We start from the raw sequence: 72089 nt of genomic DNA on the forward strand, positions 1-72089 counted from the left end.
TACCACATTGTTTGATGCCACACATATAAAATAGGTGTAGAAACATCAAAGAAATTTCTACATAGAAACGTAGAAATAGAAACATGCAGAAAAGTAATGAGGAAAAGTGTACTATGATTTTTTATTTTTTATAGAAAAGGTGGGAGGAAAAAGGTTTGTCTGTTTAGGAAGCATAATTATTTATAGAGGTTCTAAATGTAATCATTTAAAATAATATTCTTTGTTAAAGATAAACCTTTCCTTCACTTCAGGCAAGAAATAGTATGGGAACAGGCATACATGTAGAACCAGGACTTGTTAGCTGGGTCTTCATTAGATCAAAACTATTGCAATTCTCAGCACATTCATTTTGACTTCAGTCTTGTTTGTGTAAGATACTATTTCATCAGAGAACACTTTAGGTTTGGTTGCTCCTGGTGAAGTATTTTAATTTATTCCAGCTGTGAATCTATCTCATGATTTTTAACCAGGGCTTGGTGTAAGGTAGTTCACACCACAATGAACAAATTTCCTGCCATAACTTTTGATGACATCTACAAAGCACAGGAAAGCAAAGTATGCAGACCTGGCAGGGACATCAGGAGGCCCCATGTCTTATTGACAGTATACAAACTGAATAAACACTTTTATTTGCCCAATTTGTTCTTGAAAATCTTCGATCTTTTTTTTTACCTAGATCAGTGTGTCCTGGTGTTACCGATTTTTTTTCTTTGAGAAATTTAGTGTAAATCTCTGTTGATTTAATAGTTCTCCTTGTCAGTTACTTTTTTATTCCTGTCATTGACACTGACAGGAATTTTGCTTTCTCTGTTCGTACTACAAAACTACATTTTGCAAATTTGTAGTTTATTATAAGATCACCCCTGAGATTTTTCTTCTCTATTTTAACCAAACTGAATTGTCTGAACATTTTCTCATAAGTCATGCTTTCACTATCCCTACTTTTCCTGGACTTCCTTCAGTTACTCCAAGTGTCATGGGTTATCAGGCTCAAAACACCTGGAATTTGGAGACCTTATCAATTCAAGCAACAAAGAAGAATGATGGCAAATGTCTTACAGAAATAGTTTTGTTTATATGTCTTGGAGTGGACCTTCCTCAAAGTTGTGTGGTGGTACTGACTCTTATTCAGTTCACAGTTTATGCTCTTTAGGTATTTTCATGCATAACACAGATTGACTTGTCATTCTGTATTTTCTGTCTATTGATTATTTCTACAAGATTAGGAGAAATTTGCATTTCCTGTTACTGAACTGAAAACTTTTTCCCCAAATACTTGTTTGATTTATAATGTTGTTTTAATTATAACCCTATTCCCTGCTAGGCTTGCAGCTTTCCACAATTTGTCTGTCCTTTAAATAAAAAACCAGCCTCCATTTTTAGGCATACATCAATAACATAATTTGAAAGAACATTATAATGTTCCAGTAAAGATCCTTTGATGCTCCCTCATTGGTTCTTTTCTTTTCTTTTCTTTTCTTTTCTTTTCTTTTCTTTTCTTTTCTTTTCTTTTCTTTTCTTTTCTTTTCTTTTCTTTTCTTTTCTTTTCTTTTCTTTTCTTTTCTTTTCTTTTCTTTTCTTTTCTTTTCTCTTTTCTTTTCATCACTTTAAATATCTCATTTACTATGTGTTGTCATTTAACTTCAGTTGGTTAAAAATTAGATTTAGTCCAAACAAGTAATTTAGGATCTTTAATAAGAATTCTAGATAAATCAGTGTACCCAGTTGCTTAAAATCAATCTCCTTATAGGATAACTTATCTGAAGGAATCATTACCCACAAAAATGGTCTATTTTCTTCTTTGGCCTTTGCCCAGTAGCCAGATATTCTTTGTGGTCAGTCTTTATTCAGAACTCTCCTTCAAAATAAGGCAAAAGAAACCTGAAAAGAAGAAAGAAATTATATATTAAGATAAAGGGGAAAAAAGCCATCTTCCTTGCATTTTACGTCTTTTAAGGGAAGCAACAGAATTATGGATTAAAAGGTCTAGGAGGAAGGAAAAATTCAAATAACAAGTGATTCAGAAAATGTATTCCAGAACAGCCATTTCACTAAATGTTTTATTTCTACACTCATAAAAGACTGCAATAGAACAAGTACTTTGTTTAAAAATATAAAAAGCAATAAAAGTGTGATAAATTATAGTTCTGTAGGAATTACTCTAACATATATGGATTTTTTCAAAGCTAATTATTTCCCGTGGATGCCTTAGGAACTAACAGAACTTTATAGACAATGTCCTCAGAAACTCAATTCCAAAGATTTGTTAAAAACATGAAACAAGTTGTTAAATTCTCTAGGAAATAATGAAGAGTATTTCAGAAAACTTTATCTCTCTATATTTGAAGAACTAGCTACTGTTCAATACCTGTCAGTAATTGTCAGTTTTCACAACGAATGGTCAAATTGATACCATCAACCTTTTGAACTGTAATACTATTTTTCTTTCCAACAGATTTGTATTAAAACATCAAAGGACTATTTTTAAGTTATTCATTTATATTCAAGGTTAAGTTAACTTTTTAAACAACCTCCTTACACCCACCAGACACCAGTGAAAAAGAACAATGCTTTTTGGTAGGTAAGAGGTTTCATTTAAAAGTAAGTACAAAAATAATTTTAACTCACATTTATTTCCTTGATTCTCTAATTCAAGATTTTGACTGAGCATTTTTGGAGCTATTATATCATGACATGAACACACAGATGCAGCTTGTTTTCTCGACTGAGATTCGGTTTAATTGTATGATATTTAAAAGATTTGCATTCTATATTTATTTCTTAATCTGTTTAAATTTCTTGGAGAGCTGAAGACAATGAAAAATTATGTAATTAAACACATTATTATATTTTAATCAATGTATGCATTAAAAAAGTCTATTCATACTTGAAATGGTTTTAATATTGAAGGAATCATTAAGTGTCTTTACTCATCAAATCAGATTTATGTCAATACAGGTTCCTAATTCGTAATTTCAGGAAGCCCTGTCTTAATACCATCTGAATTATCACAACGCATTGATCACAATCGGCTGTCCAGGATTCTTTGTATCCTCTCACTAATTTCTTAAAGAAAGTTAGGAGCTGATAGACATCTGAATATATTTGTTAATATGTAGAATATATATGTACATATGTAGAATGTTAATATGTAGGTACAGGACTTGCAAGTGCTCAGTAGGAAACAAAAATTCCTTTGCATGTTTTAAATAAATGGTAATATCAAACGGCAAGCTTTTGAGACTTCTTACTTTTTAACCTTAGAGCGACCTTCCAGTACCTGAAGAGGATGTACAAGAAAGCTGAGGAGGGACTGTTCACAAAGGTTTCTAGTGATAGGACTAGGGGCAATGGATATAAACTGGAGAGGGGTGGATTTAGACTAGACATCAAGAGGAATTTCTTATGCCTAGAAGCTATGGGTGCCCCATCCCTGGAGGGGTTCAAGGCCAGGTTGGATGGGGTCTTAGGCAGCCTGATCTAGTGGGAAGTGTCCCTGCCCATAGCAGAGGGGTGGAACTAGATGGACTTTAAGGTCCTTTCCAACCCAAACTATTCTAAGATTCTATGACTTGGTGACAAAACCAGAATGTAACCGCATGTTAATACATGGAGAATGGAACAGTGAAATAAAACTACATACAAAAAAATTAAAAAATTCTGAGCACAGACTTTTTGACGGAAGAGATGGATTTCGTATACGACTCTAGCAGTCTCTCATTAGTTGGCAATAAATATAGTTAATTTTCACAAATCAAGTCTGATTTGTCCATGGCAAGAACTAGGGAGTAATCTCTCTATTCTTTTCTTGACTCATTAACTTTTCCATTGTATTTTCTTCTCCTGTCCTGCTGAGGAGGAGGAATGACAGAGCAGCTCAGTGGATACCTGGAAGCCAGCCAAGGTAACCCACCACACTTATATTACACATTATACCAAAGACTTTTTTTTTACATTAGGGTCACAGGCCAAATCAAGTTGGAAATTGTTTTTCTGAACAAGTTATGACTTCTTCGACTGTTCTAGTTTCAGTAGTGTTCACCGTTATATCATGAAGACAATAAAATATAATGTTTGATATTAAAATGACAGAAGTTCTTGCATTTTGTAAAGGCACTTGCCATGTGTAATATCAATTTCAGCTTTATCCAGGTGTAGAGAGGGGGGAATTTTTGTTGTCTTTCCCTTGTAAGGCATCATATTTCTCATCATGTCTTCTTTAAGGTTATACTCTCTTAAACACAATGGAGATTTTCTCCTTGAGTACAACATGAGTCACACATGGCGATACTTGTAAGTGTAACAATGTCTCCTTTTTCAACTACTTAGCAATTTTAAAAGCATAATTAAACAGAAAAATTCTGTAATTGATGTCATCTTTCTGGATTTCATAAAGCCTTTGATATCTTGTTTCTCACAGTGTCCTCCCAAACAAAATGTCCAGCATGCAAGTGGATAAACACATAATGTGATGGGTGAGCAATTGGCTGGCAAGTTTAGATAAGTTCATTCTGCTTCTGTTCATTGATTGAGGTGTACAGAAGGACTCACCTCCTGTAACTTAGTTGTCTAAAACTTTGTATTTCTGTTCCTCAGGTAGGGACTATTGTAATTGACTGAGTAATTTAATAGAAAACACAAGCATGAAATAAATTATTGTATCTTGGAATAGGTGCTTAGGCAGACGAGCTGCTGGCTGGAAATACCTATTTTTCTCCTTTGCTTCTACAGGTTGCTTAAGGGGTGCTTTCTCATGATTAATTTTTAGACTTTTGAAATTATGTTAGTCCTTGCTCAGACTTATCTCCTGTGGCTTTTCAAGTGTTTCAGTTCTACAGATCATCTCCTAAAACTGTGTTGTGTCAGATTGTCTCTCCTTTTTACAGTGCTCACAGATACTCCCTAAAGTCTTCTGCAGGTATTTGGAATGCCTCTGCAGTGTATCAATGTTCATAAACCTAAACAAGTAGCAAAATGATCATCTCCCAGTCTGTAAATAATAATTTTATGAATAAGTTTTATTCTTTAGTAGTACTATAATTTCTCTTCTTTCTTTCTTGTGTCTTCACTCACTTTTCTCAAGAAGAAACTAGTGGAGGAGGGGAGAGAAAAAAAAGAAGAAATAAATCTCTTCTGGAAAAGAAGGTAATGCTAGAAGAGATGAGAAAATAAGAGAGGAAAAAAGCTGAAACAGTGTTATGGCACAGACAAAACTATGAACAGAAATTTGTATCCAATGTGAGGGATACCAGAAAAATGTTAGGCTTGTCACTACTAACATATTTATAGCGTAGCTTTTGGAAATATTGATTAAGTACATGATTACCTTCAGTTCTTGAGGTAAAGAGGTAAAACAGTGGTTTACCTTGGAAAAAAATATTATTTTTACATATTCATATTTACATATTGATGAGGTAAAAAGCCACTTCGTTCTTTTTGCAAACAAAGTATTAATGTGACAGCTTTATAAAATTTACAGATAACAGATCCTTTAAATCATTAAAAATCTTCTGTTCTTTATATACAATGCTATTTAAAAAATAATGAAAATTAATGGCTTCCCATTACTTTCATTCTATTTTAATTATTTTGATGATGTTCTTTCTGATCCACAGTCTTAGTGAATGAAAAATAAATACTGAAAACCAAAATTTATCTTCACTTAAATTCTGTTGTTTCATGTATGAAACACTGGAGACAGAAACATTGTCTTCAAAATCTTTAGCATATCAGTAGTTTTACATATGAAGCAATTCCCTTAACCTTTCTTTTAATTTTTAGCTAAAGAAGTACTGCATCAATTAATATAATATACAAATGGATCAATCCTAGCTTTTCTGACTATCAGTAAAAAATTTGGAAAGGGCATTATTTCTTTTCACAGTGTTATAAATGATAATGTAACTATGTAAAGGGCAGGCAGTTGCACTGCATGAGGTTTTGAAGATCCCAGGGACATATTGTGTCAAGTGGCTACAATCTGTGAAAAAATTGGCTTAATTTATGAAACTATTCCTGTTACAAGAACGGAGGTCCAAATTGTAATCAGTTATTTGTTCAGGCTCAGTCGTCATCTGAAAAGGGTTTCAGTATGGAAAATAAGTATCAAATATGAAATTATTTCTCAGTTGAGTACAAATTTGTAAGCCACTAGACGATAAGCAGTTCACTTATTTCCAACACCCTGAGACTTGCCATTCCTCAGAAAAATATGTGGTCTGATGTCATCTTTAGTAAATGGCAAAGCTGCCCCTGGCTGCAGGAGCTGGGTTATAACCTTCCAAGACATGAAGGCAATGAAAAGACCTTTTCATCGAACAGGAAGGAGCAAGAGATTCCTTTTATATTTGTTGTCAAGGTGTCTCTGGTTCATTGTATATAGAAAGGATGACAGCAAAAGAGGTACTATGACTAAGCAGCAGTAGAGTAATTAATGCTTCAGATAATAATAAAAACACCCCAAACCAGATATCCGAGTTGCACGACAGTCACATCTGACAGTTTTCTACATAGTCTTTATAAGCGGAGATTAGGTAAAATGAATTACTGCATTCTATTTATTTGCTTTTGTTAACAGAAAAGGTTTTCATTTGAATTCATCCTACAATCATAACTGAAGTCATGTTAAAACCGACATCTAGGGTTTATTAGAAGATTTTAAGAAAGCTAAGTTTGTATAAGGAGAGAATAAGAAGATATGTATATTTTTTAGATTTTAATTGTTTCAGAAGAAAGGATTTGTCATTCTCAAATAAGGTTTCCTCAAAAACTGATAAGTTTCTAAAAATGTTTCCCACTTGTTGAATTAGCATTTTCAGATTAAAAAAAAAAATAATTTAAAAATTGTCCTGGTCCAATTAGTGTGCTGCTGCATTAATTGAATTTCCTGGTTTGAGATGCTGCACATCCTGTGAAATTCCTTGTGTTCCGCTTCTTTGAGGCAGTGGAGAGAGGAGTGTCAATTATGTTTATAAATAATTGTTACATCTTCTTCAAAGACACTCTGTAGTTTCTTGAGAGCCATTACAATTTTCATTCCTCTGACACGAAAAAATACCAGGCTCAAATACTAAAAAATGGTTTCATATGAAGAATCAAATGAGTAATCTTATTCACAAGACCCAACCAGAACCATTTTACATCTGATGAGAAAAGTTTTTAAAAGGGAGAAATAAAGTCCTTGTAATGTCCTGAAAAATGTACAAGGTTCAGGCTGTTGACTGTTTTGATATTTATTGTTATCAAGAGTTCTTTGCTGGAGGTATTTATTTCCACTTTCATCTCTCTGTCATGAATAGCGGAAGACAATTTATGTCTTCTATGAAACTTTATTTACAATACTGATTAATGATACTCTTGTCCAGAAGCTTTATAAAGACAACACAGAATCACAGACTATTTTAAGTTGGAAGACAGCTTTGGAGGCCCTCTGGCTAAATGCCTGCTCAAGTTAGGGCCAACTTCAAAGCAGATCCAACAGAATGATATGAATATTGATATGGGGTGTCCTTATTTCTAGGATCTCCATCTGAGCCTGAGTTAGTTTACATCTTCATTTATATATATATATATATAAGAAATATATATATATATTTCTAAGTTCAAGGACAATCATGAAGACATAAATATATATTATATATATATTTAGACATATATATGAAGACATAAATATATATTATATATATATTTATATATACAGAGCAATTGGAAGAATCAACAGCTTACTTTAGCAGTATAAGTGTATTTTGTTACTAGATGTGACACAATTACTTGAGGAATGATCTGCAAAGGCATAGAGACAATGTAGCACATCCAGCAACTAGGGCAGACCACAAACCAGACAAAGAGAGTAAAAGTAAGATCATCGGTTGCTTGTACTTCATGTTTGATTAAAAAACCCCATGGTATAATGGCCACAATTAAGAAATTATAAATTTTGCTAAAAAAATGAGAATTATTTCAAACCGATAGGTAGTATTCAGATTATTCCACTCAATATTCCCTAGCATCTTCCTGCTCACTGAGAACCTGGCCAATAAAGCTATGATAACCATAAGCTTCAGGCCACAACTCAGGAGCAAGTAAATGAAAGTAACAACCTTAAAACAACAGGACTTGGAAGAAAAAAATATCTAATTCTTACACTTAGAATCCCCTAAAATAAGACATACACCCTAAAGAAAATCTGTAGTGACATGGCAAAGAAGGTCACAGGATGTTGAAATCTCCCTTACATTACAATATAATACAGAGTTAGAGAGAAACTCAGATTAGTTTCTATGATTTTCAGACCCTGGGGCAAAACAAGAAACAACAATCAACCGATGTAATTCAGACTATGTTTTAGGAATAATGCTTCTATTGTGATTTCTGTCAGGTAAATTCTGGTATACATTGGTAGATATGAATAACTGTGGCATTTTATTACTTTTTGAATAATTTTTCTGTATTGTCTGAAGTGCTTGAAATATTCTGAAATCAGATGGGAACCAGTCCATGACAATCCTTCTGTGAGGATCCACTTTTCTATTTCCTATTCCTATGCAGAATGTGGTGAGTTCATTTGACGGCCTTTTATTGTATTCGGTGAGGTGGTGAGCAGATAATCCCTATACATTCTTTCAATCTCTTTCACAACTTACTGTGATGGATTTGAAAGGCATAACACAGCACTTTTCATCTACTGTTATGTCAGGTGCTATATAAGCATAGAGCTTCCCACTCCCCCCTCCCCACCCCTGCCGTGCTTACCACAGAGAAAAATATGCTGCAGTTCAAATAATTCATCTGTTTAGACTCAGATGCATGGCTTAATTTTAAGATGAACGTTTTTTGTGCTTCAGAAAACAGTGTAGGGGAGAGACAGGAGGGAGGCAATGCTCTGAAAGGATCACTAAGCCATTTTTTTAAAGAATTCGTGTAGCAGTTTCAAAATGCATATGCTTTTTAGCCTAATTAAACATATGTTTAAGCAATTATTGATTTGATGTGCTCACTGCAGGGCTTAGAACGCAGAAAGCGTTCGTGATGCTGGGAAATATGTTGCCGTGCATTTCTAAGAAAAATCCATTGGCAACTGAGTAGAGCTTATCTTTCTAATGTTTTTTTTTTTTTTTTTTGTAAGAGCGGATTCTTTTCTGTCAGGTCTACCAAGAGAAAGGATTCAGATCTAGACATGAGGGTATATTTGTAGAATACAGAAAGAGGAAAATATAATACCTGACCCATTCTCTAAACTCTCTATAAAATATTGCATGCTCAATTGTACGCAATGACAATTGAATTAATTGACCTCAAACCAAGTAACTTAAATCAAGTACCACCTATTTTTCACCTAGTATAAGATTCACTTCCCTTTTGAATTCCCCTTGAGTGAAATGAGGTAGACTTGGCCTCTGCAGGATCCTTTGGGTTTTATTCTTTCTGGCTTGATAAAATGTTCTCTTCTTCATCTCTGAAGAGAGACTTGTAGAGCAGCAGATGTTCCAATGATCATCCTGTGAAGGTTGTACTGAAAAGTTGTCTTTTTCTTGCCAGACTTCCAAACTAAATGCATTTCTAATTGCTTTATACACCTTTTGAAAGAAAGTCTGTTTTTTTTCCTAACTGAATCTCTTATTGCCATAGTTTGACATATGCAAGTAATTGAAGAATATTGTGTATTACATGTGCCCAGAAAGCCTAGTCCATTTCTGCTTGAAAACACTTGAAAATACTTCATTTTTCAGTGGTTAAAATTCCCTTATGCTTTGCATTACCATAACAATAACAATAACGTTCTTGAAGTAAAAATTATAATCTTGTTTGATTACCAAATTTTAAATGTGACACTGCTAAGAACAGAAGGTTTTTTGAGGCCCAGAAGTTGTATGTTTACTTCATTTGTGCAGTTTATATTCTAATAATGTGCTGTCTTGAATTCCTTTGGATATTTCTCAACTCCTTGTAAATTTACACCAGTGATACCATCTGGCACAGCAATTATATGTCAGCTATTATCTGTGGAAACAGACCAAAATATCCCTGAAGCATTTTTCTTTTATCTGAAGAGAATTTTCTATCAGTTAAAAGCATAAATACTCAGTAGGAATGATCGTCTCTTTAGGTAACATCTTAAAAGTGTGATATTCTGATTATGAGCAAGGACCTAAATGGTCTAAATAGTCTTTGTGTTTGTAATTCATATACAGAGAAATTAATTTTATTTTACCTCACATCTCCATTTCCATATTTGTTGTTCTTTCTCTTGTATTGCTTTCAGAATATCTGAATTTATAGGCATGTAAACAAGATTTTTGAAGGGGAAATAGTGTGTTAAATTCACATTTGAAGTGAAGGGATATTTCCTTCAAGATTCTTTAAAGGTCCACCAGAAAAATACATATCCTAGAGTGGAGCTGTTAAGAATGATCAGATTTGAAAAAGGAAATGAAAAAATATGTTACTGGGGGAAAGACGATAGGGTCGCTAAGCTATCACGTCAAAAGAAGTATCTGAAGGGAGCAGAGAAGCTGGGAAAGAGATTGAAAGAGAGGATGGGAATCTCGGGAAGGGAGAGGTCTGACAAGTAATAGGTGTAAGAAGACATAATTCAGCTTAGGGGAGGATTAGCTCCTGTGGATGAATATGAGAAAATCCCATGAGTCAGCAACTTTCTGCAAGACAGTTTTAAGATAAAAGGAAGGAAAATCATAACATTAAATTCCGGCAGTGGAATTACTTATTGTATTTTTCCTTACTTGATAAAGAAACAGAAAGTGAATAATGATTGACTCATGTCAATCTGGGACGAAATAGAAGTCAACTTATTACAACTTATTAGAATATATGTGATATTTCTGGGAAGGTGAATAATATTTAAGATTTCAAGAACCAGCCTCAGAAAGAGAGGGATGCATTCTGCAGCACTGGCTGTGTGAAGGAATATATCAGGATATTTTGAGATGATAAAGTAAGGTACCTGGCAGAGAAGACCTTAAGATTTGAAGTGTCCCAGAATAATCTCAAATGGCTCTTTGGCCAGAAAGAGGATGAGTAGGAGTGATTTTTAAATTATATATGAACTTCTAAAAAAACCCCCGTTTTTTAAAAATACATATTTTGTGGACATAGGTAGAAGTTTTCTGAGTCTACTGATTTAAAAATATTTTTGCTTAGTAAGTGCTGTCCAATATCCTTTTTAAGATATATATTTAATGATTTTCACATGTTGAGAGTACATAATGGCTTTTTTGAACACAGAATGTAGATTTTTTTAAGATTTCCTTCTGTATGCGTCATTAGCAATTTGATGATATAAATGATTTAAAACAAGTGTAACATCCCATAATGACTCATATAAGCTCTTAACTTAGATTTCAAAAGCATTTCAGAATCTCCTAAATCTCTGAATGAAAATCATCCAAAATCTTTTGATCCTGTGGGAATATAAACATATCTGATAACACACCTTTCTTGGTATGACTTTACTGATTCCAAAAAGCATTGTATTACAAACTTGCTGGCAGGAGAATACATATTGCTATTGGATTCTCACCAAAGCTAGAGAAGACTTTTTCTCATATTAACTCAAAATACATTAAAACTGATACTTTATAACATGTATTATTTACGGTAGAGAATACAGAGCTTTTATGTGTTCTATAACTTTTTGGGAAAAAGCATGCACTTCATTTTGGATTTAGCTACCTCACTAGGATCAGTAGAAAGAAGTGCATCTAAATAGGCATTAAGTTATCACTTTCCATGAATATTAATATTAGAATTTAGAAATAAAAATTAAAAACCTCTAATATGCTCTTGAAATTTACCTATGATATATCTTCTCTACCTGTACAGATAAACATATGTAAAAGGAAGTGAAGTACTAAAGCAACATTGATTTGGAAACCATAGAATATGTTTAATGGAACTGTGCACTCTAAGATAAAGTAGCAGATAAAAAAAATGTATATGCGCAGTAATGTTATTACCTCACTGGGCTGTAGACGAATCCTTACAAGAGTTCAAGAACAGTCAAATCCCTCCAGAATTCTAGAGATATGGAAATACTGACTGAAATCAGGCTACATCTATGTCACATGTTGAAACAGTTCTTGTGTGGACACTCTTTGACTTCCAGAGAAATAATCTTCTCTTTTGGTGAAGAAGGAAAAACAGACCATAAAAAGTGCCTATGTAGCAAGGCTTGAAGGAACTTTGTAAAACAGTAGTGAAGAGGTAGAATGGTTGGGTTTTTTTCAAAATTATTATTAGTGAATCAATTGCTATTTAACAGCTGCAAGGAGAGACATGATGACAAGATTCTCAGAAGTACTTTGCACCAACTGAGATGTCTCAGGATTTCACAAGATAGCCCTGGATTTATGGATATCTCCTAGGGTTCCTTTACCATCTTCCATTACATGTGGAGAAAAATAGGAATTTCTTTTAGAAATCTGGTTCAGACTGAGGTGAATTGCATCCCAACTTACGCGGAAAGAGCCTGGATCACTAGTTCAGATGCATATCTCTGCACTGTATATTCATAGTTATATAGCCTACTAGCAATATCTATGCAAGCAGAGTAAGAAATCCAATCACACATGGTTGTTGTTTATCTAAGTAACTGAGAACTGAAACAGAAATAGTTTTGGATACATTGCAGAATTACTGCTTTGTAACTTTCTAGAAGGCAGATGGTAGATCTTATCCACGGTTGAATGCCCATAGTTAACTTAATAGGACTTCATGCTTAAATATTACTTCAGATGGTTTATATTTTCTTTTGCTTTACCATTGGGGTGATACTTTCACATAATTGTTGAGGTGTGTTTGAAGGTTCTGCTACCTCCAAACAGCATTTTGGTAGCTGAAGCTCTGAACACACATGAATGACTTCCCTCCAAAACCTATCTTGGCTGCTTCCTCCAGCTCCTCTAGCTCCTCCAGCTCCTCCAGCCCTAATGGAAACTTTCACAACCAGGAGATTTCTTTCATTACTACAGAATTTCCTCACTGGGTTTTGATTTCTTGCATATTAAAGCAGATTAGTGTGCTAAATTGAAACCGTAGCAAGGAAAATTACTCAAGGTTTCCTTATTTATAGAACCAACTACTGAGGAACTGAAATTAAATTCTTATAAACATATGTTTCTTTGAAGTTTCCCCACCATCAGCACTGCCTTGTTACTTGTCTTTTTAAAGATAATTTATCCTAACACATTTTCAAGATTGAGATATAAAGGGAATTATTCTTTCCTTCAACTATTCCATTCCTACAGCCTGTGGTTTGGGTTTTCACGTGTTTTTTTTTTGTTTGTTTATTTTGTTATTGTTGTTGTTGCAGTTCCTGAGAGTTGGATGAACTATAATAAACATAACAAGTAGCAAACAGCATGAAAGATCCTGTCAGACATACTGAATGGAGAATGGAAGAGAATACTAAAGTATGGAAGAGAATTGAAGAGAATTTTAAAGTACGTGTTTTGAAACCTTCCCTCTTTACACATTTATTAAATGTTTAAATGGGGTACATCTTGTGATACATTTTTGATTCCTTCCTGTGGCAGCTGATTTGAAAGCTGATCATAAAACCAAATTGTTTTGCAATTTAAAAAGCCCCAACAAATACATAATCAAATAAAAATGTTTGCATAAGTCAAATATATATTCATGCAACAAATTTTGTCTCAGTCAATAATCAAGTAACGTAAGAGCAACATTGTATTCAAAATTTGTTTACATCATATTATACATATGCGAGGCATCATAAACATATTTTTTAATATTTAGATTTCAAACAACAGCAACTTTTCTTTTGGAAGTCAATGTTATTGGATTAAAATTTTTATGGCTTTTCCCTATAATCTAAATGATAAGAATGTTTTCTGAAAGCTGAATTTAATTTGTTTATGTTAATCAGAAACAGCAGTAGAAAGCTATCAATGAAATCAGATGAAGCCCTCGTGATCATTAAATTTGGAGCTATATTGACATCTAATTTAAGTTTAGATTTAATATGCTAGTATGTTACAGTGTAATGGGGTAAGATCAAAGTGTTGATGATAATTACTTTGAAAGTTTCAGCATCTTGCATTCATTCGACCAGCTCACACGACTTGTAGATGACAGTGGGATATTTCTTCTGAAACAATTTACAAATAAAATTATCAACAACATTAATCACTTGTTAAATGAGACTAGACATAAGGTATAGAGACTGCATATCATGTGCCAGGGTAATCAGAAGCAAGAAAATGAGCTTCGAATAAACTGAAAACTCTTATTTGGACTATTTTGATTTGGATTCTACATGATTGCTCTTGCAGTAGGCTACCTTAAAGAAAAAAAAAAAAGCTAAGTATTGCTCTTTCAGATTCCATTGTCTGTTTGTTTTTTTCGCACAATATAGAAATGGAAAATGCCACAAAATCACAGTAAAGGTATTTCCTGTATACAGCAAATTCTCACTTTAATTGATCCTCACTGTAAAGAGACATCATCAGTGACTCAGAGGAAGTGACAATCCGACAGGTTCACCATCTGCTTCCTAAAACATAAAACGACAAACCTTGTATCCCAGAGAGTTTATCGTCTCAATTTGATAATGCAAGAAATAATGTAAAGCATAATACAGACATTAGCTGCTTGTAGCGCAGCTGAAGGATAGAAAAAATATGAACATGGGAACTCTGACTATTAGAAATTAGATAATTATTTGCATGTAATTAAAATAGAAGTGATAGTGTTTTTGTGTTGTTCCAACATACCACAAAAATGTTTTAAAACTGTAAATATTTCCTTAGGATATAAATTCCAACCTTCAGATTATGTTAGCTGGGGTCTTTCCTTTAACTCCAGAAGATTTTTTTCTTTTAGACTTTTGACAAACTTCACTTTAAGGCTGAAAGTAATAAAATTTAATTTCAGGTATGTAATTTCAGTGCCTAAGCTGAAAATGTATGTATCTGAGGTCCTCTTTTAGTACTTATTGAACGTGATTCTAATTTTAGGCAGAATGAATCAGGGCAGACAAACCTGGACCTGCAATAGGGACTGTGACTGCATTTACGACACCATAGATCAAGACAAATTTAGCCAGATCATAATGTCAAGGAGGAGAGAGAGCAAAGAGTGGGATCTATGGGGTCAGAGTTTTGGTCAAGGTGGGAGAAATATGAATAAATCCACCTTTTCTAGTGTGTCAAGTAAGTGGTGCAGAGAAATGAAAGAATCCTCTATTGCTATAACCAAAGACCTCTGTGTCTGTAGGTCAGAAGAGATATCTACTCTTTAATTACTGACTGGCCAGAGATTTTATGTTTGGGAGTAATATACAATTATGTCTCTTGGATGTTATAGAACTAAACTGGTCATAGATTACAAAAAAATTTTACGGACAGAAATGTGCGAAGTATTGTCATAAGTGCCAAAGTGCCATGCTGCATGCTCTAAATGCTGCTTTATGTCTTTCCTTCATGCAATTTTATAATATTGTGAAAAAAATTGTATATAACAATTATGCAAGTCTGTGCCTGTTACACTATAAATTTGTTCTGTGAAATAACTTCTTTCCTGTTTCAATAATGCTTCTGAGGCTATGCCTATACCAAGAAAAAAAGAACTGTTCAAGCTCTGTTTTAGCTGAACTAATGCTGTGTTGAGATCATTGTGCAGTCCTGCAGGAAATAAATCTGTATTAGCACAATACAGCACCCAAATATTAGCTCAAATACAGCATCAAACCATTTGCTTTCAGTCCTAGAAACAGTGCAGGCATGTCAGTGACTTTCTCTGTGTGCATCATACAAATATTCTCAGATTTTCTTTCTTCTTCTGTGTGTATCTACATCTTTCCATATCTTGGTTGAACCAATGTTGTCTTCTCATATGTGGAATATTTAATTTTTTTTTTTTTTTTTTTATTTTTGACCACTGAGGCTTGGATAAGAGTGAGAAAATGCTTATTTCATTAATATAAGAAAGGAATATGTTTGACATAATATTATGATTGTCATGCACAGCTTCTGTCTGGCATATTTCTTTATCTTTTGACTGATGTCCAATTGCTTGTTTAATTTGGATTTTTTTGAACTTTTTCATGATTTTGTTGTTCTTATGTGCACATTTTTGTGGAAAAAAAAAAAAAAATTCTCCTTAATTTATTGTACCCTGCCTGTATCACACCCACTCCCCAAGTTGTGGCTAGCAACAGAGCCAACATCAGGAGGCTCAGAATAAGAAGGATGTATCCATGTACTTCTGTGAACACCCAAATATCAGAGCTCATCTCTGAAGCCTTAGGAATCCAGAGCAACTAAAACAAATTAAGCCTGAAAGCTGAGTCACCCTTCCACTTCAAAGCAACTTCTGTCACTAAAGATGAGTGAAATATTTTTATGGAATTTTACTGAACAGATCTTGTAGAAGCTTCACTAATCCCTGTGCCCTCTCTGCTGCATGGAAATGTGTGGGATATGACACTGAGTGCCAAGTTTTAAGAGAGAGTGGTGGCTCTGTTTTCGGCACTGAGCTTTCAGTCCAGGCAGCAATGCATTAAAAACTCCATCTGGATTATCTTTTCTTTACCCTCCTCCCTCTCCATGTAAAAATTATAAGACATTAAATTAAAAAAAAAAAAAAAAAAAAAAAAAGGGCCTCCACCTCAACAAAATTGTATTTGTCAGTAGAAAGTTGTTATTATTTAGGCTCATCATTGATAGGGTAGGAGTGGTGTAAGGGTAATTGCCAGAGCAAAACCAGTCAACTTAGTGACATAAAACCTTAGGTTAATTTTCTAAGAGGGATATGTGTAGTAAGTGGGTATTGATCTCTATCTGGAGATCTGTTCTACTACACACACACATACCAGATATGGACACACAAGAGCTAAGGCCCCTGCCATGGATTCTGATTGAACCCCTCACCTAGAGATGTGAGAATGGGACAGCATCCAACCATTTCGTGTCTGAGTTGCGGTGGGGGTCTCATTGCCATGTATGACCTTCACACTCCAGAACTGCTGTCCTCAGTGTGCTACAAGGTGATGGACCTCTGTGGATGTGTCCCCACTAAGGGATTACTGCTGTTTATACTACCATTTTTGAAGTTAAATGGTCAGCAGCACCCACCAATAACCTTGCCAGTCACTTAATCTGTTTTACTTGCACCCTGTTTGAAGTCCTAATAGCAGTGGTTGCCTGGGACAGCATTGCCTTCTAATGCCCTGTCCAAAATGTGTTACCAGGATGCAATGCGATTAACTTATCTCTGATTTTTTTCCAGAATACTTCTTAACCATTACAGGAAGGCAGATGTAGCTCAGATCTCATTCAACAGAGCTTTCAGGTAAGCCTCTCTCATAATTATCTGTGCTGCTTTGGCTTTCCAGTGCATACCAGAATCGCAGAATCAGATGGATCTGGGCACATATAAAATTTGTTTTACCTGAGCTGTGCTTCCCTGTAGGTTTAATGCTTTAACAAGGCTAATGACTTTTTAATACATAAAACATATCAGACTGAAGACTTTAGATACATTGATTTATAGATAACAAAAAACATAATGTGTGATGCATTCTTGCTCTGTCTCCCTCTGTCTCTCTTTAGGAGGGAACATGATGAGCACTAGTGGTAAATCCTTACTCTTTGATCCTGGTTCATCTCAGTTTGTCAGTTCTCTAGCTTTTCATTTCCCACTTCTACTTTACCCTCCTGAGCAAGCAGCGTACAGAACCCATTTATTCTGTCATATCTGGACTAATTCTGATATATTGAGAGAGTTTAAAGCAAAACAAAAGATGTATTTTATATAGCTAAGACGATTCCATTGGTCAAGGCAGGAAATACTACTGGGAATATGCATAGGAAAAGCTTCTCTTAATATTTTCCTTCAAGCTTTGAAACCATGGTTTAGAAACAATCCCTGCAGAACTTCATAAATTAATTATGTGCAGAGCAGATGTCAAGATAAGTGAGAAGAAAATATGGATGTCTACTCTTAGATGTTTTGAGATATTTAGGACAGGAAGACTAAGACCTCTATGAGAACCTGTGAAGGATGTTTTTGTCCTTACAGTCAAGTGACATCTTTGCTTGTGTATCTTGTGAAATATTCCAAACATTATTAGAGTGTCATCTGTGCTGTTTCCAAAACAAATGCTGGTGGAAAATGTGTTGCAATGAACAATGTGACATACACCACATGGCTGTCCATCTGCTTCTAGTCTTCAAATTATAAATTGTAGTCACTCTTTTTCATTCATCATTTCATACTGAGATTTGAAGTTTCATCTTCATTAATGCTTGTTAAAATATATATTCATATACATGTGAAATTGTACCAACTTATGGAAATGTTATTTTTATGATTTCAGAATGTGAGAAAAGTTAAGGGAAAAGTTTCTGCTGAAGTTTTGCCAATTTTATAATGAAAGTAATTTGCTTTCAGTTCACCAACACTCCTTTGCCTCTGAAATATCTCAGAACCATTCACAATTTAAGTGGTAGTACATCTTGCTATGCAGTCTTAAAATGTGCTTTACCTACTTTTTACTGATAGTGTCTAATTGAGGAACTATGAAACTGTCCATCTGCAGTGAAAGTAAAGGAACGGTAAAGGAAAATGGCATGAAGAAATAGAGGAAAAGTACTGGTTTCCTTTGACAAGGACAGAAAAGTCAGGATTTGTCAGTAAAGGAGACAGAAAAATGCTCAGTTGGGAAACTGAATAAAAGATGCCAAAGGAGAAGGAAGAAGAAGGACAAAAGAGAAGTTTAAGAGTTTATATGAACAAGATGAGTGCTTAAATTCGAGTTTACATCATGGAAAGGCACAATACTGAAATTATATAAAAGTACTACAGGACTAGAATAGGACAAAATTAGAAATAAATTAGATTGTGTAATTTCAAACCTAGATACTGCCTGCTATCAAGGAAGAATATATTCTCAGTTTTCTAGGAAAAAGTTCCTTAAATAGCTCACTAAACATTTGTTAATCCTGCTTAATGCATGTGTATTTCTTTTTACATACTTTTTTTAAATACTTACCTTTCTTTCTTCAGAAATTGGTTCCTCATTATCACTCTCTGTCCCATATGTGGAAGCCAATGGAAAGGCCCCAAGCACACATATTTGCAGAATTTGAGTGTATTGATACATTTGTCTGGTGTAGAGTCCTTGGTGATGAAATGGTGCAAGCTATGCTACTAATTTTACCTTAGTGAAACAGTTGTTTATGTATGGTCACAAGTCCCTTGACACCAGTGTAAAGTTGAACAATCTCTACACATGCCTAATTGAGATCAGTCAGTGTTTTTACCATGAACTGTGAAACAGATTCAAGGAGTTCATCATATCATCTCAGTAGTTACATTATGTCATGCATCATGTCAGTCTACAATGAGGAAAGGTTAATTAGGGGTTCTTTGACAGGGTACAGAAAGCTGACTAGTGCCACTGAGATGCTGGCAAGCAATCTATGACCTTATGTATAAGGCTAACTTCAGTGCAAAATTACAGAACTCTGTGGAGTTTAAACAAATTTTAACAGCACAATGGAAGTACATTATATGTGTATCACAGTGGAGCTGATGAATTTGTCTATTATTTCAAGGTCTCATACATCTGTGCATCAGATTTTTCTTTCCTGTTTCTTTCTCATACATATTTTACTCAATAAAATGATGCTTAGCATATACACCAATTTATAATGACCAATGTCAGTTACAAGATTAATGTTGCAAGTTATTTATTATCTGCAGGGCAGGAGAGCCCACATCACCATGAAAGCATGGGAGCATTCAAGACATCTGCTTCAGGATTAGAACACAGACAGTTCTGACACTGAGAAGTTGAACTGATGCTCTAACAGTTTCTGAGTTGTCAAAATTCCCCCTATGTTCAACAAGTTAGCACACAACAAGCCTCTCCTATAATATGCTATATAGTCACTAACAGCAGAGGGGTGGTAAGAGAGCATGTCCTAAAATGTTACGGTGCTTTAGGCACTGGTCCAGAAATCCTAGCTGTATGTGTAAATTCTTTTCCAGCATAAAAAGTGAAGTTAGACATTAATCCCAGATACAAAGCAGTAGGGGTGGGCAAATATTACTGTTACTGGGTTGCCTTGCCCCGCTAAGATTAATTACATACATAGAGAAGTTTTGTCACCACTCTTCCAATAGATTACAATGGCATGAAGGAAAGTATCTTGTTTATACAGGGGCCTCAGGTAGCAAAAAGTGAACCAAGTGATCCACTGATAAACAGTCGTTCAGGTGGTGCTCTGCGTCAGCTGACACAGCTGATTTTCTGGAGAAGAAAAAACACTGACACTGGAGAGGACTGGGTCTTAGCTGACATTTGACAGCTATGAAGCAGCAAAAAAGCATTTGCTGGACAGGACACAGTATGAGACACTTCATTTTAGAGCCCAGCCAAGCATGTGAATTCAGACTTCAAATAAATAATCTGGTTTTAACTCTAACAGTTCATTTTGCTTCAGGATGCTCACATCACTTACTGATGAGGTGTGGTTTAGAAAGTGTGTACTTTGATGCCTGTCAGCTCTTACTTGGTTGTTTTGTGAAAATTCATAGTCTCCCCATCCTTGCTGGAGCTTTTATTCAGTCTTTTTCTCTACACAGCAAATGGCATGGCTTGATTTTGAAAACAGATCTCATACCCACTTTTACTGTGCAACCATACTACTAGCTAACTTCATTAAAACATGAAGCAAAGGGATTTACAATACTGTCAGAGTAATCTCAAAATCTTACTGAGCAATTTCTGAATCTTTAGTAATGAGGCAAACACACATAAAACATACTTTTTGCTGAACATTTGAATCCTCATTTAACAAAAGCGTTTGTCACCAGTGTCTGATGAAACACATACTACCACTAATACCACTAAAATGTCTATGTCTTTCGATATCCATGTTAATCTTATCTGTTTATTCCTTGCAACTACTGTATGTTGACTTGCAAGGACTCGGTTGCAACAATGGCATGGATGTTTCATTAAGGTAGGTCGTTCATGCCAGTCTTATGATTGACTACGTCTGCTGGTACATACTGATGGCTGAGCTATACTTGGTATATCGTGTGGGAATACTCTCAAGCTCATGGTTCTGCCACAGGAGAAAGAAAAACAAAACAGGAAAGTGTGATTGTATCGCTTCAAAAGCTAGCAAATATAGACACAATAGCATGTAATTTTCAATCTGACTACATTTTGAATTGATAGTATTACTTTACTAAAGCAGGATAAATATATGTTTTATTTAAGAAAGATGTGTTTGGGTTTTCTCATAGTGAAGTAGTGCCGAAATGGCCAGCAAAGTAATTAAACCAGAAGAGGATGGGAAGCGGGAAATGAGGACAGCAGACAGCATTCACAATTAACATCTATCCCTCTAATTATCACACAATTAAGATCTGGCAGGAAGGGTCAGGAAAATCTAATCATTTCACAAAAAGTCAGGATCAGATGAAGCAGCAAATTACAGGTTCTTATTTGGGATCCAGATGAATACACAGGTCACATAAGACAAATCCTACAATTAGTTTTCCTGTCTTTGTGAAGCTTAGTTGGCTGCAAACAAGATTGATGCAGTGACATCCTCATTCATCTTTTTTTTTTTTTTTTTTCCCCACTTTTTCATTTATTTGTTGCCTTTGATGTTCTGCAGCAGGCTTGTGTCAGGGAAAATTAGCAACCTATGCCAGACAATAATTACACTAATTTTCTTACAAGCTCTAAGTGATAATGTCTCCTAGGACCAGATTTAAAACAAAAGAAAACGAAACAAAACAGAAAAATGGTTCAAGCCAGTGAATTGACACTTAGAGGGATACTAAGTGCTTAAATCAGAAACTGCAACCCCGAAAATCTCAGTTTAGCTGTTATATCACCTTCATATATGCATCTTATTTTTATCTTCTTAGCCCATAAAACTGCTTCTGTATTTTCAGGAGGCAGACACATCAGGAGAGAAAGCAACTTCAAAGTAATCCTTATGACTGTAGCGTACAAATTTTAACACCTCAACTACCTTAGCAGTTTAGCCATATCAATGCTTTATTGCATTCAAGGTAATAAAGCTGAAATTCAGGACTTTTTAATTGTAAAGGAATATCATGCTACTGACAGGGCAACATAGCTAATGCATTTAGACTTGAGAAGGTAGTCTGTTCTGTGACGAACTGTGCCACTGGATTTTATTCCTGTGGACCTAAATATCCGTGAACCTGATTACCTTCCTATTCAACAAAGCACTACATGATACTGCCACTTCAAAATGGGTTCTGGGTTTTGTCACAGGGTTGGTCATTCAAAACTTTGGCACTGCACTCATTAATCCAAGCAATAATTTCTAACAGTTGGCATAGGAGATGGGTAGAGGAGATGGGTAGAGGAGAAATGGAGTTAAGTTCATGAGGAAAAAGAGTGGTATGGTAGAGTGACAGGAAGGAGGGACCTGTTTCCCTCAGAAGGTGAAGGGAAAAGTTAACCAGCATATGCATTTTCAGGTTTAGATGGCCTTGAAAAGAGTATATTTACAAGATTGTATGATGTAGTCCAATATCTGCAATTCTACCCACTTCCCATATTAGCTGCATGTCTTCCCAGTGGTGGATGCAGAGGCAATCCAGTAGGATTTTGTCCATAACAATCCCTGAACAAGGAGCCTAGGAGGAGTGCAGTGGAAAGGTGTTTATTGAATCATACGAGTCACTTCTGCTTGGCAAAACTATGCTAAAAGTCCTCCTTTAGCCTTTCTCCCCTGTATTTTAAAGGGCTACCATGTCATTTCTCTGCTTTTTTCAGGAGACCAGGCTAAATGCATTCTAAAGTAGAATGTGTTCAAATTCCATAGCTGTAAGCATCATATGGTTAAATGAAAGGAAGCAAGGTGTCTTAAAATCAACAAGTTGGTTAAGTTGAAGAGAGTAGCATAAAAGAACACATGTAAATTCTGATCACTTGAGACAAGGACAAGTTGTTACAGAACAAGGGAGCATTCATTTCCCAATGCTCCCACTCTTTTCAGTCCTGAATAAAGAGAAGACATGAGATCACAGACTTTATTTTAAAAAGATTACCTTTAAAGATCTGCAAGGCTTGTTCATATAGTTATAATGGTTGGTGTAATTTTAATTCCATTATATGTTTTGCTAAACATTCATTTATCCCACTTGTTACATAAATGTTTTACTTGGTTACTAAAACTTAAATGTGATAGACAGGCTGGTATTTCCGAAGGGGTTATTTCAAACCAATGAGTCATTTTACTAGGCTTTAGACTGCTTCAAGAGAATTGATGCCATAAACTTCAGCTTAAGAAGGTTTTAGTCATAATACCAGCCTGATTTACTGTAAAGTCCTCCTTTTGAGCACATGCCCTTGTTAACAGTATATACTTTCCCCGTACAAAATAAAAAAGAATTAGTTATTTGCAATAACCATGAAAGTTTCTCAAGAACTTCAGAATGAAGATAGTATTTTTTAAAATATGATTAAAACAGATGAACTGAATGGCTGTTTTACATTTCACAGCCCTTGTGGAAGCAGTATCAATGCTGTAATTGAGAGCTTTTATTTTCACACTTCCCTACATGCTAAGCAGAAGTTAGAATACAGCAGAATAACATATCCTTGATTTGTTCCCATCATCTCCATATTCATAGCAGAAGCTAATGCACTCAGTGTATGATGTTTCATTATTAAAATTAATTGTATAACTGTTTTAACATAAAGTAATTGTATTATACAATATGTTTCTCATGTCATCCTGATCTGTTAACAGTCCTGCTGCTTATTTGCAAGGGCTCGTAAAAGCTACTGGACACCAGTGAGAATTTTTTGTGGCTTCTGAAGTACAATTTTCACGTAAACTATTCCATACTGCCTCCAGTACTCTTACAGCAATGTCACATCTCAGTAAACAGATCAAAATATGCCTTATTGATGGCTAAATGTGCCATGGAATTGCATATGAACAAATGCTTGTTGTCATGCAAACTGAGAAAAAAATCAAGTGTAAAATATGGCAATGTGTAAAAGGCAGGATAAGTATTTTATGTCAAAACTAAGCATCGAAAGTATCTTCTTTCTTTCTCTCGTGCAAAAAGGTGGTTTGCCTAGATGCTCTTAAAATATCTACATAGAGTAAAACTGCAAATTTTGCTTTCTCAGTGCTACATTACATAGATGTTATTGCTTCACAGTCATTTGGTTAAATCGTGATCTTACTTGATTTTCATTCACAGATACAATAGTGTAAGATTATTTTTCGACAACGTAAATTCAACTTTCAAAATATGTGTATACTAGCTATATATAAATCATAATATACACAGTGAGCAACATCCATCAGCTTCATATATCAAAGAAACTCTTCTGTTTGAATTAGTTCTAGTTCTGTGAAATTTGTTGTTCGCTTCTCAGCACAGAATAAATCAAAAAAATTCCCTATGATTTACTTTCTTTTTCCTGACGTTCTAGTTTTTGGATTAATGTTCTCAGTGTTTGTGCAAATGTACCCATACATTTCTCTTGGCTGTAGGAACACGAGGGAGAATTTGGAAACATTTTTCTAAATCACTTTCAAGTATTTTCTACAAATTGCTGCATTGGTCTGGGACCAGTGTTCTGAAGATCCCTAGGAGAAGGCGGGGAAAAAAAGAAAGAGAATTGTGTACATTGAAAGCAAGGGTGTTTGATTCTCCATTGCTTAGCATTGTCAAGCCATATACCCTTCTTTAGTCTTAATGTAGTGAGGACAAATTACTAATGCTTGCATTCAAAATATTTACTCAAACATAAAGTTACACTGTTGGAAAAGGTGGGTTTAAAGAATTTTATTCCTCCTTTTCTGACTGAGAATGAGACTGGTGTACCATTGAGAGTACATAAGAAGTTGTAAGCACGTCTTTTTAAGAATATCCTAGAAGATGATTCTCTAGTACTGGAACACGTCACCATGTGAGCCATAAACTGTGTGCTCTTCTCATGCATAGGCAGAATAGCCTATCATACTCACTTACAGAGAAGTCAGCTCATCATCTAGAACAGCAGTTTAAATATATTCAGGGTAAGTGACAGAAAGAAATTACTTCAATTTACTTTCCCATATCTATTATGAACTTATTTTACTCTCTAAGTCACTTTGTGGACAAAATAATTGTCATTACAGACAATAACCTCCTCAGAATTTGATGAGGAACAAAGAAAGCTCTTTGATCAGTAAAATGAACGTTACCCTTCAATGAAAAGACATTCAGACTAAAATTCCTACTCTTCTACACGTATCAAGAAGGATGTAGGAGGAACGTGTTGATTTTCCTGAAAAACAGTCAGATGCACGATACTTACACAGCAAGAATTTCCAACAGGCCTTTTGTGTCTCAATAGTGCCATCTTTTTCCACACATGTCCATCAGAAACGGGATTCAACCACACAAGAGTAACAGTTTTAAACAGAAAGAGGATAGGTTTAGATTGGACATAAAGAAGAAATTCTTTTCAATAAGACTGGTGAAGCACTGAAATGAGTTGCCCAGAGAAGTTGTGGATGCTCCATTCCTGGAAGAGTTCAAAAGTTTGTTTGAATGGATCTTTGAGCAATGTAATCCAAAGGAAAAAGTGTGTACCTGTGACATGGTAGTTGAACAAGATGATGTTTAAAAGTCCTTTCTGATCCAAACCAGATTGTGATTCTATCATTCTACAAAACATTTACAGCATTATAGCATTTTTTACTCTTTCATACTATTGCTACTTAACAATTCTATTAACTACTCCCTGTTATGGCCTAAATGACATATGCTGAGTGTTAGGATCAGATTCAATCTACCTAGTGCATGTTCCAAACTAAGAAAAGCACTCAATGATAATGCTGTGAAAACGGGATTTTTTCACAAGTAAACATTTATTTCATGACACTGTATTTGTGAGAGGTAAAAAAGAATGAAAAAATCCATAATTTGAAGAAACAAAAAAATAATGAAAATTTTCAAAAGTATGAAAAAATGTATCATTTTTTTTTGTCAAGGAAGAATGGAATGATTCTTGAAGTAGAACCTCTTAGGTCTAGTTTATATTCTTAATAAAAGACTAAGCTGGCAGATTATTAGATGAAATGAACTAGCCACATTGATTTACTTAGGTGAAAATCAGGACTTTAACCCATAGGTGTAACTCAATATTTTGAAAGTATTTCCACTTTTCAGTTTTTGGATGGTTCTTTTATTTCACACATGACTGAATGATTTCCTATATTAAAATCCAGAAGAATAATCATTAAATACAGAAAGCTCAATAATGCATGGTACTTAGCACCTTCATTTCTACGGAGGTTAATTGAGCCTGAATAAACTCTGTATATACAGGAAAAATACCTGGAAAGCAACAAACTCAGAAGAATTAGGCATACTGCTTTGTGAATAATTTTAATTATGTTATTATTTATAACACATGCATGCACTATTTTGTTAAACCTATTGGTGAACTTTTTAGCAGACTGAGTTAGATTTCATTTCCTGGTATATATTGATCTTAAAAGAGCTTTCATGCATATAAATTCACATGATAAAAGAGACACAGGTTCTATCACATTTCACTTGAAAAATTTATGTAAATCATCCTGCAGATAACACAGTCAATGAACTGAAATCTAACTAAAAGACTATAATAGAGAGTAATGAAAATTAACAATGAAATAAGTAGACAGGAGCTATCTTGTGCTGACTCCTAAGGCCAGAGTTCTGACCTCCATTTAATATGCTCATTGGTTCACTAGAAGTGATATGAGAATGTTAATAAAGCATGCAGATGATATTAAATGAAAAATTGTGAGACAAATATTTAAGATCAAGATGTACACGTGTTCCTAGATAAATTAGAATAAGAAGACTAAATGATGTTGATATACAGTTTAACATTTGCAAACTGCTTTTTTGAATATACTCTTGCTGTGGCTTTCTGTTGCAATCTCCTATTCTCTTAAATTATTTGTACTTTCACTTGGAGATTTTTTTTCATATGGATGCTTTCATGAATCATCATTGACTAGTTCCCGCTAGAATTCTACAGTTGCTTTTTAAAATTTCCAGTTTATTTTTTCTAAAATTAGGCATTAATTTACAGTTTCATAATCTCAAGAACTGTTAATGTACATGCAAATAGTGTCAGACTCTATTTTACTCATTTTCAGTGAGCAATGGAAATGCTTTAGAAGAAACACGTAGAACAGTCTAGAGAAAATTTCAGATATCAATGAAGGGTAAGATTTGTTCAAAGTACAGAAACTGAGAAATTAGGTACAGGTTTGACAAGATAATAAAAATATCTCCCTAATCTATCTGAGTTCTTTCTGTACAAGCAGAATTAAGAATTAGAACAGTGTGAAAATGACCAGTTCTGTATTTTTCAGCACTCAGTTTTTAACTCTTATCACTGGAGTGCTTCAAGATTTTTCTTTTATGAAAACCAAGTTGTATTTGTATGCTACTCCAGGCAACACACACAAAATAAGTGTCCCCATAATAAAAGAGTGATTTACCTAGCCAACTATAAATATGTACATCTGACTTTTTCATCTACCTTGCTTTGTAATCAGTGGGAAAAAGTAGGTTTCTCTGAGGCTTCCCTCATCTAGTTCTAAAGTAGGTGTTTAAAATAAGACATCAAAATTCTGTATTCCTATAGTTCTTAACTATCTCTTTATCACATAGAAACATTTCATTACATAGATACCAAAGCAGAATATTTTGACATTTTTACACTATTTAAATCTGGCGATTTTAGTCAAATGAAGTTATATTAGAGTAAATGGGTTTTTCTAAATAGTTGGCACATCTTTGGAGACAACCATTTTGATGTAAACTTTCCAATCTTCTTTTTTGTTTCTTATATGCATAATGTTCTAAGACAGAATCATGCTGTTTCTCACTGCCTCCTTCTAAATAATGTACTTTTATTCAAAATTAATGTAGGGAAACAGCAGAGCTGATTTCTTTGTTGTGCCTTATGGCATGAACAGTAATTTGTAAAGATCTTGCATGGTGTCTGAAATAGATCACCTCAGATATGTTAGCCATTAGATTTGTTGCTGTTAGAATCTGATTCATCAATATTCTTGTAAGACATTTAAGATGATAGCTTCAATAGACTTTTTTAATATATATTTAATTTCCTTTGCTGTTCAGAGTTCTTGGGTGGGAAATAGATTTAATGCAAATAGGCAGAGTAATAGATCTTTTCATCCCCCTTGCTTAAGGTCTTGAAATCCTTTGTTCTTTTTTATCTGTAAGCATAGGTCTTGATAAGCATTAAAAAAAAAAAATGATAAAAGCATAATCAGAGCTCTCCACATGCTTCCTAGGTCCCTGTACACTGGAGAGTGAATGATCAGATCCTCTTTACTCAGTGCTCAATTGCTAATATACTGTTCTGAAGAACAGTCCATACTGAAATTGTTGAATTATCAACAACAGAAACAAAAAGTTTACAAGTAAAACATAATGTCCGCATATTTAAATAAGAAGTTTTCATGAACTTGCAAAGCTCTTGAAGGAATACTATAAATAAGTGAAGATTTTCCTCTGTCACTCTGTGTTTAAGGAAATTGCATGGTCCAAAATAAAATAAAAAAAAAATAGAAAATATATATATGTATAATTTAAAAAAAGAGAAGGGGAATTATATGCGATAGTCTAATATGAGTTATTTGGCCAAGATCTCTACAGACAGCAGAGACATTTGGAAGCATGTCCAATAATTTGTAGGAGTAACTGTCTTCCAAATGCACCTATTTTTTTTCTTTGATTAAAGAGGACTTCAAAATAGTTAGGTCAGATTAGGCATTGAACTTGCAAATGAATATACAAATACCACTCAGAAAGATAATTATGTCAGATTGCACCATAAATAAATTTTGGTGCACATTCCTTTGATTTTATACTGCCTCAGGAAAGAAAGCAAAATGTGTCTGTCAAAAGTATTTCTGAAATACCTGGTTATCTCCAGGGACAAAAATGTGTCAAGACCTACATTTTATCACCTTTATGTATTCTCTCCTACTGTCTGCTTTTTCTCAGCTGCTGGATATTGTAGGTGGGAGTCATTGCACTACATGCAGGTATATTCTATGAGGGTGTGAACCAGTATTCATGTGCACCCTGCAGGTGTCCCTGACAAAAAGAAAGGAATGGGCACTTTGCACTTCAGGGTAGCGATTCATTTCATTCTAAAGCAGACTTCTGAAATAATCTGAGTTAATTGTAGCATATTTGTCTACATCTGTCTAGAAAGGCAGCATCAGGTAGCTAGTTCAAATGCAAAGATTTACAGTATAGGCATTTCAGTTAGATAATATTATTCCTCTCCTGTGACACATTGTTTCTCATTAGTGGTTTATTTATGATGCACTAAAGGTTTGATTATATCTTGTCTAGGTGTATATATAAAAGGATTTACTATTTGTATGAAATACTAATAGTCATATTCCCATGGCACAACACAGAGCTGTTTTATCAGCTTTTAATGATGGCTTTGAACCCAAGGTCTGCTGTGGTAGGCAGTCAGTTCTGCTTCCCTAAAAGGCAGTCTCAGGATTTTTAATCTTGTCTTAGGCTGCATGCACACACGAAGCATTAAAGTTCAACAGCGCTTTGGGCAGCATTCATTTCAGCAATTCTTGTTTCATGTGAGCTTTCTAATAACCAACAATTTTTAATCTCCTCTGTCCAGGTTATTTGACTTGAGGAATGCCTAAGGCCTGCCAGGGTTAGCAATTTTATTGAATTTTTTTTGCTGCACCGTTCTTTAGGAATTGAAGTAAAAAGTACTTTGTAAATAAGCGAATCTGAGACTTCACATAGAAAGTATTTCTGCTCAGCTTCACTGTAACAAAAAACATTCTACTTCCATGGACTGAATATTTGTCCTCTAAATAATTAACTGATTTTCTTCTAAACATCAAACAAAAAGTATTCTGGTAAGAACTTGAATTAAAAGAGTAATTCTATGAGTTTGAACAAATTTTCTGAAATGGAATCTTAAATTCATTTTTATGTGTAACATAATGAAAATCCGTACTCCTTTGCAACAGTGTATTACATTTGTTGTAAACCTCATTACATTTGTAAACCTCAAAATAATTCTTTCTGAAAGAAAACAAACCTACTACATAATTTTAAAATATCACAGATCAAGCAGATAAAAAAAAAAATTAAAGGTAAAATAAATGCTTTTGCCTTATGTTGTTTCCATGGGTACAGTCTCCAGGTGCTCACGTATCTATTCTGAGATGGAGAAAGAAAATGGAGAGTGCCACAGGAATGTGTCTTATTTCCTGTGTAGTACTGGGAACACCACTTGTTCTCACTAACTGAGGAAAAACTTCAGCGTGCCTTTTCAGGCACGTCCGCTAAAACTGGTGCTAAAGCTGCACTGCAAGTTCGTGAATCAGCCACCAGCGTACTTATAAAAACGCTAAAACAGTTTTACCCTTTCAGAGACAGATCCTGCTCAGGAGTACTGAGTTTCCAAATGCAAACAAAAGCCACGCTTCTGTACCTATGAGTATAGTCATACCTGATGATATTCACTCTTTCCTTGCACCAAATCTCAGCAATTAAATAGAGATAGAGTTCAAGTGGGAATGTTAGGCTTGTAGTAAAATTTTGGCAGTAAAGTTGTTGGCAGCAAGCTGTGTGCAGTAAGAATTGCCTAGGTTGGTTCCTCCAGCTGTGTGAATAAATGTGCATCAACATCTGAAGAATGGAGAAGCAGGATTAGTAAAGGATATAGCACAATAAGCATTAGTCCCTACTAATCATTTTCATTTCTGTTACCATCCCTCCATTCACCTGTCATTAAGGAATACAGGCAGAAGCTCTGCAACTCTGAATAAGTATAGATCTTTTATGAGCAAATGACAGTGGTGTGATATATATTATAGATTCATTCGGTCCACAGAGCTCTGAACTTCTCTTTGTGGGAATAATTGACTGTTTTGAAAAGAATTATCTCATTTAATGTCTGTGGTCAAAGGTATTGGCTGCAGAAGGAAAAACGTACATACACATGGAACTAAAAAAATAAACCCCAGGGGTTACAGTAAGAATCAAACCCCAAATCCATCTAGTTCAGAATACTAATTTTGACAGTGACAACATCTATTATCAGATCAGGCTGAAAGGCATAAGCCTTTGGATCTTATAACTGGTTTAAACCACAAAGCACAGGATTTGTTATTCCTTTCCTTTTTTTTTTTTTTAACATGTTAGCTCTGTCTGTCTGTTTTTTGTTGATGATTCATTTTTTGACAAATGCTGCATTTTAATCCAATGTGGTCTGAGAGAAAGTCTTTACTTTTAGTGATCTATTTCATATTATTCACAATTGAAAGGAAATTGGTTTAGAAATTGGACTTATAAATCTGCCATTCAAACCATCTAAAATCAGACTTGTCTGAAAGTAAGAGTATTATTATTATTCCAATAAGATTCTATTCTATTTTCTTTCTTCAACAGAGTAAGTTTAAGAAGGCATAAAATTGAAGTTCACTGTTTCTTTTTTTCCCACTTTTACTATTATTATTGTATCTACATGTTTTTCAATAATGTTAAAGTTTTATTTTTTTATAACTTTAATATGTTGAATTATGTTTTAGAATTTTGGATGGCTTCTAAGAAAACAAAGTCTTTAACTCTCCCAAAAACCAAAAAAAAGTGTTTTTTTTTTGTTTAGGGCACTTATCATCTTTTTTCTAGGGTAAAGTTACAGTTTATCATTTTGCTGATTTAAATATCTGAAACATGTTTATAAAATAAAACAGACCAGTACATTCATTTGTATATTAGTACTTTGAAATGCAATGTACCGTGAGCTGAGTTTTCAATGAATGGAATAATTTGATGCTATAAAAGTATTCTTTTCTAGTTTCACTACCCATAGAAGAAGGATATTTATAGTCATATAGATATACTTAGATTTCAGCAACCATAAATTTGCAAGTGAATTTTTTTTGCATAGAAGATTCTAAGTTTGACCCAGTTAAGTATGATTTGGTTCCCATAGTCTGAAACATTAGTCTTGCCTTAGACAATGGCTTTTCTCTGAAACAGATTTTCTGTTCAATAAGAATCTAAAAAGTGTTTTGGAAAATTCAGCTAAGAATCCATTAGTTCATAAAAGCTCAGCTGAAAATTTGGAGCCAAAATAGAAGAAGGCTTGTGTACTAATTTTGTTGTTTGCTCTTTCGTTGCATTTGTTATTTCGTTTTTTAAAGTAAAAAAAAAAATCCATTAAGAAATTAGAAGCTTAATTCAAAAATATTAAAAAATGTAGGACCAGTGGAGGCAGTGAGAAATTTTATATACTTTCCTAAGCCACTTAAGAATTACTTTCATCATTAATCAGGAAAATAAAATAATCAATTTGACATTTTTTCCTTGGAAGGAGTTTCCTTTTTAAAAAAAAAATAGATCTTTCTGTAAGAATAATGACGTTGGTGAGAGTGATTTGGTCTGTTTGTGATCCTGCAGATTGTAGTTATTTCTTAACTCAAAACAGGGTCAGAATTATTCTTTAGCTGTAAGATTTGGGGAACAACTTCTAGGGATGTAGGATTTTCTTAGCCGAGAGCCTTCCTGGAAAGTAGCCTCAGAGAAGTCATGTTGGTTGTTTACTGTGCAAAATCGATTTTTGTATTTCTTTCCTGTGTCAAAAAGTCAATGCCTTCCCTCACTGCACAAAACTTGGAGTTTTCAAAAAAGACACTTTTTGATAAGATAGAGTATACTCAGCAAAAAATCCACCGAGCTCTATTTCAGCTCTTCTGTGCATCATTTAGAATTCCTCTATTTTTTTTAGCTGTCTTTGGGTGTCACTGTAATTCCTTCATGTTAAATCATCTCATATTGGACATCCCAGAAAATTTATTTTGCTTTCCTGATAAACCAGCTAACCATGAATCAGCCACATATGTGTTAAACCATAAACTATGAAACCATACATAGGTGACTGGAATTCTCTGTTCTACAACGCCAGGTGATTTATCTGAAAGTCTAAGTCTTCCTAAGGGAGGATGTGAAAAGCTCGGCTGCATGATTAGTAGACTTTTTTTGAGGATGTTCAGGAGAAAGATGTTTTTGCTCCTCTGGGAGATGCAACAAGAATTGCTCTTACCAGCATCAGAGCAGTCATCATTAAAGGCCAAGTTTCACACTTTTTCCTCCGACGTGATCGATTGAGATCCTCAGACCATTTTCTAAGTTATTAGTATCCTATTCTTTATATTCAAAAAACATAGGCATCAAGTGCTCTAAATAGTTTCTATTTTACACATAATTGGGATGCAGTTTTCAGGAGTTATCCTTTCTTTAACAGAACAGTTTTAAGAAGAAAAGTTAAGCTGGAGATGAATAACTAAATTAGGCATTGAGAGACAAATATGATTCTAAGCTTTTGTTCTTATAATATATTGTCTTTTATAAAATTAAGTTACAATAAATGCCAAAACTTGTTATATTAAAGAAATGAGAGGTGATTAGTGTGGATATGGCCACAATTACCATATAATTAAAACTGACCCATTTCTCTGCTGCCTCAGTGTAATTATTTTGGAAGAAGAAAACTTCATAATCTAACAGACTGATAAAGGAGTTGAGATTCTGATATTGCCATGCAAAGACACAATGTGTTGGCTAATACATGTGGAACATCCCTCAGAATTAGCCTGAAGGAAATTAGTTGAGTACGAGTAGAAGTTGCACAGTAATCTATGGGTAACAAATTTTTGTCTGGAGCCTCAATTTGCTCTGCCTGTGACTTCATTAAATTACTTCTGCCAAAGATCATGGAAGCTGGTGAATCCCTCTGACTTTACAGGAATTGATTAAGCCCTGAATAAATCAGATGGGCGTTGCCCTTGATGTGTTTAGCTGGGGCAGAGAGACAAGAAGCCAGAGCTATGCTAAACTGCAGTGAATACATTGCTGATTCACAGTTAATACACTTTTCTACTTCAGAATTGATTTAAGTTCCTGTCAGTGTAGTTCCTACTCCTACAGGATATAGCCATCTAAGGTCTCTTACGCTACTGTTATGTGGCTATCCCTTTATAGTTCTCCATCCTCCTGTTCTATCCATAATCAACAATGCAGAAAAACTAGCTATATCTATTCATGACACTCTAACGTTCAGTGCTCTCTGCTTCACCTGATGGATAATAGCTGAGAGGGAGAGGGAAAGGGCACAATGTATTAATATAAAACTAGAGGTTATTTCATCTTTCACCCTCCCCATATCCAATCCAGGCCTCTTCCACACAAGTTGTTCAGGGCATATCATACATCTTGTGATTTTGTCCATAAATAGTTTCCCTCCCATATATTTTGCACTTTTTTATTCCATACGTGTTGTTTTTATTAGATCTTCTTGTAGGATTTTTGGCCTCTCTTAGTCTTTCTCTGGACAGTTTTTTTTTTGCAGCAAATTCTAAGACCCAGTGAGCCATATTTTGCCTCAGATCCAGCAGAATCCACGGCACACAAAACTTCTACATTTCTGTTGTGTGCTTTTCACTCTTCATTAGTATTCAAAATTCTTTCTAATTCAATGTTTTTGCTGATTCGTTAATATTCTGTTTACTCTTTCTCTTCAATCATTGATGGAGATGTCAAACAAGGCTCCCCAGAGCTGCTCCAATACACACAAGCCTCTCACCACATGTGCTACAGTTGACTATTGCTCCACAGACTTTCTTAAGCTTTTTAGTATCCAGGACAGCAGATTTGTGCAACGAAACTTTTCAACTAAGAATTCATGTGACAATAAGCTCATGCACAATTTAGCATTTTCTAAAAATAATGTATTGAATTTTAAAATACTGTAAGAGAATTTATTTTCAGAGAAGCGTACCTAATGTGCGGCAGTAGAATACCGATTTGTTTATTATTTTTTTACATATATGTATTGGTAAGTATTATAATTTTTTCTCATCAGCAGCCAGATCCTTACTTGTTTGTTTGTTGTTTTTCTCTCTCCTTTCTTCCAGTTCTTGAGACCAAAGACAGGAAATGCATCACTGTAGCAGCGCTTATCCAAAGTAGTTCATAGACTTTAAGTGAAGCAGGGATAATTACAGCCATTTATTATCATTTGGGTAAACTCTAGAAATTCTGAGTTTAGATATGGAGGCATTTACATTTTTTTTGAAGCTTAGCCCTAAGTCATTAAGTTAAATTTGATGTAGATGAAGGTACCAAAGTGTAAGAGAAAAAATAATTCTAAGAGGATTTCAGACTATTTTATTTACGCTCAGCACTATTCTCCCAGACTCATAAAATCAAAGAATGGCAGTTTGGAACATGAACTGCAACATTTAACCATTACAGGCACTGAATAGCAAAAATGAATGTAGCATAGTATATATTTCAAGTTTAAACTTTGTATGTTAAATTTGCCATTTGCTATTATTATCTCAAACAGAGTATTCTAAATCACTGATCGCTTAATCAAAAAAATAGGTCTGTTATGTTCTCTGTTCTTATTTATTTCTTTTACATTATTTAACATTGTTTTCTGCATTAATATTGAATAACTGTAGACATAAACAGGATTTAACTTTGCTTTTGAAATTGTTATCCATTTTGACGAAGGGATTACATTGAAATGTTTTTCATTCCCACAGAGATGTATAAAAGTCTATGAAAACAACATATAAGAGTAACTCAGAAACTTCCTGAGAATAACAACCTCCAATGACAATTTTTAGGTTAGAACATCCAGCTCTAACATAAAAACTGAGAGCTGCATAGGCCAGCCCTGCTCAAGGGGAAGGTTTTAAGGTGTTTAGCACAATACGTGGAATGAATGCAATAAAGAAGTTAGAATATGGGAATGGGGGCGTGGCAGGGTTGGGAATTCATTGAAAAATGCTTACCTGTTTTTTCATTGTAAAAGAATGAGGTTTTTGCTTCCAGATAAAATGTAGATTAGGATGGTAGAATAAGCCAATGTCTTTTGACTTTATTCACAGACTAAAAAAAACAAGCATCAGCAGTGTTAACAGCTGTAAAAAGGCTAGTTTGGCTTAGTTTCCCAGAGTCATCATGGATTGTACAACATGCCCTGGTCCTACTACAGCGCATGCCAACAAGTAGCAGCTGCCCTAAACAGAGACAGTATTTTCCATCTTTCTCCATGTTCTGTTGCCTGGATGGCCTTGGTGCCAGCAGCATCTGGCTTCAGCTTTTCCCTGCTGTGACTTTCCCTCAGCTGTTCAGGGATGAGGCTGAATTGGCTGCTGTAGAAACTGAGAAAGACGTTCATTAGGGAGCAAGAGAAGTGGCAGCTGAGTGGCTGCTGGAAAGGAGCCTGAAAGAGGCTGACATGCCATTCCCTGATGGCCAGAAGCAGCTGTGGAGAGGAGAAGAGGATGTTCCTCAGATGTCATCTTACTCAGTGGAATATAGGCATTTCTGAATATTAGTGAAAATTTAGGGTATGTCTCCTGTGTCAATTTCTGCTACTCCTCTGTGCAATAATCTCTATGTTGTACTATGACACAAGAGACAGAGAAGCAAAGAAGGATTTTGTACAGCTTAAAGACTGCAGCATCCAAAGATGACGGAGGAGAAAGTGAAAGCCTTGACATTAATTTATGATGCTGTCTCCAATATATAATGAAGTCTCCCAGGGAGACCTATATTTTGCAGGGAGAACAACACAGCTGTAGAAGAAGTAGGGTTCCTGGGACCTGCTACTCAGACCTCCAGAGCTATTCTGACCAAAAGTTTAGTAGTATTACAATGGTTGTGGGTGTGATCCTCCCTCTTTCTATTATGAATGATTAAAATCATAACTGGCATCACTGATGTCTCTTCTTTAAGAGAAGAAAATACAACTAGTAATACAAAGTGCTAGTAAGCATATAAAGGCAAGGGAAAGCAGAGTCCAAGCAGAACAAAATGTATATACGTAAGCAACTGTTAATAATCTAACAGTATAATGTCACATACCTCCTGCATGCTGTTGCTGATGTTTAATATGATCAAGGGACTAGGCAGAGGCTACGGTTACTAGAGTGAAACTGTGGACATAAAGGAAGAAGAGTAAGAACTTTGGGAATGGGAAGAGGTAAAACAGCAGCTGAATGACAAGAACAAAAACCATGTGATTTATCTTTCAGAAAATGAAGTCAGTTAATGAAACTTAGCTGAAGTCAGAAACTGATCCTACTTTAACTCAAACCATACGAAAGGGGAAAAGGAAAAAGATGTAGTCTAAATAGAAGTTTAGCCACTTACTTACATAGTTTTTCATCACATGCCTCTGACTGCTTTTATCATCTTATATCAGCCACTTGTTGATGTCCACTGAATCAAAACTCTATAATGTGGAAAGAATTCCATCATCTAATTTCTCTCTTTTCTCTGTCAGTCCCTCAAGAAGACAGCTTTAGCCCTTTCAGTTGTATTTTTGACATAATTTATAAGCTAAGGAAAATCATGATCATCTCAATTGTTCATAAAATTCCTCAAGCAGGCACTCAGGTTACACACATTGTTGACAAGTTTTATTTGTACTTATTCTGCCTAAAGGGCTGAATCCCCATATTTTCTCAGTTAATGTAAAGGTCCCAGACATAACAATGAAGTGTGATAGAATCCAAAGATTTTTTCCAAAGTTGCATAGAGTAATTAAATATGTTCTAGTATAAAGTAATCTTTCCTTTCTTTTCCCTACTGTTTTAGTAGTTTAAATTTTCAATAACGGATTCTTTTATAGTATTTTTAAAACATCATGATAATAACTTATCTCGTGCTATGCTAAGCTACTTCTAAAGAAAAAGAAGTTTAAATACATGGAATATGACAAAATGTCAGAAGTAGGATAAAAATAAATTCAGTTTATTGCATGCAAAATTAAGTAAGATACTGTACTTATTTTATGGAATTCCAGCAACTGCAGACTGATCGTTTTTTCTGCAGGACTTTTGGGGGGGTTTGTGATAACTCTGCTTTATAAAGAGAGGAAAGAAGAAATATTTTGATAGTAAAAACTCTGTAGTGCTCTAGTGGACTCTATTAATCTTTGAATGCAACAACAATTTATACAGGAGATTTAGTCTGTATGAACATATATTCCTCTTTCTGTCAGGTAGGCATAGTAAGGCTAAAATAATGCATATGTGAGCCAGAAACACCTGATAACTTCCCTATTTACCCATCCACAAAAAAATAAAAAATCCAAGAACATGTTTTTAGAGTAGGTTTGTAACTCATACATAATTTATAGCTTGATTTCCTTTGTGACTGTCTTTAATGCAGGATAACACGCACATCAGTAGACATCATTCAACTGTTGCCCATTCATGGAGAAACTAAATGATCTAAAACTGTAAAGGTGTTTAAATTTCCTTTTTTGTAATTTGGTTTTTATGAGGGAATTTAGTTTGCTTTCCCAAGCACAAGAACCAAAGAGAAAAGTAATTTAAAGTAGCATAACATTCTGAAATGGCTCATATAGTTTCTTCAGGTTTGATTTTATTTAACGATTGTAGGAACAGAAAACTTTACATCCTCTCAAGTAAGTCCATTTGCCCTAGAGTAGTACTTCCTAAGTATGTCTCAGCATCTCTTCATCCTCTCATTGATTCTTCACTTATCAGTGTTCACTAATTTCTGCCACCTATCTGGAACTTGCTCTCAGCAAACCTTATCTAAACTGATTTTTTAGAGAACATCAAATTCAGAAATTACTGTTTCTGAAAATTGCCTGTAAGATAGCAACAGTGCGGAATCGTACCTGTTTATCATGCTAGTCAATGTGATTTTTCCCAGTGTCAAGTGAAAGAACAGCCCCTGCGCTTCTAAGACTGCAGGTACTTAACTTATCCCTAGCTCTCCCACACAGGCATAGAAGAGTGATCTTTCCAACTTCTAGACAAGACTTATAGGTAATACCAGAAGGAGGAAGTACTCATCCATCCCTTCTAAAAGACTGTTTTTATGTTGTTCATTGTTCTTCAAAAGTCTTGGTGAAGACTGAGCCACTGTGGTTGAAAACCAATCCATAATAACTGCAAAAAACCCCACTGGCTTGTATGCATTGTAAAATATATTCAAAGGTGTGTTGGTCACAGGAAAAAAATGTGCAAGAAGAAAGGGTTCCTCTGACAATCGACAAAAATTCATGGAAAAGCTGAGGTCAGCTGGGACCTTTGGAGATTATCTGCTTCAACAGCCTGTTAAAAGGAAGGCCAGCTAAAGCTGTCGGGTTGAGTTTTAAGCAGCTCCAAAGATGCAAACTCAGGAACTTCTCTGGACAAACTCAACCATCCTCAAATGTTTGTTTTTTTTTTTCATTATTTTTTAAAAGGAATTTCCTATGTCTTGGTTTGTGCCCGTTGCCTACTGTCCTGTCACTGGCTGCCACTGAGAAGAGGCTGCCTCTGCCTTCTTTAATATCTGCCATCAGGCATTTATACACATGGATAAACTCATCCTGAGTCTTCTATTTACCATACTGAACAATCCCAGAGCTCTCACGCCCTCCATGCATCTCAGATACTTCAATCTCTTATTCATGACTCTCCAGTATGTAGCCTGTAGTAGTGCATGGGGTTACTCTTCCCCATGTGCACGACTTGGCTTTTCCACTTGTTGAACTTCCTGTCATACTATTTCTCCAGCTTGTTGAGGTCCCTCTGGAACTTCAGAAGTATTTATCACTCCTTCCAGTTTTCCGTATAATTTACAAAATTGCTGAGGGTGCACCGTGTCCCATCATCCAAATTATTAATGATGCTATTAAACTGTATAGGTCCCCTGGTTATGCAACTAGTCACTGACCTCAAACGGGACTTTGGCCACTGATGACAGCCCTCTAAAGCCTGGCTTTTCCTCAGTTTTCAGTCAATCCCACTTTTCACTTACCTAGTCTTTACATCAGCTTGTCCATGATGATGATATGGAAGATGGTGTCAAAAGCCTCACTAAGATCAAAATAAACAACATTCACTGCTCACACAGTGAGAGGTTCAACTGTTCGAACTGCAGTGGATTTTTCTGCATTTCTGTTTTGATACCACCTCTGTGATTTCCTTAGGCATGGTCTACCAGTGTAGCTCACAGCTAACTCTCCAGAAAAATCCTTCTAGATATTTGGCTAAAGCTAAGCCTTATATGTGTTTACTTCAAGTAAAATAAGTCTTTTTCTAGATGGCAATCGGGAGAATATAATCCTAGTTTAACTGTCAAAACCTATACAGCTGCACTGAGAATTTGTTTGACTTACTAACCTATTTTTATTCCTCTATGAATTTAACAATGCTGTCAGGTGTGTATTATAGCAAGAATTCTGTTTTGCCTTTTGTTTGTTTTGGTTTTGTTTGGTTTTTTTTTTTTTTTATGGTTCAACCTGGAGCAGTATATGACATTATCGACTAAGCAAGAAACAAGACTAAACAATAATGTGTTTAAACTACTTTTCATTCTAGCATTCTCTAATATCTTTAGTAAGTTGGGAGATTTCCACCATCATAGTTTGGAAAGACATCCCTTCCTGCAACTCTCTGAGGTCTGCTCCTATCTTTAGATCTGGTCACAGTTCCCAAAGAGATGTATTTTTATGTTGAAATTAAATTCCCCCTCTTTAAAATGTGTATTTCTTTCTACTTGAACCATAAAAACATCCTGGGAACAAAGGACCAATAACTCCTTTGATTAGTTCTTTGTTTTCCTAAATAAGCAAGAAATGATAACATTAAAGACAGTAAAAAGTAGATATACCAATAGCTGTGCATGTAAAAATGGTTCAGTTTTGGTACTCATTTGGTACATTATTATTTAATACCCTTAAAAATATTTTCACTGAAATGCACAGGAACTCACTGATTTTATTTTTGGGATTTTAATTTTACTGCTTATACCTGTAAAAAAATCACAGTTCTTATTCATTTCCAACAGTGACACTGCTGTCAAAACTGGGCTCCATTTCAAAAGGACAAGAGTCTTGCTTTTATTTTTAATAACCCCCTGTGCTTACCTGCCATCTCATAAATGACAAGAGCAGACTCAAAAAACAAATTAAAGAAAACTAAAGGTTTTTATTTTCAACACCATTTTTTAAATCTCCCTGTCTGTATCACTGAGATCATGGTATGAGGGATGCTTGTGGCATTCATTACATTAAAATCATGCCAGCTTCAAGCTCTGTTCTTTTATATGCCAGCTAAATGTATTCTAAACTGCTTGTATCCTTCTGCCATCCTTGCACATTTTTAATACCTCTTTAGCTGCTTGATTTATTTCCAGACTTGCAGATTGCCTTTATAAGAATTCCCATTTACTGAAGTGATCCTTATTCATGTGAGCAGAGCTGATAAACTGCAGGCCTCACCATTGTTGAACACAGAGCTGTGCTGATTATGATGCTGCAGATTTTGTTTTCTTTCAGTATGCAAAATAGGTTTAGAAACACATTTTGCCTTCATCTCTCAAAGGAACTCACAGCAGAGAGGTTGAGATCCAAAAAATGACTTTTCAGATGACAGTAAATCATTCTGAATGGTTCCTACTTCACCCGAAATATCTTGATCTAGAAAACCTTTGTCACGTAATAGATACTTTCAACCCAGAGAGACTTAGGAAGCAAGCTCTTGGCTTTTTTGTATAATGCTTAGAGCAACACTCCCCATCTACCTGGATGGATTGCCTGAACTGACCTGGGAAAACATTAATGGAAAAATATATAAGGGTTGTATAACTTACAAGAGCTTTTTAGTAATAAAAACATAATAGGCCATTTCAATGAAGATTCAAATATATGCAAAAAACCAAAAATCTTGATTCAAACCTGAATCTCCACCCTGACGGCATAATTAATTTACAACAGGATTCAGAGGCAGAGGGAAGAAGAAGAAACACACTGTAGTCAGCTGCTACTATATCAGTGTCATACTACTGTGGTTCCCCAGTGAAGGGAGCTCGAAAAGAAACTAAGGTGTCATCTTGAACAAATGCATGTCTGCCTCCTTTTTTTCCTTCTTCCTCCACAAACATACAAGCAAGATTTCTGACTTCCACACTTTCGATTTTTCATGCAAATGCCAACTCTGTACTAGGTGGCTTGGATAATTAGCATAATAAATGGAAAATAAGCTAAGTACTTGAACAGCAAGTCACAATATCTCTTGTACATCTTTTCAGAAAGGTGTTACAGAAGCTGAAATAAACCTAAATGTTCATCTTCATCTAGTTCTTTTACTATACCTTGGAAAAGGAGAATAAGAAGGACAGATGAGGTTTAATTTGCCCAGAGAAATCAGAATTAAGAATGTGTTTAACATTTGTATACCTTAAATACAGCATTATATGGGCACAGTTTTCCATTTTCAGCAATGGGATTTTCAATGGTTTCGTGTAACTCTCATATAACAATTAATAACTCAGCTGTTCTTATAAGAAAAAAGAAAAAGAGAGAGAGAAAAAAGAAAACAAACCCACCATTCATCTGTCCTTTTTGACTAGGAAGAAACATTAATATTTGGAATCTAAGTCTGATATAAGGATTTGACGATCTGCAAGAAAGTCAACCTGAAAATCAGAAGTTGGAGATAGTTGCTCTGTTCCAGCACTGCTTGCTAATCCCCTGGTTCAATCCAGCTAGCAAAGAGTCTCATGTTATCCAGTAGCTTCACCTTTTAAGGAGAACTCCTTGGTGATATGCAGCTAATACATGCAGAGGTAAAACAAAGCACCTGGGAGAGAAGTTCATATTAGAATACAGTTGGAATTCCACAGGAAGCCAGTTAAAGTTCTTTTGAAAATCTTAGTGCTGCCTGTTCCTTTCTTCTTGGGCTATTTGTGTTTACCTCTGATTCTCACCATTGCTTGGGCTGAGCTCATGTTTTGGGCAGTGTTTTCACTACAGTGTTTTAGGCAACAACAATATTGTTGCTTCAAAACAGCTCTCCAGGTGCACAATACATTATAGACATAAAGCAAACTTACGGATTTCTTCCTCACATCTCAGACGAAACACATCCACGCTGCAACAGAGGAGTGCTCTGACATACGCAGAGTTTTAAAACAGTCCTGATTAATCACAGTTTAGCTTTTTTTATCCTTTAAAATAAAACTTTTTGATTTACAAAATAAAAGTGTTTCTTCTCCATGATATGGATAAAACCACTTTCCTTTGTATCCTATAGGAAGAGCAGTATTCTTATTATCTACTTTTGGTGTACTACAAACTTATTTGAATGAATGATCCTCTAAATAATCTCTTTGATTCAGTCATTGTTCTATTTTGAAGTGTACAAAATGTATTTTGATTGTCTTATTGACCAAGTAGTAAAACAGTACACTGGAAGATCAGCCCATAAAATGGATTTCACTGTTGCTCACTCTGTGGCCATGCCTTTTATGTGTAACTGGAGAGAGATGACTGTAAAGGAGAAAAAGCCTCCTTTTAAAAATGAAGCTTCAGTCTTTAAAGATTTTTGGTTTTAGTTATAGCACTGCCTCATTTTTTTTTGTCTTCATGTCTCCTTTTAAAATTTCAAGAATTAAGGAAGGGAACAGATTTCACCTGGTCGACACGAAATCATACAAAATCTGGGTTTTTTTGGGCTATTTACAGTTATTATATAATCTTTTGAGAATTACATAGTATGATTTGACATAGAACTTCCTTTAGGTAAATTTTCCCTCCTTTGGAAAATATCTCTACCTGTTGTATTTTAATGCCAATACTATTACCACCAGGGAAATATACAATGTGATATGAAAATAACAGTATTTTACCAAAACTGCCAGTGTAAAGATCCTGTCAGTCTTTACTTGACAAGCAGGGCATATTGATTGGCTAGCACTTTGCAGAAAATTATGTCTGGACTCACGGGAATTTCAGATGAGTAATAAAATTCACAAGTCTTTTCAGAAATTGTGCGGCAAACGAACATGATGACTCCTGAAGAATGCAACTTTCCTGCATGATACCCATAAAAATTAAACTGTGTCCAATTTCCTAACATGTACAATACAATAAGAGGCATTATGCTAGGTTGTCTAAATGACAACTGTAGTTTGTGATATCATTTACAGGCATAGCTGCTATTACAATTAAGTTACTGTACTACTATGTGTGGCCATTAGAACATGTAAATAAATCATGATGACCACAGTAATTTCTTTCATCTTAAGTGATTACATTCAGGTCTTAATTAATTATATTATACATAATTTTTTCCGGCTAATTGGACACTAATGCAAAACTAGTTTTATTTATTAGTATTTAAAAATCTAGAAATGCCTGGTTTAGGCTTTGTGCTTTGTGTCTGGATGTCTTATTTTATTACTGTAGTTAATGCATTTGATGCAGACACTTGTTGATAAAATCTTTTGAAGACATTGCTCGACATATTTTGTGAAGGATGTCAAAACAAAAAGCTGCTGACTCCTTTGGAAAGCATTCAAATATTCTTCTAGCAAAATGTCTTCCGTCTTCAAATTATTGGGGAACACGTGCAAGGCTTCTTGATTCTATTTTCTTGTTAAATCCATGGGGAAAGAGAAACTTTGGAGACATGTCATTTTATACACAAATCTGTTTCTTCTTCACTTAGGGAAAGAAAGTGTCACCATTGGCCATTTGATTGGAGTAAATTCAGTATCTCTTAGCTCAGTCATAATGCCCCAGTCATAGATTATGAATATGATCCTGCAAATTGTAACTGTTTGGCTCAGCCATTATTCAATAGCAGCTAATAACCAATTTACATAACCTAGCAAGAATATATATTACATTGATACTTCCAACTGTTCTAGTAATTTTTGTACTCTCTCTTCCTCATTCACCTTCTGTCATGCATGTTCATATTGATTAGTTCTTCCTATATAAAAAAAATGAAAAATGTAGAAGGATTTTTTAATCTTTAATGTTTAATTGTCAGATATTTTACTACAGAAAGACAGTGTAGAAGGATGAAAGGTCCTATGTGTTAGGTCAACCCTTTGCTGCTCAGTGAGCTTGTGGAAAAAAGCCAGGCTCTCCAAACAATGATTGAACCAGTAAGTAACAAGCAGCACCCGTTTCTTAACCAACAAATGGAAATCCCAAATCACTGGACTATTAAAATTAGCTCTTTAGTTAAGCTAATGGGACAGAGCAGAATACAACTGTTTTCTGTCATCTTTCTTGCTGAAACTGAAATTATACTTCCCACTTTCCCATAAGGCTGACCCAACAGGTATGGAAACTTAATTTTCAATTAATACCACGTTAAAAATTTAGATGCAAATTAACATTCTGACACCTTATTGCTGGACTGCTGGTGAATAATATTGAATAATTTTCAAAATTTTTGGAAAAACCCTGACAAGAATGAAAGATTGTTGTGGATTAATCACTACAGAATTGGCTTCCATCACTTAGTTTTAATTCACCTTTTTTTACTGATGAAAACTCTGATATGTTTCTAATTTACTTATACTATCAGAAAGCGGAGCACATTAACACTAAAGAATTTCAATCCATGGGAAAATTTAATACTTCAAAATTTACTTTTCTTCTGTCCAAGGACAATAACAGATATATTCCAAATTTCCTATAGCATGAAAATTGTTAATAATTTGATTATAAGGTGTTGATATTTTCAAAGTATTATTTTGTATTGTAATTGAACTGAATTGTTATTTTTTGTTTATGTTGCTTTATTATTTTAACACTATTTAATGGCTTGATAGCATAGTAGGACATAACACTTTAATACTGTAAACTATATGGAAATACATATTTGCTCAACTATCATAATCTTTACTACTAAAGTAATGAAAGCTGTATAAATACATATATATGCAAAATAGATTTGTAGATACAGATATGCATCTATACCCCTATAAGTAGCTGCAAGATAAAATAATGAAAGAATAAGTCATTCCAGTAACTTGCAGTTCATATCAAAAGACAGGAAGCCAGGAAGGCCATATGTCTTTACTTCTGTAAGCAAGCACGACATAGGATTATGACTGCACAACTAAATCCCCAAAAGAAAATCCTGAAATCCTGCAGACAGGATGCCTCAACAAGTTCTGTCCCTACTGTACCTCTGCAAATAGAAAGTCTGAGGTCTGAGTGTCAGGATACATATTTTAATGCCCATCTGCATGAACCCAAAGGAGCCTAGATGAAAAACAGCAGGCGGGACAACCCCAACAACCTCATTGAAGCAAAAAAACCTTGAGCTGGGTCCTCCCCAGGTGATCCCAGAGGACTCTCAGCTCATGGCCTGAGCCACTCAGAAATGTGAGCCAACAGGAGACACTCCATCAGTCTGAGGAGGGAGGTTAGGACTTTTAAAGGAGGCAAATAGAGAAAGGGTGGCAAATAGAGAAAAAAGGGGGTGTGGCGTGTAAAGGTTCTGGGTTATGTGTAAAGAGGTTGCTAGACGGTGTACCTGTATCACCTTTCCTTGCTCCTAGTTCTGTAGTTCATCCTGTTTAAACTCTATTTCTGTTTCCTTAGGTGAGGGACTTGCTATTCAATGGGCTATTGTGTCTGTTCATAGAGGTCTAAGTACTGACAACTTGAGTAGGACATAGGGGCCCATGGGTGTGGGATGTCAGCACCTGGAGAGACTGAGCTGCGTGCCTGACACCTGCGTGTGCATATCAGCGAGTAACAGGTAGTAAACATGAGGCTAGAATAGCTTTCAGGTAGTACAGAAAGCTTGGGAGCCAAGTTTGGAAGCAGCCGTAAGTCTGAATAGGATCCTGGAGGCAGGGGAAGAGTCTGAGAGTTGGCTACTGGAAGAACCTGGAGGCTGAAAACAGCCCCTGGAGAGACCACATGGTCTGGGAGTTGGCTACTGGTAAGGCCAGAAGTTGGGACCAGCTACAGAGAGAGGGATTTGTATGTGCGTGTCTGTGCACGAGACAGGGGACGGGTCCAGCAGCCGGTGACCAGAGAGACGGAGTGTCTGCCCTCTGCGGCTGGCAGTGTATATCTTACATGTTGTGTGGATGTGTGCTCCTGCTGGGAACGCATGCTCAGCCTCACTCCTGGCTGGAATTGTGAACATGGACCAGCCACAACTCCATATTTATTGGGCTTCTGGATTCAGCAGCTTCTAGCAGTGAGAAATAGTCTGAGACTTGGGAAACAGAGTTGGACGCTTATCTCAGAGTTTTTGTTAAGTGATGTGTATCTTGTAATCCTTTGCTGATCCAAGACATTTTTGAAACAATCAATCAACAGCAGTGCTAAATGCCTACATACACTGTTATGATTAAAATCTCTTCCGATGTTTCTTCTTTCCCTGCACCTGTCAAGCACCTGGTGACGTACCTCAAACCAGAAACAACTGTGAGTCTTTGTTTTGTTTCTTATTATAAAGTCTTTTGCTTTCTTCAAATAAATATAGAAAAGAAAGAGGAAAATCTTGCCTCAATTTCTTAACTATTCACGATGATGAAAATTAAACATAAATATGGCAGCAATATGATTAGAACGCAGGAGTTGCAATTAATTTAAAATATGTTCTGTTAACACACCTTTGTCACAATTGCAGTAACCTAACTTAAAAATTTTAGACCCAAAGCCATTCATTACAATTGGTCATTTATGACAAATGTTGGCAATGAGTAGTTATGTGTGTTTTTATATATAGTATTACGTGTCAAAGGTATGTAATACATATAATGATGCTTCTAAGCAGTTTCTAACATTCACAATTCAAATATACACATTTATATTATAAAAAATCTATATTATTAGAAAATGCTTAGAAACACTGTTTCTATTTATAATCTTTAAATATTTCTTCCCTTTCAAGTAATGGAAAAATTTAGAAAGGAAAAAACTAAAAGTCACAATCAAAGTAAAAATATTTTAATTATAGATGAAGGCACTATAGATTAGCCAAAAATTTATTTATTTATATGGCATTTCCACATGACCAAAAGGCAAACAGAAGCCGACCTTTAATCTGCCCATTTGAACAAGAACATCACAGCATGTTACCTAGTCATTGAACCTTTCCACAATTTGGCAGAAGAATTAAATGTTGATAGTCTGAGATGAGTCAAAGATCAGTATTAAAAATAGAGATTAATAATGCATGAAAGCAAAGCAGGAAGGAGCAATAAGAAAAGACTGAAAATAAGCTGGCATAATTAAACAGAAATACTCCATTAAAATGAGAGAATTATGTGGTACTTGCACAGTGTACAGGACTTGCATAGCAGATAATGGTAAATAAAAGATATATTTAAGGAGAGAGACAATAGTTTATGCTCATTGACAACAGAACTCAGTTCTGTAAGGAACTGAGCAACAGACTCTGCTTATGTATGAGGTCAAAAGTAGTAAAACCATTGTCTGCTCTGCTAAAATTAATTTCATTGCTTTCTGCATAGGCATTGCATTTCTTTAGATATATATGACACAAACATTCCCCAAAAAACTTTACTTTTACTTATAAATTCAGCTTCTATCTTTAAAGCGGCTTGGATGAGTATTTTATCTGAAGCTACCAAGACTGACCAGATTTCATGTCTTCCCATCCCAGTGAATTTAGAGTTTGGGTGTTTCTCCTGCAGTCAAATGGAGAGCAGAGAATAAAGGTCCAACCTGAGAGTAAACTGAGCTGTATTCATAATGATGAGGGCCAAGCGATCACCTCTAACACTTTTTATTTTATTTTATTTTATTTTATTTTATTTTATTTTATTTTATTTTATTTTATTTTATTATGAATTATCTAATAAATATGAAATCAGAAGAGAAAAAATATTCTAAGACAGATATCTATCTCAGACTTTTCATGATGAAGTTGTTGCCTCTTCAGAGGAAGTACTAATTAGATTCTAAAAAAAAAAAGATACAATCAATGATTAATTAACACAGAGGCGTCGTTTTACTTCCTTTAATGCAGAAACTCCTTTCTAGTTTGCATTTCTCCACTGGCTGGTATAACAGCTGATTCTTAATGGGTTGCTGTAATGAGGATGATTCATTACAGCAATGCTCCAGTTCTGCACTGTTGTAAATTCCTCAGTTTCATTAGGATGATATAGACACAAATTAGATTAAAGCAATGATGAGTCACATGCATTGATCTTACCTTTGCCAAAACCCAGGAAGCTACAAAATGATTGCTTCCTGGGTATATGAGCAAAATATGTTCTGTTGACTAGCTTTTCCTACCTGTTGTAGACCGCAAATGATTTCCTGTACACACTGGCTGTTGATAGAAAGCACACTAAACTTAACAGGAAAAGGAGAGAATCGTATCAGTTTCAACAAGGTCCATCAGTAACTAGAGTTGAATAACATGATTTTTCATACTGCTGCATTTTATTTGTAGTATAATGCTGACATACAATACTTCAGACAAAGATGCAGGAACCACTGGTAACCATTATCACACTGGGAAAACATAGAAGTCTTGCAGGGACGATGAAACAGGTACTTATTTTATGACAATGAAAAAAGGCATTGCTTATCAGGTAAGAGGCTGAGACAGCAACCTCCCAACTCCTGCTGAGGTTCTGCAGGCCAAGTTTTCGCTCCTTTGGAGAGGTGGTAACCAGCCTTTATGTGCTGAGCACCCCTGCAGTTCCAAGCTTTCAAGACTGAAAGAGATCCTGCACTGAGCCGTTTGCTCCTGTACAAGCCAGTGGTTCCTCCCCATCAGGAGCACTCACAGAATGTGTGACATTTATAAGCAGTGAAAATAAATAAATCAGTTTTACTGGAAAGGTGATGAACTATAACAGGATATGGGATAGCAATAGTAAGGTTCATCTCACTTAACTGAAGACAGTCTAGCTATAATCAATTGAAACAAATAGATAACTTTAGGGCATAGTTTACTGAACCTCTTTCATCTTGGTGAGAATAATCACCTTGTGGAAGGATTTATTTTTCTTTCTGTTGAAATTTGGATGACTAACTCAGATATAAACATGTACATTTTATCAAATTAATCCCAATGCTGCTATCTCCAGCTGCCTACTTCGAATATTCTGTGACTGAAAGTGGCCACTGTTAACTAATTTTATAATGATTTAGTAATCTTAAAATATGGGTAACCAAATTACATGTCCATATCATACAAAGCCCTGCAGAATTGTTGCTATTGGCATTAATCACTGGAGGCTTTGTAGCATTTCAATGAGGTTTCAGCTGGAGAGTCCAATAATTCAGGTCAGAGATAAACCTACTAAAAGCACATTTTGTGAGTCCCTCACCAAGGTCTTTCAGAGTTTTAAGCAATCACAACTGATACAATCGATGCCATCATTCTTTCTGTAGAATAAAAGGAGAGTATCAGTATATATAATTGTAATTACAACATTATCCATGAATATTAAAAAACCTGGTTGAGTGCTCGTCTTTTCTCAGAATGCTTTTAGTAACAATCCTTTATTAGCTGCAGTTAAAAACTACTGATTGAAAACAAATTACAGTCTTGGCTATGTAGTATATCGTGTACTTCAGCTGAACAAGTTGATTACTTCTGATTACGGGCATAATAGGAAATAATGAAAAAAAGAAAGAATGGATCGTGGGTTTGCAACAACATCTATTTTATCTAATCATTTGTGATGACTATTAAATTTAGGTTTTGTCTTCTATGTTCTCATTATGGATTCCACAGTAAGACTCTATAGTTGTGGTTGAAAATCATTTCTCACCTTGTACTCTAGTAGTCAACATATAGACTCTAATAAAGAACATGTTTTGGCACTGTTTCCTATATAAAACTATACTTTGGTTATAATTAAGAAATAAAGAAAAATATAGGATCAAACTTCTTTTTTTTTTTCCTCTCAATAAAAGATACTGTAGATCTGTATTGGCATTTTTTTAGGTTGGCAATTAACCTTATTTAAAAAGGCAGATGACTTATCCAGCTCCATCAGAAAAATTCCATGGTTCATAAGTTCATCTTCTTCATGTGGCCAAAAACAATATCTCTTAAATCATTATGATGTATTTGAAATAATGCTAAAACAATAATGACCTGAAGTGTAGTATCCCTACCCATTGCGGGGGGGGTGGAACTAGATGATCTTTAAGGTCCTTTCCAACCCAAACTATTCAATGATTCTATGATTCTATATTTGTTTCCCTTTTACGTTCCCCTGGTACAATGTGGCAAATACAGTAACAGGTGATACCATAAAGGTGTGAATTATTTAAATAAACATTGCTATTCAACTCCTGGTAAGTGAAAGCAAAATCTCAGAGCAACGGAAATAATGTCTCTGCTTTCATATGTATTGGACAACTTTGAGATAGTTTCACCTTGCCCTGATGTCTGTTCAAATGCATCAAAAAAATGTGTACAGTAGTTAATATTTAGCTAATGTTTACCATGAAAAAACTAAAAGAGAGAGCAGTTACAGTGCTACCCCAAAATAACCAGCACTCTAGTTATTCCAGCAATATGATTATTTCATAAATAGTCATTTTAGTTGCAAGCTATTTGGTTTTAGGCTTAGTTGTAAGCTATTTGTTTTGTGATTGAAATGATTCTGTTTTCATGAAAGACTTGAATTTTCTGCCAGAAGGAAAGGTTTATCAGAAAAGTTAATTTAATTGAAAAATAATATGCTTTATTGGAAAAACTCCACAGAAACATACCCTTAGTATTACCATGAAGAGGTGACATTTCGGGAAAAACTCTGATTCTGCTGAAAAATCAATAGATCATCTTGTCTGCTGACTCTTGCAAAAGATTAGACAGACAACGTCAATGGACAAGAGGTATGAAAGATTTATCACAAAGCTCCCTGCTGAAGGCATTGAAACTTTCTTACACCTAGAAAAAATTATATCTACAATGTTTATATCTAAGGGTTTAAAAGCACAATTGTTGTTCTGTGGCATATTTACAAGCGGATTACAACTGAGCAGTTTTCAATAGGGCAAGTGGCCACTCTTGTCCCAACAGACTGTGATATAGAAAACAAGGTGAAGTGTTCTTTAGAGCAGAGCTCTGTTTAACTTTCAGCAGCGAATTAGATGCGACTGTCAGAGTGATTTTAGGATAGATGTGTAGTATAGTACATTTGCAGTATGACGTGTTGAATTAATGATAATCAATCTGATTATCAGACTTTGTGTTGTATGTCCGTGCCCAGGTGCTGGCAATGGGGCTACAGGATGGCCTCTGTGAGGAGAGGCCAAGGCTGCCCCGTGATGGACGCAACTGGTTCCAGTTGACTCCAGCTGACCCACCACAGGGCATGGCTGAGCCTCTCAGCAAAGATGATGGAGCCTCTGGAAAAGCATGTTTGAGAAAGGGCATAAAACACCACAGAGAGAGACAGAGAGAGAGAAGGAGGGAACAAAAAGAGTGATAAAACCCAGGAGAAACACCGTCAGCAAAGGAGGAGTCACTCCAGGTGCACAGCAGATAATTACCGCAGTTCATGGAGGACAAACTGCTGCAGCTGTGTACTGACTGTATGCACTGATTTTACACCACCGTCTGTTTCTGCAATACTCTAGGGGAGACGGGGAGGGTAGGAGGAGGAGTCTGGAGTGAAGAAGAATAGTTGAGATGGGTAAACAGGGGAGGAAATGTGTTGCTTTAATGTCTTTATTTCTCACCACTCGAATCAGTATCTATTTTAATCGACAGTATACTAAACTAATATTCCTCAAGCTGAGTCTGCTTTGCCCGTTATGGTAATCAGTAAGCAATCTCCCTGTCTTTATCTCAATCCATGAGCTTTCTTACTTCTGATTTCCTTGTCTCTTCCCGTGCAGCGAACGGGGTATTGAACGAGTGGCTTCCCCGGGTGGGAGCAGCTGGGTGGGAACCCAACCCAGAGCAGAATTTAATTTTTTTTCAAATTTCCTGAGAACTGTTTCTTAGGGGTCCTACATGAGCAGACTACTCCATAATAAGTCTGCTCCTAGCTTTTTATTGCTTTTAGACTTCTGGAATATCTTTTGCATATTTGTGGGATCTCCATAGAAGATGCTCATAAGGATCTTACAAAATGTTTGATGAGGCTTTATAGCTTGTCCTCCAATATAGTTTTTTTGCTAAGTTTTGCTCTTCTATTGTGTGCCTTGGCTTTCAGCATTGTTGGATGACTGGTGTCACACTTCTCTGAGTGAATGCAAATAAAATATGCAAATTTTTACATAAAGATGCACAAATATTTACGTGTCCTAAGTTAACTCTTTATTTGTTTAAAATTCAACATAAGTGTTTGCAACGGGAAATGAACATACCCTTCATTTCTTATAAACAGGAGAGTGAAGTTAACAATTCAGAACATTGTAGAGCTGAGCATGACAAAACATTTTTAATATGCTGTTCCAATGCTTTCCCATACACTTTTTGGATTCTTGTTTAGATTCTCTGCTGCTGCCAAAGACAGAAGTTCATTGTTCTTTTTCTCCTACTCTTGTTGTCAGTGGCAATGGTTTATCTATATGCTAGTAAGCATAAGTCCTGGAAACATGTATATGAACTGCACAGATCTACATGGAAAAGGTGTTTAAAAGTAATTATTAGAGCATGATGAGCAGCCACACAAAGAATAATTGCATGTGTGCAACTCATCGATTATTTAAAAGGCTCATGGATTTATTTGATGTAGTGAACTGTGACTTTCACTCATTTCAATCTCTAAAAAAATAAATAAATCAGTATATCAATATAAATAAATCAACTGATCGAATTACAAATCATGTTCATTCTCTACTTTCTAGGTCTAATCCAAACCTAAAGCCGCAATCACATCAAGTGGCAATTCTGAGAATCAGAATCTGGTTCATCACAAACTAAATGAAAACTGGTTTGCATTTCATGAAATATTTTTTTCATTATGTTCAAGATTCGCTTCTTCTTTTTTGTGGAACAGCCTCTCCCACTTCCTCGGAGGTACTTTATTAATTTCAAACAAACTTAATTGGTTTTAATTTTTTTTCATCTTCACTAAAAATAACATATATTTCTAAAGAATCATATGACCTGAAACCAAGACTGTTTCTATATCACACTTCATCAAACAGATAAGAGGTGTTCTTCCAAAATTTCAAAATTAATTTAAGAAAAACTTTGAAACAGAAAATTCACAAAAGTAAATATTCCCATATTCCCTCACAAATTATTTTAGTTTTGATAAACTGACATTTCAAAATATCAATTGATATTTTTGAAAAAAATCGACAGAAAATTTTCTGATCTTTTTAAATCACCTTTACTGAACTTACTGATGTGTGTTTTTGTACCTTGACTGTATATCTATTCAGAGGGAGGTTATTTTCTTGCTCATACTTGCACATTGACACTAAATTGGTGGGAAACCAAGCCTTATTTTGCTTATCTTCCCATTGTATGGACACTTAGAATACTGTTACTTGTGAGTTCAAAGATGATTTTTTGGTTCCATAAAATTTTTTATTTTTACATATCCTTAGGTTATTTTCATGATTTTCTTTTTAAAAAGTTGTTCCACATCAAGGTGACAGTCAGATACAGAAAGGCCTTGAAGCTATGTTGCCATGCTCAACATTTCATTACTCTGATTTACTTAAAAATTAATTCCTACATCTGTAAATTTACAAAAGTTGATAGATTCATGCAAAATAAAAGAGTTTGTTTCACGTTAATCAGTATTTTCCGTACAAAGAAGTCCTAGTGAAATATTTCTTGTGGTATGTAGCCACTAAGAGCTAAGTTTCTCTTTTTTTGGAAGAGAGAAAAGATGAATAATCTCCATCTATATGACACACATTTCAGAAAGCTACTTGTGAAAGCAAAAAAGAGTGGATAAAATTTATTTTTGCCCTTAAATTGAATAAGCACATAAAGGTAAAACATAATCCCTAACATAAGAGTAGGAAAAGAAACTGCAATGTAATCTATGCTTACACATGAAGTAAATATGTTAAAGAAAAATAAAACTAACAGAAGTATCCAAACCTATAGCACTATTCCTGCACTATGTGTGCATCTAAACAACAAGAAACGTCTATTTGTACTTAGTTTCTGTTTTGTTATTATTTTTTAATTGCAGAAAAAAACTGTTATTACTGTGTAGTAGTGAAGAATATATTATTAAAATCTCAAAAGCCTGAAAAAACAGCAAGTGAAATGTAATACTTTTTAAAGTTATACTACTGTCATTTCAGAGTGATGCATTTGGGTTGCATAAAACTGCTTCAGATTTAAATTATGATTAACTGAGAAAGCAATTTACTTGTTTGTAAAAAAGTATCTATTCATTTTTTTTAAAAAAAAAAGAAACCCAAACAACTGAATAAGGACAATACAAATAAAACTGGGTTTAGACATTAAATATTAAGTTTGAAGTATGTTAATATAGGAAGTATAATGTAAATATGAAGTTTTGTGTATATGATGTCAGTGTTTTTAAATATGAGGTTTGAAGTAGGACTTTAATCCTAAAAATGCTTATAAAAAGGTCAAAATAATTTTGTAAAGAAAAATAAGATACCTTGCTTTGCCTTGTCTACTTATCTAATTGTGGGGTTTTTTTGTTCACCCTGCTGCAAAGTTTTTACTGTAATATTACGGGGCAGTGTTCAAGTTAAGTTTTGATCATCATAAGAAACGTGTTTGTCTTTACCGGTCATGTAGATGTCAACTAAATAGTTTTAGTATGTCAAATCTTGAAATTTTGATAATATAAGACAACATTTTTCATTTATAAATATTTTTTTCACATAGAAATTGTTCCAGAGAAACAGTAAGCAACCCAGAATCCAAAGGAGTATAATTTTATGTGCTTTTTTGATTTACAAAAAAGAGGAAAAAATCTAATAAAACCTGTTCATTGAATAGTGTTATCCATCATTCACACTCATTCGCAGATAATTTTTTGATGGCACTGCAAAATAAAGCTAATTAAATAGTCAAGGCTCTTTAAGAATATTCTAGACAAATATTGTCCTAATTCCCCACCATCCTAACTATTTTTGACTGCTTGTCTGCTAGAGGGAAAGAAAACAGCATAGTAGAAAAGAAATCCTTTCTAATTTACTCTTCATACACTACCACAGTTGTACTTTTAGAATTAAAGGCTATGTGTTTGATGTACCAACTGTATCAGTGTCAGGTCACTATGAATTTCAGGTTAAACTTCCTACTGAGAAGTCACAAAAAATTCACACAGTCATATTCTTCAGAAACAGTGAAGTGACTGAAGTGTTTTTGGCTAAAGATAACTCATATATGAATTAGGTCATTAGAAATTATAATCAGTTTATAGCACTGTTTCTCCTGCTAGCTGTGGCATATAGTATCTGTTAGCTGCAAAGGTGATGTTTGATGTTTTTGTAATTGCATTTCCTCTTTTTATGTTCCTTAACAAAAAAAAAGTTCCAAATAAAATTTTTAAATTATTTTATAACTTTCTAATTACTTGTAGCAATCAATAATTGGCTTAGAAGAAAATTCAGAACAAAGCACGCTAAAGGCTGTTCTGGAAGAAATCGTTACTGTTTATATGTTCAATACATTAACAAAATATAAATGCATAATTAAGTTACTAATAACATTGAAAATACAGCTTCCTGCTCAAAAAGATAGGCTGCTTTTGACAACATCTAACCATTCCCTTGCTCTGTCGTAGGTACACAGTAATTAGTCTATTTAACAGTAGTTACTAAAGAATGAGATTTTCCTAGTCTGTTTTATGTAAATAATGACTGCAGCTGGCAAATGGAAAGGTTATTCTTTCTTAACTGCCAGTGGAAGATAATGAGTCTGAACTGGACATATAAAATTACAGAAATCAGTTGTAGGATCAAAATAGCTTGAAACAAGTTTTTGTATCTTAATCATGTCACTGCACAAAGATAATTAAGACACGTCTGAAAAAATCAGTTTCAATGCCTCTGGTTTCCTGGACTGCAGAATATCCTAAAGTAGATTTAATGTATCTCCAATTAATGCTGCTCAAAGAGGCCAAAGCAATCCCTGAATGATTCAAGTGGGATACCAGAAAGTAGCTTCCCTGTAATGGCTATCTTCCTGGGTCAATTAATGCTGCTAAATATCTCACTACAAGAAACGACTTCGAAGACATGGTAGTGTGACTTTATGTTCAAGTCTCCAGATGTTATTTTCTTCTGCCATATGAAACAGATAAACTGCTTCTGACATTATCAACCTGCATCTCTTAAACATCAGCTGTTGAAAAGCAGTGCAGTTGTAGTCCACAGTGTCTGTATTCCCTCTTGGTAATAGGAGCATACTTTTACTCAAATTAGGAAATAGGGAAAATGCTGTAAAGAAAAAAGTACTCATTAACACAAATGGGAAAATAAAGCTTTTGGGTTTTATCTAAAGCAAACCGAAGAGGACAACTTCAAAACCATGCAAGAAATTAAATTTAAAAATCTTGTGGGTTTTTTAATTAAATTAAAAGTCTTGGTGTGACAAAGGAGGCTACAAAACTATAAAGATTGTCTCACACTGTGTGGTTAGGCATCACAAAATCACATAGTGAATTGAAGCTGGAAGGGACCTATGGAGATCACCAAGTCCAATCCTTCTGCTAAAGCGGGTTCACCTACAGCAGATTGCACAGGAATTTATTCAGACGGGGTTTGACTATCTCCAAAGAAGGAGCCTCCACAACCTGTTCGGGCAGCCTGTTCCAATGCTCCATCACCCTCAATGCTAAGAAGTTTTTCCTTATGTCCACATGGAACTTCCTGTGCTCCAGTTTGTATTCATTGTCCTTTTTCCTGTCATTGAGCACCACTGAAAAGAGTTTTGCTGAATTCTCTTGATACCCACTCTTTAGATATTGATAAGCATTGATAGGATCCCCTCTCAGCCTCCCCTTCTCCAGGCTAAACAGAGCCAGATCTCTCAGCCTATCATTGTAAAAGAGATGCAGCAGTCCCCTTGGCGTGTGTTACTTGAGAGTGTAGGGTTTTCTTGGAAAGAATCAGCCTTTGGAAGAGGAGCACAACTGATTCTGTCACCTTTCTGAAATGGTTAGATTGAGCATCAACAAAATTCTCTGAAAAATCTGTAAGTTATACAAAAATGAAATAGGACATTTTAGTGGGGAAAGAGGGTCTTCAGTAATGAGCTGGCCAGACTTACAAGAAGAGCTTTAAACTAGATTTAGTGGGTCAAAGGATGGACTTTTGAGCAACAGATAAGAGCAAGTATTTTGTTTCCCAACAGGGAAACACCTATGAAATATCTCTAAGGAATTAATGTGTGTTCCTTTAAAAAGATGACTTGGTCAAAAGCCCAGATGATGTCCCTCTGTACCAACGCATGCAGTGTGGGTAACAAACAGGAGGAACTGGAAGCCACTGTGTGGCTAGAAAGCTATGATGTAACCACTGTCACTGAAAGGTGCTGGGAGAAATAACACAACTAGAGCACTGATGCCTTGAAAAACAGCAATGAACAAGACGAGAGCTAATGGATAAAAATTAGGGAGTTGAAGATACCAGCAGATGAAAAAATGAATATAAGCTGATAATGTGTGCTTGCAGCTCAAAAAGCCAATCCTATCCTAGGATGCACAAAAAGAAATATGGCCAGCAGGTTGAGGGAAGTGATTCTCCCCTCTGTTCTGCTCTTGGAGACCCCACCTGGAGTACTGACTCCAGCTTTAGGGTGTGACATGGGTCTGTTGGAGCAGGTCCAGAGGAAACTTACAAAAATGATCAGGAAGCTGGAACATATCCAGTGAGGAAAGGCTGGGATAGTTGGTGGTGTTCAGCCTGGCAAAGAGAAGGCTTTGGGGATACCTTATTTTGTCATTTCAGTACTTAAGGGGTGCTTATAAAAAAGACAGAGACTTTCTACTGAGGCCTGAAGAGAAGCAATGGTTTTAAACTGCAAGAGTATAGATTTAGATTAGATATTGAGAAGACATTTTTTCATAGTATCATAGAATTATTTAGGTTGGAAGGGACCTTAAAGATTATCTAGTTCCACACCTCCCACTAGACCAGGATCCTCAAGGCTCCATCCAACATGGCCTTGAACACTTCCAGGGAGGGGGCATCCACAACTTCCCTGGGCAATCAATTCCTGTGCCTCACCACCGTCATCATGAAGAATTTCTTCCTAAGGCCTAGTCTAAATCTTCCCCCCTCCAATTTATGGCCATTCCCCCCCATCCCGTCACTACACGTCCTTGTAAAAAGTGACTCTCCAGCTTTCTTCTATGCCCCCTTCAGGTACTGGAAGGTCACTATAAGTTCTCCTCAGAGCCTTCTCTTCTACAGGTTGCACAACCCCAGCTTTCTCAGCCTGTCCTCATATCAGAGGTACTCCAGCCCTCTGCTCATCTTTATAGTCCTCCTCTGGACCCATTCCAACAGTTCCATTTGCTTTTCATGTTGAGGATTCCACAACAGGACCCAATACTCCAAGTGGGGTCTCACAAAAGAGGAGTAGAGGGTAAGAAACACCTCAGTCAACTTGCTGGCCATGCTTCTTTTGATGCAAACCAGGATACTGTTGGCCTTCTCGGCTGCGAGCACACTTTGCCAGTTCATATTGAGCTTTTGCAATGAGCGTGGTGAAACACTGGAACAGGTTGCCCAGGAAAGCTGTGGGTGCCCTGTAGTTGGAAATGGGCAGGATGAATGGGGTCAGAGCGATCTGATCTAGTGAAAGATGTTCCTACCCATGGCAAACTTTTTGGACTAGTTAATCTTTAGACATCTGTTGTAACCCTATGATTCTATGATTCTGTGGCCAATCAACATCTTTTCTGTGGTTTTATTTTTCTTAAATGGTGATCTGAGCAAGCAATGGTAGTAAGTTACAAGTTTCTAATTTCTCCGTTTTTTCCTTCAGAAAGTGCTTTAATAAGATAGCTTTGCACACTATTAAATGCTTTGCACACTATTAAATGTACCAGAATACTCTCCAAGATGAGAAATATCTTCTTGAGTTGTCATTAGTACCCAGACAGAGACATTTTCAAAATCGTCTATTAAACAGCAGAAGAGAGGAATCACTTCCATATACAGTTATATGGACGAAATCCAGTATGTGCAGGTTCAGAGCCTGAGTCAGACCTGTTGTTTTTAAATTTATTTTAAATTAATTCCATTCTTTTAATGGCTTTTATTAACTGCTGAAAATATGGTTTTCCCAGCCTCACTTCCAGGCTCACATCCAGGACATCAGGATTTCCTTTTACTGAAATGCATTTTGCCCCTCATCTGTCCCTGCTTCTAGTTCTGTCCATGTCAACTTGATTCTTATTACCAGCTCTTCATAATTATTGTCTAGAGAGGTTTGTACTGTTACTGTATTTTCTGTCTTTTAAAAACATCTTTCTACACAACTAGAAGTGAGTGTTACTGTGGTTTCTTAAATTAAGTTGTGATTGATTATGATGCCGTTTGGTCACACCGCTGTCTCAAATGAAGCAAAAACTTGCTCTAAATCAGAATTACAGACATATTTATTATCATTGGCATGAAGCAAAAGAACAGAAAGAAAATGGGTCTTATTAACCATTGTCTTCTATAACGCTGTGCATTCAAGGCAGGCTTAGTTAAATCAAAGCCCAATTAACCTCTGTCATTCATGCTACCTTATTATTAAATTCTAACTGATCAATCTGGAAAGGCCTGTTGAATTGACTTTGTAGTCATTTTTATCCCTCAAAAGAGGTCGTAACTACATTATTTTTTCTGAACCACTGGATTGTTGATCATTTTCTCTAAAATTTTGAAATCAAGTTTATAAAACTTAAACTTACTTTATAAACTTTAAATTAGGCTTATATAATTCTCATAATCTAACCTGCAAATATTGATATATATGGAGCCTTGTTTAACACATGACAAGCTTTCCTACTCATTGTTATGCACTCAGCAGTACGGAGAATGCATATTTGGATAGATCCATCAATGATAACTTTTTCCCTGTTTCCTTCAAAACTCTTTGATAATTCTATGGCATGTAAAATAAACGTTCAAATAGACAATTAAAAAATGTATGTCTGTCTTCAGAACAGAAGGGAGTTCATCACTATGCCAATTCCCTGGCAAATATCAAGGGAATTAGAAGGACAACTGTCATTTTCCTGGAAGAAGATTTGTTAATAAGCATAAGCCAGGAATGAACCAACTCAAACCTTTTCCCTGTCATTTATTGTCCTTGCATTAATTCCAGAGACTGTAAGCTGAAAAATCCTTGAGATGGAAAGTAATAAGAAGCATGGGCAGCTACAATTTCCTTGGAAGATTTTTATCTGTTGCCAAAGTGCGGTAATTATGCAATGAACAAACACAGGACGTTCTACAAGAATCTCCAATATAGATGAGGAAATGCCAATGCCTTTGTTCTTAAACAAAGTATTATAAGATCTTACCTGGGGCATTATCTGTTTTCCTGATCATCACAATCATTCACTCTAGCAGGTATTTGTTCTTTTTGAGTGATATGGGCAATGAAGAGCTTTTTGTGATATAGGAGACTTTGGTCTTCCCAATCTACAAAACCGAATGCTGAGAAGAAATATGAAAGCTGGGAAAATAAGCAGGATTTCAGCACTTGCCTTAAGAAGTAAATTGAGGATTATGTTTATATTGAAATATTAGCATTAGATTTAAATGTAATTTAAAATAAATATCTGCAGAATAGGAGAAGTATATAGAATGACTATATATATATTGTCATGGACAGGGAAAAAGGCTTTCACGTACTAAAGCAGAGAGGATATATATCAGTGTTTCAGCAGGAAAAAAAATTATAATTTTTTTTAAGATAGACCACCTGTCATTTAGAAGAGAAGTTATGTAATACAGTGTTAAAAGTAAGAATAAAAAAATCAGCAAGTAGTCCAGAAGGTGTGTCATTTTTACAGTCCATGACACAAAATACTGTTTCAGATCATTCCAAGCTATGATGGCTTTTTCTGATATTGTACACTTACACCTCAACGGAGTAGAGCAGATGAACTTAAGAAGAGAGCAGAGACAAGCATAAGTTATATAATATGTGACATATGTACCAAAAGTGAAATAAGATTACATACCAGTATTAAAACTGATTAAATATTTTTAAAAATTCTTAATCTCTCCCTGTTATGTATTGTCTGTATTTCAATTTATTTCTTATAACTAAAAAAATATTTTTTCCAAATCTCTGTTGTTTAATATTTTTGCCACTGTAAGCAAACTCTTTATTATATTCAAGTTCTTAACCTATAAATGTTTTCCTGCTTTATTTTGACCTCTCTCTGACTACTTATGACCAGATTTCTGTTTAAAGGCTTATCAGTTACAAAATCTTGCAATCCAATCTGTTCTTCTGTTGTCATGACAGATGTTATAACACTGTAGTATTTCAATGTTTAATATTATATCTTGCCATTGACTATTGAGCTCCTGAAAAATGTGGATTGTAGTGTTTATTATATTGAAAACACAGCATCCCAGTCTTGGGGGCATAAAGTTAAGTGATGTCAATAACACTGTGGTAAATAGCAATCTTGCTTGCTTACTCAACCTGTAACCCTTCCATATACAGTACCCTAATCACTGCTCATCATGTAACTACATACGAAATCAACTCATTTCAAGAAAAATACAATACTCAAAAATAATCTGCACTCAGCTCAAAAGTAGTGAACTGAGCCTTCAAATGTGAGCGGAAGACAGCAAATGCATCCAACTTCAAAGGCTAACTTTTTGTTGAAATAAAGTAACACACTGGAATAAAGTAACTCCTTGGGTCTTTAACTACTCAGATTGCTAACATACAAAGTTTTCCTGCTGGTAGACAAGAAAATTCTTCCCCATCCTCACTGTCCTAAAGATCAAGGCTTTTCTCCCAGCTTTGTCCAGTCCAATGTTTTGAAAAGTTTCAAAGGACTGAGCAAATTTCTTATAGCCTGCCCTGGGAATTTGTGTTACTTTTCTTTCTATTTTATTTTTTTTTCTTATTGCAAGTTTAAATTCTGCCTACTCTGTGTTTCTGTGTAGATATCACAATCAATACCTTTAAAATACTAATAAGTACCAGTGGAAAAATGAAGGGTGTCAACGCATACCATATTTAACTTCATTTGTCGAAGAGAAAATTCTTGAAAAAAAACCTCTTTGAATGAGAATATGAACCTTCATTCCCTTATGAAGAGAAGCAATGAACTTGTCATGGTTATTATAGCCCAATTTAAGAAGCAGTACCTTTGAAATATTTTAACTTAGTGAAGCTTTAATGATATCAAAACCCACTGTATGTAGGTCTTCATTATACCCACAGCATTTTTCATGGGTACACAGATATGCAGAAAAATGACACCAATTGTACTATGCTCAGAATTAAATCATATTAGTTTATATGTAAGGCATTTTCTGCAAATTCATCTGTTCAGCAATTTAGCATGTGTCTAGCAACTGTCTTCCTAGATGTAGTTGACAGCAAACTATGACAAGGATTGTTCCAAGAAGAATTGTTTCCATTTTCTTTAGACAGATGGATTTTTTTTTTCAGATGCTGAACACTTGTGGATGCCAGAAGCAGACTTGTCTAACCATTGTTTCAGCAATGCTTTTTGATATTTTTTTTCTCTTTGCAGAAATAAGAACTACTGCACCTATATTCACTGTCTCTGTAAAGTGACAGGCTGACTCAGTATCCTCCACAGCAGGAAATTACAGTAAATTAGTATTTTGAGAGATTAGATAGCTAATTTGAAATACAAAGTCAGATACAAATGCAAAGTCACATTTTATACTTGGACTTGTTAGAGGTTTGTAAAGAAGGTATTACTGTGGTCAAGAAGGCAGTCTCATGGGAGGAAGGGTTTACCCTGTGCATTCTGATATACAAAGAACATGTCAGTGACTTGATCATTGTTTTATCTATATAGTTTTCTATTTTGTTGCTACTTCACATGAAGGATTAGTATTCAGACGATTAAAAAAAGTCTCTATTTATAATCCTTTCTCTCATAAAATGTTAGTGCAGTTTCTTCTACCTTTTCCAAAGATCATGCCTGCTTGTACTATAACTTGCAAATTAATAAGCTTGCTTGCATGAACCATCTTTACTTTTTAACTTCTTTTACTTAAGTAAAGGTTATGAGTTACTTGTTTATTTCCCCAAGTAATCAGTTGACATTTGAACTGCAAGTCTCAAGCCAAATAGATGCTTTTCTATCACTTCAGTGAAAAGTGTATCTTGCACCAAATTTCTTCACATTAAATTTTCTAGGAAAGGATGTTCCACATGAAATAGCTATACAGATTTGAGGATATTTTTTACACTAAATACCTTGTTCCTCTATGTACTATCAGTCAGAAAAAGGTATAGTTGTTCCACAAAGCCATATCTAATGAAACATTTGTTTAACAATTCCTTTTTACTGCAAATTTTTCATCAAGATCAATTATCTAATAAATCAATTATGTCATGACTTATATTCAATATTATTTTTTCCCCTTCCTCAAATAAGGTGAGCAGTGTTGTCCCTTAAAACTGCTGCTGTGGTATGAACAAAGAACATGTGTTGAGGTTTTACTGCAGTTCTGCAGACAAGCTGAGTGTGACTAGATACTAGTGACACATTTTACCTTGTACTGAGAACAGGAGTGGCCTTGCAGGGTGCAGGGTGCCTCTTTGACCTTAGCAGAGAAACTGCTGGCTACAGAAGGTCATCCTTGAACAAGCCCAGGGGATGTTGTGGGGGGTGGGGATGACTTGAAGGGGAGAAAGATCTTTTCATTTGTTTATAAGACTATTTTTTTTTATTTGACTTTGAAATCTGATCCACTCACCCACCCTTCTCTATTGTGTCTGTAGTCCAGAAATGGTAAATGAATTTATTTCAGTTTGCGACAAACTATATCTCAGAGAGGTGCAAGTTATTTCAGACCAAATTTTCCCTTGAAACTTCCTCAAAATAAGAATTAATATTTTATTTAAATGTTGCTTCATGAAAAAGTCCTCTAATGGGTTTTGGAGGGCATTAAAATTTTAAGGCTATTTGTAAAAAAGCACAGAATGTGTATGGTATTATTGTGTAATTGGACACCTACAGAGTAAAAGAAATAAAGACAAAAAAAACCTGTTTTGAAACTCAGGACCAGAGAGTACAGTTGATTTAATGTCTACCAAAAGGCTTTTTATAACTTCTTGATGGGTAAAGTGTGTAACATTTACACCAAACAACTGAAACATTAATTAATAATTTAAAAGGATGGTATTCCTTGGGTGGGAAATGTAACCACCACTTTCAACACTCTCCTGAAAGCTAAGTTACACCAAGACCTTTAAAACACAGTGGGTTTTCTGCTCTCATCTTATCATAGATCTCTCTTCCTCTGTGTGAGTACCATATTTGCAATTAAAGAAACCAGAAATTAAGAACAATCACATAAATAAATCATTAAAAAGTTCACGTACTATTCAGAAGCTTTTGTCAAATACAGATATATGGAAAAATCTTTTTGCCTCTATATCCCCTGCCATTTTACTTTTTACGATTAGAAATGATTGTTATAACAAAATCATTCGTGGAAAATGTTAAGGCAGAATACTCTCAGCAAGAGTTTTTCTTGTACCAGGAATCTTGCAATCTTATTATTCAAATCAGTTGAATCATGTTATTTCACTACCACATTATAAATTCAGTGACACAGAAATTAGCCTCTCCCTGCTTTTTTTTCTGGTGTGCAAAGTAAGACAAGGAGTGGTGCTGGGTGTTTGTGGGATTTTTTTTTTTTTTTTCTGTAGTAGTAGTATAGAGGAAGCTCACAATATTTCTGAAATACCATATCATTCTAAAAGTAAACTGAAGGAAATATACTTTGCTGTACTTAAATAGCATTAAACCAAATGCGTAATTATTGGAATTTAACCATGTGCACTCTAAGGTATCAGCTGTTCCTCCTTATTATGCCAGTGTACCATCAGAATAATCTATAGTAATTCTTCAAAGCACATTGGTTGACATTCAATTCTGGCAGCTGTGAAATCTAATACTAATTTCTTCTGACACACAACACGTTACCTGAGGCTAACTGTTATAGTGGATTACACCACAGTTATGATTGAGCACTCTTTGCTTCTTGTATGCAGCTGCACAAAATTCTTGTGATGATATTTGGGAAAGGAGTACAGCCATAGTACACAGTTCTCCCTCTACACACTCCTTATAACCAATCCATAGTGGTAAGATTTCAGACTTCATAAAAAATGTATTGCTTCCTACCTCTCTCTCTCACAAAGGAGTGCTATACACATAAAACGGCATATCTGTGTCAAAGTGAGATTCCAGAAATATGGGGAAAGAAAAAGGGGATTTATTCAAGCAGAATAATTTAGACAGCTTATTTTATCAACTCTGAAGGCATGTTAGAAATGCTGATTGCTTATTTTAAATAACCCTAGGTTAGAGTAGCATTTTACTTAGTGTTTTGAAAGTTTTGAAGTGTCCAAAACCATTTCTCAAAGCATTATTTAATTCTATATTTATGTTGAAATGCTTCTGCTACTGCACTAATGTATCCCCAGCTGGGAGGAAAACAGCAGCAAAAGAAGAAATGCATTCTAAATATACACAGGTCCAACAACAGGTGAACTATAATGTTACATATTCAAGTAGGACACTGATTCTCTAGTATTTCTACCAAGAGGAAAAGCTAACACTGATTCAGGAGTAATTAGGGCAGAGAATATTTACTTGGGGGTGTTTATAACATCTAGTACAATTTCTGCAATGTATTGTAAAGGTAATTCAACCATCTTTTATAGATGTTTTATTGAGTCTGCGGCACTGCTTTCCACTCTCTAGGATCTGGTGTGATCATGGGGTATCCTATGTCCATTTTCTGATCTGTTGGAGATAAGAACCAATGCTCCATGGACAGGAGAAAATAACTTGGAATACTGGTAGCTGGCCTTTCTGCTTTTTTGGCATGGTATTATTGGTGTGCTTATTATCCAAGGAGAATATTTTCAAAACAGTTTCCAATCACTGTAATGTTTTGCTAGGATTATAACAGGAGGCAGGGGGAGGAACCCACAAAACCAAAAAAAGCACCATATGAGGAATATTCTTCTCAAAACAACGTTACCCTAGGGATGGGTTGCATTTGATTTCTTTTGTGGCTATAGGAAGGAATACTTTGCATCCTCTACAGTCTGTCTGTGTCCTCCTTGAATTGTGAGGACCCAAAAGGAAAAGGAAACATGATTTTTTGTTACATTCAAATGTATGAACTTGGAATATTCCAACACACACGTAAAACAAAAGACTGCCAATGATACAATCACATAATTTGATGTTATGCCATGTGATAAGAATTCTCAAGTGAGTGTTCCTATAGCTTTTACACATATAAACATGAAGAGTACCATTACTTTTGTGTACAGATCTCTCAACATGCAACAGATTGACCAATGGTTCAAATGCTATTATCAGTTATATGTAGAAACTTGTAATAACCTTCTCCCTCACCTTTTCATTTTTATTTAATTTTTTAAATAAAGAAAAATATTCAGTGCTGGAAGAGCTTCACAGCTGGAATATTTCAGGGAAAAAAGCAATTTAGATTATATAAAGCTATTGGTAGAATCATAGAATAGTCCAAGTTGAAAGGTTCTTTGGAACATCATCTGGTCCAAACTTTTGTGGGACATGAAGCCTATATGAGATTCCCCATCACTGGAAGTTTTACAGACACAATTGGACTGTCCAATTGTGTCTGTCCAATTGTGTCTGTAAAACTTCCAGTGATGGGGAATTTACTATGTCTACTCTACTAGGGAGGCTTTTCCAGTGAATGATTGTTCTAACTGTAAAAAATATTTGCATTACCTTGACATGAAACCTCACCCAGTGCAATTTGTACCCATTGCCCTTGTCTTCTCTGCATTACTCATTGTGAAGAGAGACATGTCTTCATAGCTGCTGTACTATTGTGATGGTATGATGACTTCCCCCGCAAGCCTTCTCTTCTTTAGTGAGAAAAGGCCTAACTCCTTCAGTCTTTCCTCATAGGGCAGGTTCTCCTGAGCTTTGATAATCATCCTGGCCCTCCTTTGCATCCTCTCCCATCTATCTGTGTCTTTCTTGAATTGTGAGGATGCAAACTGGACACAGTACTCCAGGTGTGGCCTGAGAAGTGCTGAGTAGAGTGGGAGGATCACATCTATATGTCTAGATAGTAATGCCCCTGTGGATGCAGCCCAGGATCTGATTTGTTGAAATAACTTATTCATGTTATCCTCCCCCCAAAAAAATACACAAAAAAATCGATCAACTAATTATTTTCTTGTTTTTATCTAACTTTAGAAATCATATATGGAGTTATCTATTTTAGTCCACCTACTTTTCTTACTATGCTAACTTCTGTCTCTTTCATTATTCTAGGAAGTTCCACTTTTATAAATAAGGGCTCTATCATTATGCTAGAGGGTCTAGGTAGCTTTTCTGTATTATCATTATTATTCTTACAGTATTAAACCTGGCAGGAATAGCTGTGGCTAAATGTAGTTTTATAGAAGACAAAATGTTTCCTGAGAGGTATATTGGTTTCAATGAGTATTTCAAAGGAAGGTTTTCTGCAGTCCAAGGCTCTCTTGTCCCCTCTAATGAGAAAGAGATAGAAAAAGAGATGAATTTAAAACCTGAGGTATTGTATGGAAAAAAATCAGCGTTTTTGGACAAAATTCCATTCTCAAAAGAACATTTGTGGACATTCTGATGTGGAACAGAAATAGTCTAAGGTTTTGGGAGTTCTTTCTCTGCAAAGCTCTCTACTGCGTCAGACGATTTTACTGAGAACTGTCATTTCCAGAACACTCCGTTAGTTCATTGTTCAGTGAAATCAGCCTCTAATGTTATAGGTTGTCTCCTGATGCACAGAATTATCTCTATTTCCACACCTTCAACTAAGAACTAGAAAATAACAGAAAGTGAGTACAGAACATAAACTATGAATTTCATACCACAGGACCTTAATGTAGTCTGTTAGCAAGGAAGACAGCATAATAAACCTCAGTAGATCAGGGACATGCAGTACAAAAGGGGCTGCCCTGGAACAATGCCTCATTATGAGATTCACTTCCAGTTGAATATAAAAAAAAAAAAAAAACTGGAAAAGCTTCACAGGTCAGTATTTATGTGCACTGTTACCTAGAAAAGCGATAAAATTTAACATTTCTGAAAAAATATTGAGAAGGATATTTCCACTTTAATGTTATAGCAATTGCTTTTGATGGCAAGATTTCCATGGGTGCTTACAAGTACATGGGATCTGATGGGCTGCATCCAAGTAAACGGAGAGAATTGAAGAAGAGCTTTGCAAAGCCACTCTGTAGTTTTTCAATTAGATGGGTGTGGACACTGGTTAGGTCTCTGCTGACTAGAGAAAGGAATCTGTTTCATTCAACTTCAAAAAAGGCAAACTAGTCAATTTGGAAAAACAGAAGTGGGTAAGTTTTATCTCAGTCTCTTGGAAGAACATAGGTTTTCCAACAGTAAATTGCACCTGATAGAAACTGATTGGAGGGAAAGCAGCCCATGCAATTTATTTCAGCTTTATAAGTCTTTCAACACTGGCTCTTACAATATGTATCCAAGTTAGGATGGCCCATTCAAAGTCGGGATGAATGGACCAGATTACTCTCTGGGTAATGCAGGGTCTACTCCACAGGGCCAGTCTTATTTAACAACTTCATAATTGATGGGTGCATGGAATGTACCCTCATCAATTTTGCAGATGACACCAAAGTAGGGTAAAGAGCCAATGCGCTAGAGCGTAGGGCAGAGACACCTAGACAGGAAGAATGGGACACCAGGTTCCCAGCAAAATACAAGGACAAATTAATATCTCTGCATGTGGGAAGGAAGACCTTGCAGTGATACAGACAGAGGACTGAGGGCCGGGGAGTACCTCTGCAGGAAAGTTTCTGTGGCTGTGGCAGACAGCAAGCTGAGCATCAGCCAGCAGTGCTCTAGCAGCAGGGAGAGTCAGCATCCTCCTGGGATGCACTAACAGGAGAAGAGCCAGTAGCTGGAGGGATAGCATCCAATTTTAAACATCCCAGTCTGGCAGGATAGTCAAACAGGAAGAAGTTCAAAAGTAGAGCAAAATCCTAATGGCCTTTGTCTGACAAATTTTAAGAGCGAGCCAATCTGCACTGCACGGCCAGTCAGCCAACACCACGGATAATATCACATATTGTGCCTAACTTGTTCTACTATTCCATACTCACAGCTTTACAATGAGAGTGCAAGGCCCTAAATTAATAAGGGTAAAATTGTTCCATAGAAATTATCCTATTGGAAAAGCTCACTTTGTCTAGGAAACATCACTAATGGGACTAATGAAGGAATTTTTTGTGAGAAGCCCTTTGTCTTTCTTTTTCTAGCAGAAGACTGAGACTTGATTGAGACTTGTGGCATGTCCATACAGACTTACCACCATCACTACCCCATGGAAGTGTAACAGAGCTCCCTCCAAGTGTCAGAGCTTCAGTAGGATCTGCAGGGAGTCAGGTTGCTGATACGGCAGGCACAGGTGATCCTGCAGGCAAGCACAGAAGAGGGAAGGAAGGAAGGAAGGAAGGAAGGAAGGAAGGAAGGAAGGAAGGAAGGAAGGAAGGAAGGAAGGAAGGAAGGAAGGAAGGAAGGAAGGAAGGAAGGAAGGAAGGAAGGAAGGAAGGAAGGAAGGAAGGAAGGAAGGAAGGATTCTTCAGTACTTAGTACTGTTACAAACCATCCTTTGAACTATCTTATTTTGATGTGAGTGTGGGGAGTGAGGACTAGCCCTAAGCAAAAAAATGCATACTGCCAGTGTAGTTCAACTTTATGTAAGACAATGAGAAACTAATGAAAACCAAAAACAACATGAAAACTTATTATAGTGTAACTAAACTAATGCATAACTTCAAAGGCCTATTTGGAAGTTTTTGTGGAATGGTTAAGAAGTATGCAAAAATAAATGGGAAGTTAGCTGTTTCTCTCTCTTCTCCATGAATATGTTTGTTGCATTATCAACCTTTTTTCCCTCTACAGCACATTTTATAGCTAAAATGTCATTGCATTAAGAATTCTAGCCTCATTTGCATAATGTTAATAGCACAAAGGCAGGTTTGCTTAACTACCCATACAGGAACAGTATTGCTGCAGCCCTGGAAGAAATGGATGCACTTGCTGAGAGAAAAAAGTACTGAACTGTCAGCCAGAAACTGCTAATACGGAGAGTTTTATTATCTCAACTAAACAGACATGTGTCATTAACTCAAAAAAAAAAAAACCATCCTAACAATACTCTACTTCACAATACTTATATTGTGCAGTGGTGTGAGGGGTACTTTTTGAAATAATATAAAAGAACTTAAGTTGACTGGAGACAAAATTTCCAAAGTTACGGCACACTGTATGACATTCTTATTTTTTTCCTTTTTGAAGAGGAAATAAAAACTGTTCACTGGCCACCAAATACAGTTTCAAACTCTTGCCAGTCAAGATTAAGCCAGAAGAAGTACAGAAGACTTGTGATATCCTTAGCACTGTTACTGCGAATTTTAGTCATGGAGTGAGGGAATGAAAATTTTCTTAATGTTGTTGTAATGGGATCTTTTCACCAGGTCCAAATGGCTAAACCACTTTTGACTGCACTGATTGATATCAGCTCTGAATCTTGTTTGTTGAGGAGAATTTTAATCTTTATAAATTGTATAGATTTCCTTTTAAAGAAACAAGCAAGCAAATAAAATAGCCCTTCAATAAAATTATGAAACAGTTCTATTTGCTAGAAATATATATATGTATATTTTCTGACTTTAGGACAGTATACAATTTATACTTTAAGGGACAAAAGAGAAATTTCACTAGATGAAGCACCCATTTACCTATAAAAAAAGAAAATATTTTTTTAAACCTACTACATAGGTTTTATCAAGTGTTTAGAAGATGTTTTTTGGATTTCCTTTCATTTTCTCTGGTTGGTATTTGTGTCTCTAATAGCATTTTAGAAAAACAAAATACTTCAAACCAAACCAAAACAAATCTCCACTCTTGGTTCTCAGAAGCAGTCCACAGGAAAGAAAGTACTTGTAGCAATATGTGAA

Source organism: Cuculus canorus, chromosome 1 (assembly GCF_017976375.1).
Source record: "Cuculus canorus isolate bCucCan1 chromosome 1, bCucCan1.pri, whole genome shotgun sequence".
Taxonomy (NCBI): Eukaryota; Metazoa; Chordata; class Aves; order Cuculiformes; family Cuculidae; genus Cuculus; species Cuculus canorus.